The sequence below is a fragment of the Triticum urartu genome, chromosome 4A, assembly GCF_056163025.1.
Source record: "Triticum urartu cultivar PI428250 chromosome 4A, HENAU_Tu73, whole genome shotgun sequence".
NCBI classification, from domain to species: Eukaryota; Viridiplantae; Streptophyta; class Magnoliopsida; order Poales; family Poaceae; genus Triticum; species Triticum urartu.
Window position 1 is genome coordinate 20,731,102 of NC_141876.1, and position 70,568 is coordinate 20,801,669.

Below are 70,568 nucleotides of genomic sequence, written 5' to 3' on the forward strand. Positions count from 1 at the left end.
TAGCTAACCAGAGAGTTGGTCAGGCAAACTCGGTGGGACCGATTTGCTCTTTCGGTGGGACCGAGTGGAACTCGGTGAGACCGAAAAGTTACAAAGGGGAAACACTGAGTTTACATTGCAATCTCGGTGGGACCGATTGCATATCTCGGTGGGAGCGAGAATATTGCAATAGGTAACAGAGAGTTTGCAATCCCATCTCGGTGAGACCGAGATCCTTATCGGTAGAACCGAATTGCTAGGGTTTGGCAGAGGCTTATGACAAGTGAAACTTGGTGGCGCCGGATAGGAAAAATCGGTAGGACCGAGTTTGGCTTAGAGTTTAGGTCATATGTGGATATGGGAAAGTAGTTGAGGGTTTTGGAGCATATCATTAAGCACATGAAGCAAGAGGCTCATTAAGCAACACCTCATCCCTCCTTGATAGTATTGGCTTTTCCTATGGACTCAATGTGATCTTGGATCACTAAAATATAAAATGAGGAGTCTTGAGCTTTTGAGCTTGAGCCAATCCTTTGTCCTTAGAATTTTGAGGGTTCCACTTTCACATCCATGCCATGCCAATCATTGAGCTTTCCTGAAATAATCATCTTGGAATAGCATTAGCTCAATGAGCTATATGTTGTTATGAATTACCAAAACCACCTAGGGATAGTTGCACTTTCAGAAAGTCTCATCGCAGTCAACTCCTTGAACTTGTCGGGAAACATCTTAACGACAAGTCGAGCTTTCTTAATGGTGATACTTGCCATCATTGTCCGTCTTCCTTTTAAAATCCATATGTACCTAATAGCCTTACGACCATCAAGTAGTTCTTCCAAAGTCTACACTTTGTTTTCATATATGGATCCTCTCTCGGATTATATGGCCTCGAGCCATTTATCGGAATCCGGGCCCACCATCGCTTCTCCATAGCTCGTAGGTTCATTGTTGTCTAGCAACATGACTTCCAAGACAGGATTACGTACCACTCTGAAGTATTACGCATCCTTGTCATCCTACGAGGTTTGGTAGTGACTTGATCTGAAGTTTTATGATCACTATCATAAGCTTCCACTTCAATTGGTGTAGGTGCCACAGGAACAACTCCCTGTGCCCCGCCACACACTAGTTTGAAGAGACGGTTCAATAACCTCATCAAGTCTCCACCATCCTCCCACTCAATTCTTTGAGAGAAACTTTTCCTCGAGAAAGGACCCGATTCTAGAAACAATCCCTTATTGCTTTCGGATCTAAGACAGGAGGTATACCCAACTGTTTTGGGTGTCCTATGAAGATGCATTTATCCGCTTTGGGTTCGAGCTTATCAGCCTGAAACTTTTCACATAAGCGTCGCAGCCCCAAACTTTTAAGAAATGACAGCTTAGGTTTCTCTAAACCATAGTTCATACAGTGTCATCTCATCGGAATTACGTGGTGCCCTCTTTAAAGTGAATGTGGTTGTCTCTAATGCCTAACCCATAACCTATCATGGTAATTCGATAAGAGACATCATGGTATGCATCACATCCAATAGGGTGCAGTTATGATGTTCGGACACACCATCACACTATGGTGTTCCAGGCTGTATTAGTTGTGAAACAATTTCCACAATGTCTTAATTTTGTGCCAAACTCGTAATTCAGATATTCATCTCTATGATCATATCATAGATATTTTATCCTCTTGTCATGATGATCTTTCAACTTCACCCTGAAATTACTTGAACCTTTCAATAATTCAGACTCGTGATTCATCAAGTAAATATACTCAACATCTACTCAAATCATCTGTGAAGTAAGAACATAACGATATCCACTACACGCCTCAGCACTCATTGGACTGCACACATCAAAATGTATTACTTCCAGCAAGTTGCTTTCTGGTTCCATTTTACTGAAAACGAGGCTTTCAGTCATCTTGCCCATGTGGTATGATTTGCATGTCTCAAGTGATTCAAAATCAAGTGAGTCCAAATGGTCCATTTTCATGGAGTTTCTTCATGCATATACACCAATAGACATGGTTCGCATGTCTCAAACTTTTCAAAAACGAGTGAGCCCAAAGATCCATCAACATGGAACTTCTTCATGCGTTTTATACCGATATGACTTAAGTGGCAGTGCCACAAGTAGGTGGTACTATCATTACTATCTTATATCTTTTGGCATGAACATGTGTATCACTACAATCGAGATTCAATAAACCATTCATTTTAGGTGCAAGACCATTGAAGGTATTATTCAAATAAACAGAGTAACCATTATTCTCCTTAAATGAATAACCGTATCGCGATAGACATAATCCAATCATGTCTATGCTCAACGCAAACACCAAATAACAATTATTTAGGTTTAACACCAATCTCGATGGTAGAGGGAGCGTGCGATGCTTGATCATATCAACATTGGAAACACTTCCAACACATATCATCAGCTCACCTTTAGCTAGTCTCCGTTTATTCCGTAGCTTTTATTTCGAGTTACTAACACTTAGCAACTGAACCGGTATCTAATACCCTGGTGCTACTAGGAGTACTAGTAAAGTACACATCAACACAATGTATATCCAATATACTTCTATCGACCTTGCCAGCCTTCTAATCTACCAAGTATCTAGGGTAATTCTGCTCCAGTGGCTGTTCCCCTTATTACAGAAGCACTTAGTCTCGGGTTTGGGTTCAACCTTGGGTTTCTTCACTAGAGCAGCAGCTGAATTGCCGTTTCATGAAGTATCCCTTCTTGCCCTTGCCCTTCTTGAAACTAGTGGTTTCACCAACCATCAACAATTGATGCTCCTTCTTGATTTCTACTTTTGTGGTGTTGAAAGTGCAACTATCCCTAGGTGGTTTTGGTAATTCATAACAACATATAGCTCATTGAGCTAATGCTATTCCAAGATGATTATTTCAGGAAAGCTCAATGATTGGCATGGCATGGATGTGAAAGTGGAACCCTCAAAATGCTAAGGACAAAGGATTGGCTCAAGCTCAAAAGCTCAAGACTCCTCATTTTATATTTTAGTGATCCAAGATCACATTGAGTCTTTAGGAAAAGCCAATACTATTAAGGAGGGATGAGGTGTTGCTTAATGAGCCTCTTGCTTCATGTGCTTAGTGATATGCTCCAAAACCCTAAGCCAAACTCGGTCCTACCGATTCTTCCTATCCGGCGCCACCGAGTTTCACTTGTCATTAGCCATTGCCAAACCCTAGCAATTCGGTTCTACCGATAGGGATCTCGATCTCACCGAGATGGGGTTGCAAACTCTCTGTTTCCCTTTCGTAACTTTTCGGTCCCACCGAAAGAGCGAATCGGTCCCACCGAGATTGCAATGTAAACTCAGTGTTTCCCCTTTGTAACTTTTTGGTCTCACCGAGTTCCACTCGGTCTCACCGAAAGAGCAAATCGGTCCCACCGAGTTTGCCTGACCAACTCTCTGGTTAGCTAATTACCAAATTCGGTCTCACCGAGTTTGTGTAATCGGTCTCACCGAGATTACGTTATGCCCAAACCCTAACCATATTGGTCCTACCGAGTTGCATGTCAGTCCCACCGAAAATCACTAACGGTCACTAGGTTTACATTTTCGGTCCGACCGAGCCTATTGATTCGGTCCCACCGCGATTGGAAAACTGTGTAACGGTTGGATTTTGTGTGGAGGCTATATATACCCCTCCACCTTCTTCTCATTCAAAGAGAGAGCCATCAGAACACACACATCATTCCAACTCATATGTTCTGAGAGAGAACCACCTACTCATGTGTTGAGACCAAGACATTCCATTCCTACCATATGAATCTTGATCTCTAGCCTTCCCAAGTTGCTTTCCACTCAAATCTTCTTTCAACCAAATCCAAATCCTATGAGAGAGAGTTGAGTGTTGGGGAGACTATCATTTGAAGCACAAGAGCAAGGAGTTCATTACCTACACACCATTTTTTACTTCTTGGAGAGTGGTGTCTCCTAGATTGGCTAGGTGTCACTTGGGAGCCTCCGACAAGATTGTGGAGTTGAACCAAGGAGTTTGTAAGGGCAAGGAGATCGCCTACTTCGTGAAGATCTACCGCTAGTGAGGCAAGTCCTGTGTGGGCGTTGGCCATGGTGGGATAGACAAGGTTGCTTCTTCGTGGACCCTTTGTGGGTGGTTGCTTCTTCGTGGACCCTTCATGGGTGGAGCCCTGTGTGGACTCGCGCAACCGTTGCCCTTGGGTGGAGCCCTGTGTGGACTCGCGCAACCGTTACCCTTCGTGGGTTGAAGTCTCCATCAACGTGGATGTAGGATAGCACCACCTATCCGAACCACGGGAAAAACATCCGTGTCTCCAATTGCGTTTGAATTCTCCAAACCCTTCCCTTTACATTCTTGCAAGTTGCATGCTTTACTTTCCGCTGCCAATATACTCTTTGCATGCTTGCTTGAATTATGTGATGATTGCTTGACTTGTCCCAAAATAGCTAAAATCTGCCAAGAACTAAAATTGGGAAAAGGTTAATTTTTTATTTGGTCAAGTAGTCTAATCACCCCCCCTCTAGACGTACTTTCGATCCTACAAGTGGTATCAGAGCTTTGGTCTCCATTTGCTTGATCTCCATAGCTTTTGGTGGTCATAGCCTTGGTTTCACAACCTAGGGGAGTATGGCGTCTAGCGAGGGAAATTATCACCGTAGAGGTCCTTACTTTGATGGTACTAATTTTGCTAGTTGGAAGCATAAAATGAAAATGCATATTCTTGTACATAACCCCACTGTTTGGGCTATTGTGTGTGTTGGTTTGCAAGGTGACTTCTTTGATGGGAGAGAACCAAACCATGAAGCTACCGCGGATGAGTTGAAGATGTTGCAATACAATGCTCAAGCTTGTGATATTCTCTTCAACGGATTGTGCCCTGAAGAATTCAACAAAATCAGCCACCTTGAGAATGCAAAGGAAATTTGGGACACTTTGATTGATATGCATGAAGGTACCGACTCCGTCAAGGAATCCAAGTTGGATGTGCTTCAAAGCCAACTTGACAAGTTCAAGATGAAGGATGGTGAAGGTGTCGCTGAAATGTACTCTAGGCTTGCTCTCATCACAAATGAGATTGCCGGCTTAGGAAGTGAAGAGATGACCGATAGATTCATCATCAAGAAGATCCTAAGAGCCTTGGATGGAAAATATGATACCGTGTGCACATTGATCCAAATGATGCCCAATTACAAAGATCTCAAGCCAACGGAGGTGATTGGAAGAATTGTTGCTCATGAGATGTCACTTAAGGATAAAGAGGAACTTCACAACAAATCAAGTGGTGCCTATAAAGCCTCATGTGAAGCCCCTACATCATCAAGTGAGAAACAAGACTTCAATGAAGAATTGAGCTTAATGGTGAAGAACTTCAACAAGTTCTACAAGAATAGAAGCAAAGATAGAAGCTCCAAGTCAAGGTCCTACAATGACAAAAGATCTTCTAGTCGAGAGCGAAACTACTACAATTGTGGAAGACCCGGACACTATTCCAATGAGTGTACGGCCCCCTACAAGAGAAGAGAAGATTCTCCAAAGAGAAGAAGCAAAGGATCACCACCAAGAGAGAGAAGGAGTAGAGATGATCGTTATGAACGAAGATACTCACGGAGAAGCAAGGATTCGGAAAGGAAGGAAAAATCATCAAGGAGCTACACAAGACGAAGACATCAAGCTCATGTTGGTGAATGGGTATACGGCTCCGACTCCGACAGCCACTCCGAGAGAAGTTATCACTCCGACTCCGAAGAGACTCAAGATGAAGGTGTTGCCAGTCTAGCACTTGTGTCAACCAACTCCTACGACATATTTGATTCACCAAATGAAGGAATTGGAAGATGCTTCATGGCCAAAGGTCCTAAGGTAACACACCCCGAGTATGTTGATTTCAATAGTGAGGAAGATGACTTGTTAGGTGATGATTTGCTTGGTGACAACTCTAGTGATGAATACTATGATGAAAGACCAATTAATCATGCTAATCAAGATAAAACGAATGACAATGATAAGGAGAAGATTGAGGCTCTAACTAAAGAACTAAAAACTCTTAAGTTAGCCCATGACACTATCTTCGAAGATCATCGAGAACTTTTAAGAGCTCATGAGAAATTACACTTTGAAAAGCTCAATCTTGAGCAAGAGCATGAGTTCTTAAAGGCAATCAATGATGATCTCCGCAAGAAAAGTTCTTCTTACATTGCCAAGCGTTTACTCTTATCCACTTACATGCCTCAAGTCAAGTCTAGTAACAAGAAAGATTCTTCCTCTAGCAGTAACAATGATCATGTTAAATCCAATATTGTTGCTTCTAGTAGCTCTCTTGATTCCACTAATGATTCTCTTAGCCAAGTTACACTTGAGCAAGAAAATAGTTTATTGAAGGGAATTATAGAGAAAGGAGTGTACAAAAGCCTTGCAGGGAGTAAGCAATTCGAGGAAATTGTGCGCAAGCAAGGAATGCACCGGAAGAATCAAGGTGTTGGTTTTGAACGAAAGTTCAATGCCAATGGAGTTGAGTGGGAAGAAGATAAATACCCCAAGACAAAGTTTGTCCCTCAACAAGAGAAGTATACTTCTTTCAAGGGGACACAAGCTCAAGATGATCTTCCACCACAAGACTACGAGCAAAAAGGCAAGGACAAGCTTCAAGAGGAAATTGATGCATTTGAAGAAGCTCCTAAGACCTTAGTCAAGTGGATTCCCAAGACTACTTCAAGTTCCACTTCATCAAGTACGACTACAACTCCAAGGATTCCCATCAAGATGATGTGGATCCAAAAGAAGAAGAACTAGAGAGTTCTTGAGGGTGACTCCGCCAACATACTTCACTCTTATCATTTTGGCAAGAACAAGTGCAATCAACTTCCACATCTTGCACTAGTTCAAGGAGTCACAAACCCTCTTGTTGGTAAGACAAGGGACAAGGTAACCTAAAAGTTTTCATGGACATCATCTTTTGTGTGCATCACTCTATGTCTATGGATATCCTTGTTTGTTCCTTGTGGGACTAACCCATGCAGGTATTGAAAGTGCAATTCACTCAAATGGATAGCTCCAAGAGATCTACATCAACATTGAGCATCCACATCTTCAATATCTACATGAAGTCATCATCGACAAAACCCAAGGTTAGTTCATCCCTCTTAGGGGGGATATCACATCTAGGGGGAGCTTTACTCTAAGACTTGAGCTAAAGCAACTCTAAAGATGTGAACACAACAATGCTTTATGTAAAAGTGGTAACCCCACTTGAGCTTAAACGATGAGTATGACCTATGATCAAGTGATCTCACTTGAATCCTAAGTCAATATACTCATATATAGATGACCTAGTCATCGCAAATTGCCTGATAGATGCTAGAATTGGTTGTGCATGCCTTGTCACATATTTCATTTGCCATCTTATTGTGTGAGCATGCTGATTGCATATTTTACTCATTCGAGGACATCCACTTTTTGTTTTGATTGTTCAGCTTTATTTCTTTTTGCCAAGTGGATGGACAAGAATGCCTAAGAACCTCCTCTAGCTATCTATGCTTTTCTCGTCTCAAACTCTATTCATGCTGCATCACAAAATTTGATCAAGTCAGATTCGAACCACTCTGTGTGAGGAGCGCTCGGAGTCCCCGATTCGTCATAGACTTAAACTTCCAAAACCTCTTTATGATTCTCGGTCTGACCGATACTCCACTTTCGGTCCTACCGAGATCATTAAGTTGATCTAGGTTTTCGATCTCGGTGCAACCGATTTGAACCTTTCGGTCACACCGAGTTTCAGTAACTGCACGCAGTTATGAATCTCGGTGCCACCGAGTCGTTCCACTCGGTCACACCGACAGGGTCGGGCTATATATAGTCACGGGCAAAATTTGGAAATTTCTCCGAACCCCTTCGCCCGCGCGATAGCCTGCTCTGCCCTCGTGGTCTCCGGATCGTCTTCTCGCCGCCAGCAGCCTCCAGTCGCTGGTCTCTGTCGCCGTCAACGGGAATTCTGCCCCGCCATTGCCGCCGTAGCAAGTCCCCGCCGAACTAGGGATGGACTTGATCTTTGTGCTATTCCTCAATCTGATTCCTAGCACATTGTGATCATATTGTTTCTAGCCACGTTTGATAAACTTCTATCCAGTCAAAACGCTCATAGATTAGGTTTGATTCAAAAATTCTAGGTTTAGGTTTCCGCCGAAACTATCTCGGACCCACCGAGTTGAAAAACTCGGTCCCACCGATTTGTCTTATGCCATTGCACAAGTGGGACTCGGTCTGACCGAGAATTACTTATCGGTGTGACCGATTTTTGAACTCAGTGAAACCCTAGCAGTCTCGGTGCCACCGAACTGTGACTCGGTCCTACCGAGTTCACTAGTTTAGGTTCCAAAACTGCTTCGGTATCACCGAGTTTGAAAATCGGTAGATCTGAGATGATTTCAGTGGGAAACTAAAACTAAGTTTTTGGATCATTCTTTTTGCAAAAATCTCTGCATTTTGTGATGCTCATCCACTCTATCTCTTCTATAAACTATTCACAGGGTCAGCAGTCAGTTTGCAGCATGTCAGACCAGAGTGATAGCCAAAATCTGTCAGAACAACAAGTGGTGATGAGTGAGGGCACTAGTCCCTCCAGTTCATCTGATGAAGGCAGCAGGAGCACTCCTAGTAACTTGCCAAAGGCTGCCACGAGACAAAGGAAGAAGAGGACTTCAGATTCCGAAGATGAGGACTATGTGGCAGAGGAAGAGGCCACTTCCAAGAGAGTTGAGCCAGCTCAAGGCACTAAGCCAGGCCTGAAAATCAAAAGGCCAGCAGGCAGGCATCCCATGTCAAAGGCAAGAGCCTCAACTGAGAAGTCCACTCCCCAAGAGCCAGTTGCAGCTGAGGGAAAGAAAAGGGTGAAGAAGACTGTGGCTAGAGTGCTTGGCAAAGCTTCCATCATGGAAGAGGAAGAAGAAGAAGAGGCGGCTGCACTAGCGCCCAAGGCACCCAAGCTTATGGGAGATGCCATAAAATCAGGGGGAGCTGCTTCCAAGGCCAAGACAGCTCCAAAGCCAAAGCCTAAGAGAAATACAAGGAGCATTCCTGCAGCTGAGAAGAACAAGGCCCCAGTGCCTGAGACCGTTGCTGAAGAAGAGGAAGAAAATGTCCTGAGAAAGCTAAAGCCCAAGATCCCAGACCACAACGATGCTCATCCTGTGGCTGAGGACATGAAGCTCAGGAGAGATTCAGGGCTGAGGAAATGGAGAGAAGCAGACCCATATGCTTCAAGGAGAAGGACTGCCGTGGACTACAGGTTTCACACCAAGGAGCAGCAGGATTTCTATGAGGCTGTGCTGTTAGATAAGAAGCCCATTGTCTGTGATATGCGTTGGGTTGATTGGACATACATCAAGGACAATGAGGAGCACTATCCTGGAGTGCAAGACAGCTTCATAGCTTGTGGAGTAGCTGACTTTGTTGGGCAGAAGCTCACAAAGTGGAACGAGGAGCTTATCATGCAGTTCTACTCCACGGCTCACTTTTATCCAGATGGGAGGATCACATGGATGTCTGAGGGTACAAGGTACCAATCTACAGTGGCTGAGTGGGCACAGATCATTAATGCCCCAGAGGAGCAAGATGAAGACTTGGATATCTATGCCAAGAAGAAGATGGACCACAACTCCATGTCAAATATGTACAAGGAAATTCCCAATGAAGCTCTTGCCACCTTCAAGTTTGGCTCTGTGCATTACCTTCTGTCAGGACTGCCTACGATCAATTGGATACTAAGGCACACCTTACTGCGCAAGTCTGGAGATCACAAGATGATCAGAGGCCATGCTATCAACTTGCTACATGTGTTTGATGTGCCTCAGAAGTTCAAAGTGATGAGCCTCATAGTGGAAACAATCAAGAGGACTGCAGCAGATCAGAAGAGGAGTTGCGGATATGCCCCTCAGATTCAGGAGCTCATCAACTCCAAGATGGGCACGGGCATATATCTATTGGATAAGGAACATTTGCCCATCCGTCCAGATTTTGAGGATAACCAAGTGGTCATGACTGAGAACGAGCCATCATCTGCCCAAGCATTTGCAAAGAAGGAGAAGGCGAGGAAGGAGAAAGCTGCCAAGATGCCTACTCAAGAGGAGGCATCTGAATACTTCTTGAAGACCAAACAAGAGCAGCTTGGTTACTTGATTGCATCCACGCTGAGGATTGAGCAAAGTCTGGCCACCCTCACTCAGAATCAGCAGAGCCTAGAGAGAATCATGGAACAGAAGTTCTATGACTTGGATGTCAAGGTAACGGAAGTTCAATCTGCAGTGGAGCAGCTCCGGGAGGACATGCAGGAGAGGAGAGGCAGGACTACTACTCATGCCTTTTCCAGAGTGCCAAGAGGCCCGAGGTCATCTGCCGTGCCAGTTGCTGACACAAGAGCCACCACTTCAGCACCAGCTACAGCCTCAGTTCCATCAGCTCCAGCATCTACTTCAGCTCCAACTCTAGCGACTACTTCAGCATCTACCGAAGCCTTCGTCCTTGGAGTGATCCGGACTCCACCACCACCTGAAGATCAAGCCTGAGCGTCGATCTAGTGCTATGCATTTTCTAGGAACTTTTTGGTAACTTGTTGCCAAAGGGGGAGAAGATGTATAGATCATAGGCTTCGAGAGAGAGAGAGAGAGTGTTGCTTTTCTCTCTTGCTTTATTTGGTGGTTTTTCGAACACTTGTTTTCTTTTGTGTGCTTTTGAGACATTATTTGTGAGACATTGATGATCATGTGTTTGATCATAAGCTACACTTAATGCTTGCTTAATACTGTTATCCTATCTATCTTGTGTGATCATTCATTATTTTTGGTGATGAGTGCATGTATTTCATTCTTATCATTTTAAGCGCTCCACCAAGATGTATGTGACATGGAAGAGTAACCCATGACTCTAACTTTTGTGCATTTGCAGTCCAAAGCAAATTTTAAATATGCACAAATTTAGGGGGAGCTCTTACTTATCACATACTTCTCAAAGCGACGATATATTTCATGATTATTATCTTTTGTCGAAGCTTTGATCTATATGTTGTCATCAATTACCAAAAAGGGGGAGATTGAAAGTGCAACTATCCCTAGGTGGTTTTGGTAATTCATAACAACATATAGCTCATTGAGCTAATGCTATTCCAAGATGATTATTTCAGGAAAGCTCAATGATTGGCATGGCATGGATGTGAAAGTGGAACCCTCAAAATGCTAAGGACAAAGGATTGGCTCAAGCTCAAAAGCTCAAGACTCCTCATTTTATATTTTAGTGATCCAAGATCACATTGAGTCTTTAGGAAAAGCCAATACTATTAAGGAGGGATGAGGTGTTGCTTAATGAGCCTCTTGCTTCATGTGCTTAGTGATATGCTCCAAAACCCTAAGCCAAACTCGGTCCTACCGATTCTTCCTATCCGGCGCCACCGAGTTCCACTTGTCATTAGCCATTGCCAAACCCTAGCAATTCGGTTCTACCGATAGGGATCTCGATCTCACCGAGATGGGGTTGCAAACTCTCTGTTTCCCTTTCGTAACTTTTCGGTCCCACCGAAAGAGCGAATCGGTCCCACCGAGATTGCAATGTAAACTCAGTGTTTCCCCTTTGTAACTTTTTGGTCTCACCGAGTTCCACTCGGTCTCACCGAAAGAGCAAATCGGTCCCACCGAGTTTGCCTGACCAACTCTCTGGTTAGCTAATTACCAAATTCGGTCTCACCGAGTTTGTGTAATCGGTCTCACCGAGATTACGTTATGCACAAACCCTAACCATATTGGTCCTACCGAGTTGCATGTCAGTCCCACCGAAAATCACTAACGGTCACTAGGTTTACATTTTCGGTCCGACCGAGCCTATTGATTCGGTCCCACCGCGATTGGAAAACTGTGTAACGGTTGGATTTTGTGTGGAGGCTATATATACCCCTCCACCTTCTTCTCATTCAAAGAGAGAGCCATCAGAACACACACATCATTCCAACTCATATGTTCTGAGAGAGAACCACCTACTCATGTGTTGAGACCAAGACATTCCATTCCTACCATATGAATCTTGATCTCTAGCCTTCCCAAGTTGCTTTCCACTCAAATCTTCTTTCAACCAAATCCAAATCCTATGAGAGAGAGTTGAGTGTTGGGGAGACTATCATTTGAAGCACAAGAGCAAGGAGTTCATTACCTACACACCATTTTTTACTTCTTGGAGAGTGGTGTCTCCTAGATTGGCTAGGTGTCACTTGGGAGCCTCCGACAAGATTGTGGAGTTGAACCAAGGAGTTTGTAAGGGCAAGGAGATCGCCTACTTCGTGAAGATCTACCGCTAGTGAGGCAAGTCCTGTGTGGGCGTTGGCCATGGTGGGATAGACAAGGTTGCTTCTTCGTGGACCCTTTGTGGGTGGTTGCTTCTTCGTGGACCCTTCGTGGGTGGAGCCCTGTGTGGACTCGCGCAACCGTTGCCCTTGGGTGGAGCCCTGTGTGGACTCGCGCAACCGTTACCCTTCATGGGTTGAAGTCTCCATCAACGTGGATGTAGGATAGCACCACCTATCCGAACCACGGGAAAAACATCCGTGTCTCCAATTGCGTTTGAATTCTCCAAACCCTTCCCTTTACATTCTTACAAGTTGCATGCTTTACTTTCCGCTGCCAATATACTCTTTGCATGCTTGCTTGAATTATGTGATGATTGCTTGACTTGTCCCAAAATAGCTAAAATCTGCCAAGAACTAAAATTGGGAAAAGGTTAAGTTTTTATTTGGTCAAGTAGTCTAATCACCCCCCCCCCCTCTAGACATACTTTCGATCATACAGGTGTCAAACATCGCGAATATCTCAAGGATCATCATATATGTCCCTGATATATTATAGTTCATCACGAAGCTCTAGCAGCTTGGTGGTAATGACTTCAGAGAAACATCACTATCTCATCTGGAAGATCAACTCCCACTCGATTCAAGCGATTGTTGTACTCAGACAATCTGAGCACAAGCTCAACAATTGAGCTTTTCTCCCTTAGTTTGCAGGCTAAGAAAATCGTCGGAGGTCTTATACCTCTTGATGTGGGCACGAGCCTGAAATCCCAATTTCAGTCCTTGGAACATCTCATATGTTCTGCGATGTTTCAAAAACGTCTTTGGTGCCTCAATTTTAAACCATTTTGCATTACGCACTGAACTATCATGTAGTCATCAAAACGTGTATGTCAGATGTTCGCAACATCCACAGACGACGTTCGAGGTTCAGCACACTGAGCGGTGCATTAAGGACATAAGCCTTCTACGAAGCAATGAGGACAATCCTCAGTTTACGGACCTAGTCCGCATAACTGCTACTATCAACTTTCAACTAATTTTTCTCTAGGAACATATCTAAACAGTAGAACTGAAACGCGAGCTACGACATAATTTGTGAAGACCTTTTGACTATGTTCAGGATAATTAAGTTCATCTTATGAACTCCCACTCAGATAGACATCCCTCTAGTCATCTAAGTGATTACATGATCCGAGTCAACTAGGCCGTGTCCGATCATCACGTGAGACGGACTAGTCAACATCGGTGAACATCTTCATGTTGATCGTATCTTCTATACGACTCATGCTCGACCTATCGGTCTCTTGTTTTCCGAGGCCATGTCTGTACATGCTAGGCTCGTCAAGTCAACCTAAGTGTTTTGCATGTGTTCCGAGGCCATGTCTGTACATGCTAGGCTCGTCAGCACCCGTTGTATTCGAACGTAAGAATCTATCACACCCGATCATCACGTGGTGCTTCGAAACGACGAACTTTCGCAACGGTGCACATTTAGGGGGAACACTTTCTTGAAATTTTAATGAAGGATCATCTTATTTACTACCGTCTTTCTAAGCAAATAAGATGTATAAACATGATAAACATCACATGCAATCAAATAGTGACATGATATGGCCAATATCATATTGCTCCTTTTGATCTCCATCTTCGGGGCTCCATGATGATCATCGTCACCGGCATGACACCATGATTTCCATCATCATGATCTCCATCATCGTGTCTTCATGAAGTTGTCTCGCCAACTATTACTTCTACTACTACAGCTAACGGTTAGCAATAAAGTAAAGTAAGTACATGACGTTTATGTTGACACGCAGGTCATAAATAAATTGAGAAAACTCCTATGGCTCCTGCCGGTTGTCATACTCATCGACATGCAAGTCGTGATTCCTATTACAAGAACATGATCATCTCATACATCACATATATCATTCATCACATCCTTTGGCCATATCACATCACATAGCATACCCTGCAAAAACAAGTTAGACGTCCTCTAATTGTTGTTTGCATGTTTTACGTGGCTGCTATGGGTTTCTAGCAAGAACGTTTCTTACCTACCCAAAAACCACAACGTGATAGGCCAATTGCTATTTACCCTTCATAAGGACCCTTTTCATCGAATCCGATCCGACTAAAGTGGGAGAGACAGACACCCGCCAGCCACCTTATGCAACTAGTGCATGTCAGTCGGTGGAACCGGTCTCACATAAGCGTACGTGTAAGGTTGGTCCGGGCCGCTTCATCCCACAATACCGCCGAAACAAGATTGGACTAGTAACGGTAAGCATATTGAACAAAATCAACGCCCACAACTACTTTGTGTTCTACTCGTGCATAGAATCTACGCAATAGACCTAGCTCATGATGCCACTGTTGGGGAACGTAGCAGAAATTCAAAATTTTCCTACGTGTCATCAAGATCTATCTATGGAGAAACCAGCAACGAGGGGAAGGAGAGTGCATCTACATACCCTTGTAGATCGCTAAGCAGAAGCGTTCAAGTGAACGGGGTTGATGGAGTCGTACTCATCGTGATCCAAATCACCGGAGATCCTAGCGCCGAACGGACGGCACCTCCGCCTTCAACACACGTACAGCTCGGTGACGTCTCCCATGCCTTGATCCAGCAAGGAGAGAGGGAGAGGTTGAGGAAGACTCCATCCAGCAGCAGCACAACGGCGTGGTGGTGGTGGAGGAGCATGGTGATCCAGCAAGGCTTCGCCAAGCACCGCAAGAGATGAGGAGGGAGAGGGGTAGGGCTGCGCCAAGAGATAGATCGAATCGCGTGTTGGGCAGCCCCTAGGCCTCAAGTATATATAGGGGAAGGGGAGGGGGCTGCGCCCCCTCTAGGGTTCCCACCCCAAGGGGTGCGGCAGCCCCAGATCCCATCTGAGGGAGGCGGCCAAGGGGGGAGGAGTGGGAGGCGCAGGGAGCATGGGCCTTAGGGCCCATCTGCCCTTAGGGTTTGCCCCCTTCCTCCCCTTAGGCGCCTTGGGCCCTTGTGGGGGGCGCACCAGCCCACCTGGGGCTGGTCCCCTCCCACACTTGGCCCATGCAGCCCTCCGAGGCTTGTGGCCCCACTTGGTGGACCCCCGGGACCCTCCCGGTGGTCCCGGTACGTTACCGATAAAACCCGAAACCTTTCCGTGACCAAAACAGGACTTCCCATATATAAATCTTTACCTCCGGACCATTCCGGAACTCCTCGTGATGTTCGCGATCTCATCCGGGACTCCGAACAACATTCGGTAACCACATACAAACTTCCTTTATAACCCTAGCGTCATCGAACCTTAAGTGTGTAGACCCTACGGGTTCGGGAGACATGCAGACATGACCGAGATGACTCTCCGGTCAATAACCAACAGCGGGATCTGGATACCCATGTTGGCTCCCACATGTTCCACGATGATCTCATCGGATGAACCACGATGTCAAGGACTTAATCAATCCCGTATGCAATTCCCTTTGTCCATCGGTATGATACTTGCCCGAGATTCGATCGTCGGTATCCCGATACCTTGTTCAATCTCGTTACCGGCAAGTCTCTTTACTCGTTCCGTAACACATCATCCCGTGATCAACTCCTTGGTCACATTGTGCACATTATGATGGTGTCCTATCGAGTGGGCCCAGAGATACCTCTCCGTTTACACGGAGTGACAAATCCCAGTCTTGATTCGTGCCAACCCAACAGACACTTTCGGAGATACCTGTAGTGTGCCTTTATAGCCACCCAGTTACGTTGTGACGTTTGGCACACCCAAAGCACTCCTACGGTATCCGGGAGTTGCACAATCTCATGGTCTAAGGAAATGATACTTGACATTAGAAAAGCTTTAGCATACGAACTACATGATCTTGTGCTAGGCTTAGGATTGGGTCTTGTCCATCACATCATTCTCCTAATGATGTGATCCCGTTATCAACGACATCCAATGTCCATGGTCAGGAAACCGTGACCATCTATTGATTAACGAGCTAGTCAACTAGAGACTTACTAGGGACATGGTGTTGTCTATGTATCCACACATGTATCTGAGTTTCCTATCAATACAATTCTAGCATGGATAATAAACGATTATCATGAACAAGGAAATATAATAATAATCAATTTATTATTGCCTCTAGGGCATATTTCCAACAGCTGCACGTTCTTCAGCTGCACGATCCTTCCCGAAGTAAACTTCAGATCGACCGTGCCAACACCAAGAACAGAAGCACTCGCGCCATTCCCCATCAGTACGGACCCGTGACCTGTGGCCTGGTAAGAAGAAAACAATGAAATGTCAGCACACACATGAACACCTGCACCTGTGTCGACCCACCAATCGATGGACGGCCAAACTGAAAATACAGCAAATAAATTACCGTACCCAGATGCACCACTCTCATTGTTGCTCACAATCATATTGACAGACTTGGAGTCCTGCCCTTGCTTCTTATACTTGTTTGGGCACTTGTTGGCCCAATGTTCAAGCGAACCACAAGTAAAGCAGCCCTCATCCTTCTTATTCTTCTTGAAGGTCTTCTTACCCTTCTTCTTAAAGTCGGCACTCTGTTGGACACCGTTCTTTCCCTTGGACTTGTGGGAATTGGAGTTCTTCTGATGCACCATATTGGCCACAGAAGTTCCTTCTACCCCTTTTCCGTGCGAGTCCTTTGCCCTTGAATTCTGCTCAACACTCAGATGGCCTATGACATCCTCCACAGAGAATTCATGCCTCTGATGTTTCAGAGTGGTGGCAAAGTTCCTCCAGGAATTGGGAATCTTAGCGATTATGCAGCCCGCGACAAACTTGCCCGGTAACTCGCACTTAAGAAGCTCATGCTCCTTAACAATGCATATTATCTCATGAGCCTGCTCCAATACAGGACGGTTTTCAACCATCTTGTAATCGTGGAACTGCTCTATAATATACATCTCGCTCCCTGCATCGGCAGCCCCGAACTTAGATTCGAGCGCCTCCCACAAGTCCTTGGCAGACCGCACATGCAAATATGCGTCAACCAGCTTATCTCCAATCATGCTCAGAACTGCCCCGAGGAACACGACAGTGGCCTCCTTGAACGCCTTCTCCTGTTCAGGAGCGATCGTCTCTATGGATGATGTGAACAGGAGAAGGCGAACAGGAGAAGGCGTTCAAGGAGGCCACTGTCGTGTTCCTCGGACCCGTAGTCCCTTTGGGAACTACTCACACATCATCATATAGGCAGCAAGGTTGATGAAGATTGCCTCTCCAATGGTTTTCCCCTTCGGCAGAGTGCCGGAAAAGGCCTCCAGATGGGATCGCGAAAGAACAGAGGCTTGCGGCGCCGATAAAACTGTTTTGGGGTCTCGCTTTGGGGATTTTGGGATTTTAGGAAATTTATAGGCCAGAGATTAGGCCAAACGGAGCCACGAGGGCCCCACAAGTGCTGATGGCGCCCCCTGGGGCGTGCCCCTTGAGCTTATCGCTCCCGCGTGCATCTTCTGATCACTCCCCGAACCTTCTAGGGTCTCTTCTGGTCCAAAAAATTCATAGTAAAGTTTCATCGTGTTTGGACTTCGTTTGGTATGGTTTTTCTGCGAAACAAAGAAATAGGCAAAAAAAACAGGAACTGACACTAAGCACTAAGTTAATAGATTAGTCCACAAAAAGATATGAAATAACACATAAAACACACAAGATTGATAATATAATAGCATAAAATAATCAAAAAATATGGATAAGTTGGAGACGTATCACGGCGCCATCGGTCTAGCGGAGGAGACGAGCTTTGGACCGCGGGGTTTCGGAGTATGTTCCTGTGGGACCCCATCGTCGGTCCGACATGGCGGACGCGCCCGGTAGCATCCAGGCCTCCCCTTATCCGCCCTAGATTTGGGTTGGCATATGAGGGGTGCCGGTCAGCCCGGGCGTTTGAGGCGCATGTCTGGGTCGGCATTTTTTTAGTGGTCACTGACCGGGGCGGCCGCCCGGTCGTATGGAGGAGGAGGGGGGTTGAGGCGCCCGGCTGTAGATGCTCTTATATCTTCTGTAATCTTTTCTTTTATTATTTTTACTTTTTTTCTTTTCTTTGTTATTTATATATTTCTGTTGTTATGCTTTTGCTTTTAGTTAGCATTATAGTAATTTTTAGGTTATCTTTTTGACTCATAATATTATTTATCTACTTTTATGATACATGAACGCTAGATTTATTATACATGAATTTCAAATTTAGTTTTTATTCCTTTTTAGTAAACCATGAATATTTTCATGTGACATAAGTGTTTACTTCAAACATATGGATGATATCTCATGCGTTGTTGCGGATACCTTGTTGGAAGAAATGCATAAATAGGTGCTACAGAAAAACAATTGATACTAATGCAAAGCCAATGTAAGAGTGTTCTCCATTTGCATTTCTAAATACGACAAATAAAAAAAAAATTTGAAGCGGGTAACAAAATTATGTATAAATAGAGAAAAAAATATTGCAGTTGACGGAATTTCATTTTCTAACAAAATTGTAGAGCATGAACTATATATGTATGCTCCGAATGTCCAACACATGTAGTATGCATGAAAACATAAATTTATGTGAAAAAGTAACTTATGACTAGAGTGCATGACTTGCTAATGTAGTAGAGTTACATGGATAAAAATATAATTAGTGCAAAAAAGGCAACTTATGATTAACATGCATGGCTTTTTTTGTGTGCGAGAAACTTCCAATCTATTCATCTTCAATCCTGTCAGTACAAATAACAACAGAGGTACTCCCTCTGGTCCTTTTTACTCTGCATATTAGATTTATGTCAAGTCAAACTTTGCAATGTTTGATCAAATTTATATGAAAAAATACCAACATTTACAATACCAACTATATATATACTATGAAACTACATTTCATAATGAATCTAACAATGTTGATTTGACATTGTAAATGTTAATACCTTTTTCTATAGGTTTGGTCAAAGTTGAGATACTTTGACTTCGGACAAAACTTATATGCGGACTAAAAAGGACCGGAGGGAGTAATAAAAATTACAACCATGTTCGTGGACCACCTAGCGACGACTACAAGCACCGAAACGAGCCGAAGGCGTGCCGCCGTCATCTCCCCTCCATCACCGGAGCCGGACAAACTTTGTTGTAGTAGACAGTCGGAAAGTCGTCGTGCTAAGGCCTCATAGGACCAGTGCACCAGAGTAGCAACCATCGCCGATGAAGAAAGTCGTAAATCAGAAGGGTCAAACATGTAAACACCCAAAGATCCGACGGAGACAAAACTCCACACGCCCTCCGACGATGCTAGACGCACCATCGGGGCGGAGATAGAATGTAGGAGACATTATTCGTACTAAGGGATATCGCCGCTGCCACACAGGCTCAACCAAGAAGTTGAATCTAACAAAAATAAGAACGAGGTCCCTCCCACCGGCGGGGGGCCGAGATCCTCCGCATCTCCATGGCCTAGTGGCCATCAGAGGTGGGGCAGACCAGCAACGGTGCCGACTGGAGAAGAAGAACTTTTGTTGTACTCTACTATTGTGTTGCCACCATCTTCGTCTACAAGTACCGTATGAGCCGTTGGTTGCTTAACATGCATGGCTTGCTGATGTGCCGTGATTGCATGTATATTTGAAAATACGTAGTGGATTGCAACTATTTTTAAAAAAAACTTATGGTTGGCATGCATGAATTACTGATGTCGAGGAGTCACATGGATATGAAAGATAACTAGTGCGAAGAATATAACCAATCCTAATCTGCATGACTACTTGGTGATGTTTGGGCGTGGCATAGCAACAAAAGTGGAAGCAACTAACTGAGGAGCGCTCGTTCGCGAGCCTCCCCAAGGGTTACTTGAGGTGGGCTGAGAGCGCACCATTTGGCGTGTTCTCAGTCGTCGCCGCATGTCGCGTTCTAAGCGTTTTTTTTAATTTGTTTCCACACGTGTTTTTGGCATTTTAGATGTTTTTTAGCTTTTTTGGCTTTTAGGTTTTTCATTGATCTTTCCTAGCTTTTCAAGAAAAAATTGAAAAAAACTTTTTTATACGAAAAAAAATCATTTTCTTTCTTTCGCGAAAGGCATGGTCGTGCTTGTCGGAAACGAAAATTAGCGAGATGTAAGGTTTTGCTTTCGCGAGAGGCACGGTTTCGCTTCCGCGAGAAACACAATCGTGCCTCTCGAAAATGGAAAAGACGTGTTTTTTTTGCTTTCACGAGACGCACGGTTTTGCTTTCGTGAGAGGCATAGCCGTACCTCTCGAAAATGAAAAAAACACGTTTTTTGCTTTCGAGAGAGGCACGGTTTTGCTTCCGCATGCCTCGAATTTGCTTCCGCGATAGGTATAGCCGTGCCTCTCAGAAACAAAAAAAAAATCATATTTTTTTTCTTCCACGGGAAGAACAGACATGCCTCTCAGAAATGCCTTTCGAGAAGAAAAACATGCTCCCGGTGTGTTTTTTGTGATTTTTTTTAAACTTATCAAAATGAGGTCTAGTTTTGAAGATATCGACGCGAGAAATCCAATGAGAAAAATGGTTCGAAATTTGAACACATGGTTTAAGAAATAAAACTTTTTGAATAAATGGATTTACGAAAAAATAAAAATTCACAAGTTGCGACAAGGAGGACACATGCAACACGCTATTTGTCACAACCTGAGAAGGTAAAAATGATCTTTGAAAGAAATAATTCTCAATTAGTAATTTCGAACAAAGGTACGCACATGCTCATGGTCTGGTAATCATAAAGGTCTGGGATTTGTTAGCACGACCATATCAGGCTGATAATCTTTTTCTTTTCCTTGAATTACACCATGAAGGACATACATTGGGGCGCGGCTAGGGAATATCCTATTTGATGCTCTTTGCGTCAGACTGCCAGCGCTTCGCACAGGCGAGTAATCGAGCAGCGACGCAATGGGCCAGCCCAGTTTCTGCGTGTCCAACCGCAATTAGTCAACCGTTTTTTTTTCTATTACTGGTTTTTTTTGTTTTTCTTTTATTTTGTTTTTACGTTTTCTGTTTCTTTTTTATTTTTAAGGTTATTTTTTGAAACTAAGTTCATGTTAGAAAATTGTTCTTAAATTTATAAAAATGTTCTTGCATTTAAAAATGTTCAAATATTCAAAAAATGGTTGTTTTAAAAAATTGTTGATAAATTTAAAAAACGTTACTGATTTTCAAAAAATGTTCATGCTTGAAAATATCTACAGGAATTTTAAAAACAATTTTCATTTTCAAAATTTGTTCACAATTTCAAATATCTCATTTATTTAATTTGTTCACAATTTTAAAAAAACTTCGTGTTTCAAAAAAAGTTCTTGTTTTCAAAATTTTCACGGTTCTAGAAGTTTGTTCATGTTTCAAAAATGTTCAGGAGTTTCAAAAAATATTCTCATTTTCAACATGTCTTCACCATTTCAGAAAGATCTTCAATTTTCAAAAAATATTTGCGATTTCAACATTTTGTTTGCAATTTCAACAAATATTCCCATGTTTAAATTTTTGTTCGTGTTTCCAAAAAAAAGCGTACAATACAAATTTTGTTTGCATTTTAAAAAAAGATTGTATTTTAACTTTCTTGTTGCTGAATTTAAAAAATATTCCTGTTTTCTATTTTTTTAAACCAAAAACTATTCGCGATCTAAAAAATGTTCGTGTTTTTCGTAATTTGTTCGTTTTTCAGAAATATATTTGAAAATTGTTCGCGTTTTTGGAGTCTGTTTGGGGTTTGCAAAAAAATTAGTGTTTCAATTTTAAATCAGAATTACAAAACATCTTCACTTTTCCCAAAAATAATTTGGCATTTTAAAACTGCTCGCAATTTTCAAGAAATATTTTCAAAATATTTTCCATATCTCAGCGCTACTGTCTGTTCTGATAAATTTCTGCAGCATTAGGTTCAGTTGGTGTGTTGTGTAGTGGCTAATGGTCTGTGGTTGTAGTGCGCGGTCGTGGTATCGATGCCTTGGAGTAGCTGTTGATTTTCAGCTTTTTTTGTCGCGTGTGAAGGGAAACGAAACAACGAGCGGGTTGGTGGGCCGGCCCAGTCGTGTGTCAACCCTGTGCGTTGAGGTGCTGTATAATGCAAGATGCGTCACATAGGAGGTCCCCGCGGCTATGTCTCAGTAGCACTACTCACATACTGGGAGCCAGTAGTGGGTCGGCCCGGTTGACATGTGGGTTTGACATGTGGTTTTCATATTTTGTCTTTTGTTATATTTTGAAAAATATTAAATACATACATATTATAAATAATAATAACTTTTTAAAAGCGTGCAAAGCACATTCACGCATGTCAACCGAATTTTTGTCCAACTTTTAGAAAATGTTTGTACCATTCAAAAAATGCAAATGAAATTTAATAAATGTTCATGTGTTTCAAAAAATAATGGTGCAGATTCATAAAAAATATACCTCCATTTAGAAAATGTTATGCAACGTAATAAAAATGTCCGTGTAATTCAAAAAGTGTTTTGCAACATTTAAAAATAATTTTTTACTTAAAAAAGTTTGTGCGTTTAAAGAATACTACCTCCATTTCTAAATATAAGTCTTTTTAGGTATTTCAATATGGACTATATATGAGCAAAATGAGTGAATCTACACTATAAACTACATCCATATACATCCCTATGTAGTCCATATTGAAATCCCTAAAAAGATTTATATTTAGGAACAGAGGGACTATGTTTGTGACATTTAAAAAATATATACAATGTAAAAAATATTTGCATAGTTTTATCATTCATAAAAAAAATTTAACATGTATTTAATTACAAATTAACACATATTGGAAAAAATACAAAAAAGTATTCAAAAAATGTTAATCATTTATGTATACATATTTAACGTGCATAAAAAATGTTTTAGACGTATATGAAAATTATACAATGTGTATGAAAAAATTATAAAGAAAATATATTTAAAAAATATTAATCATGTGTTGAGAAAGTGTTAAACATGCATAAAAAAGCTCCTGGTGTATATGAAAAATGTACTACGTGTGTGAAAAATAGACATGTGTTAAAAAATAAAGAAAACGATGAAAACTGAAGAAAGAAACAAGGAAAACCAAACAAAAAATGAGAAAGGAAAAAAATCCAATAGAACAACAGAAAAAAAAAAGGATGCAAACTGTGAAAAACTGAAAAAGAAAATTCATAAAAACTCACACGTATGCTACATTACTGGGCCTACCCTGTAAGGCAGCTAGAGGCTTATCCAAGAAATATTTGATGGCATGCTATATGTCTCGCTTGTAGCTAGCCTTATCCTCCTTGCCTCGCCTACATGGAGATGCGTTGGGGCTGACATAAAAAGCATGCAAATTTCTTTCACGGGGATAATACACCACGACTCAAAACATGAAAAGGGCTAGTGCGCCATGGTTTTTCCCAGCATGCATGCCACAGTTTTCCATGATACATGCTATTTTTTCCTATTTTACTAATTTTAGCAAATGTTGATCAAGTGTAGAAAATCATTCGTGCAAATTGAAAAAAAAATGTGACATCTAAAAGTTCACCCGTTTAAAAATGTGTTCGACAATTAAAACAATACCATGAAAACATAAAATTTTGTTTGTGTAACCTGAAAAAATGTTTGTATCATTCAAAAGAGTGTTCATGACATTTAAAAAATGTTCGCATGTTAAAATATGCTCATGAAAGGTAAACTTTTGTTCGCATAATTTTTGAAAAATGCTCATAGCATATGAAAAATGCAGAAGAAAAAAACTATTTTTGAAAAAACAGGAAAAAAACAGAGGAAACACCAGAAAGAAAATCGGCTTAATGGGGAAATAGAAAAAAAATGATCGAAACCTTCTTAAAACCGGGCGAAAGGTTCACGGCGCCAATGCCCACTTCTTTCGAAACAAGACCCAAACACAGACGGCTCATTCTGTCTCGTAGGAGGCGGGATATAGCTTTTCCGAGATTTGACTAGCTCATTGAAATCCCGTTTGGAGTTTTGACGCCCATGATCAGCCTATCTAGCCGAGTGTAGTTATATTACCAGCTACTAGCCCAAGATTGTCTATAAAAAAAGCTACTAGCCCAGGCCTAATTGCCCCGCAAAAGAAAAAGGTATACTATAGCTAGAGCCCTGAATTATGCCGTTCTCAGAGACAAACGCATAGCGACGGCGGCATCCATTGGCGCAGCAGCCAGCATCTACCCAACTAATCCCATGCCGTCTCGATCGATCGATCAGTTTGTGTCATACGCCTACTGTCTTATCGTCCCACCACCCACTCGTAGCTTCCACATAACGCATCCTTCCTTGCTCTTGCTCCGGCCGGTCGCTGCAACCCCAGAACCACCATTCCAACTCCAACCACGCCACATAAAATACGCACTTCCGGTCCGAGGTGTGCATGCATGCATGCATGGCTGATGGGCAGGCGCACGGCCGGCCGGCGGAAGCAACCGTGATGCATGTGGAAGTAGAACGGGAGTTGGGACTGCACACCAGACCCAAGCTAGCTAGTTCGCCAACCCCATCTAACAACGTGGGAAAGCAAAGCAAAGCGGGGAGGGTACGTACGTAACGGGACGGGGACGATGATGCATGGCTGGACCTCAATATTTTTTTCCTACCTAAAAGCTACCCAGTCTTGTCCTCGTCTCTCCAAACGGCGCCTGGCCCCATCTCTGGCTAACGGCTTCGATCGGGCGAGCGAGGGTCAACCACTGATGAAACTCTCTCGATGCACGTATATCTTTTCCTTCTTTCTTTTTTGCAAAATGTTATATAGCGAACGTGCTCTGGGAGGGGTCGTCCGAACGAATGCTCTAGGCTGCATCGCGCGCGTATTGCTCGCTCGTTTGGGCCTCCTGGAGCGAACGATCCAAACGTCCAGAGCACAACAACTTCTCTGCATTGCATGACAATTACATTTTTTTTCTGCTGTAGCATGGCAGCTCCTGAACATGCGTGTCGACTTACTCTGTTGTATCAAGGTGAATCTTTTGGTTATAACATGGCGATCTTTTTCTACCACTGAACACACGGCAAGTTCCTTTGCTGCAGCATGACAAATTCTTTCTTTTTTTTTGCAAGAAAAATTGCAATCTATTCATCTTCTATCATGACAGTACAGCGAACACTAAAAATAATAAAAATTACATCCAGATCCGTAGACCACCTAGCGACGACTACGTTGTGCAACGTGGCAATTTATAACTCTTTATAGCATGGCAAGCCTCTAGCGGTGTGTGTGAGGAAAAGGGCGCAGGGCGTCTGGCTAGAGCCTCTTGGAGCGAACGACATCGTTCGTACTAAAAAAACCACTGCAATTCGTACAGTTCCAAAGTTACTGCGATTCGTACGATTAACTACTCCCTCTGTCCCAAGATGTAAGACATCTTTTTTTGACACTAAGAGAACAGAAGAGGCGGCTCATCCACCGACAGAGACGTGGTAAAGCGCACAGCGACATGACGAAACGCACGGACAGAGGAAGCGGGAGAGGCCACCGGCTACATAAATGGAGGCGCGCCTGCGTTTCTTCCACCACCATCAGCCGCTTCACTACACTGTAAACTGACCCCGCCCCCTTCGCCTTCCCCTCCTCGCCGCTCGCCGGCCGGCCGGCGCCATGTCGCCCGTCAAGGCCGAGGACCTGGTGCCGCACCCCTGCAGGGAGCAGTACGCCGAGCTCGACTACTGCATCACCAGCCCGCCGCCATGGAGTGCGTGCCCTCGCCGCTCACTCATCCGCAGCCGGTAGCTAGGCCGGTTCACCAGTGGTTCCTTCCGAGTTCTGACTGACGTCCCTGCTTCTTCTCCCTTGCCGCAGTCACCACGGTGGTCGTCGCGTTCCAGCACTACCTGGTCATGCTCGGCACCACCGTCATCATCGCCACCATCCTCGTCCCCATCATGGGCGGCGGCCATGTGAGCCTCATCTTCCATCCCTTCCGTCCTGTCATGGTGCCCCTGTGCTCCTCGTCCTGACGACCGAGCTCGTGCCACATGCATTGCAGGAGGAGAAGGCGATCGTGATCCAGACCATCCTCTTCCTGGCCGGGATCAACACGCTCCTGCAGGTGCACTTCGGCACGCGGCTCCCCGCCGTCATGGGCGGCTCCTTCACCTACATCTACGCCGCCGTCGCCATCATCATCAGCCCAAGATACATCCTCTTCATCGGCGCCCCTTTCGAGGTCCGGCCCCCGTTTCTGCACTTCTCCCTGCTGCTCTGTCCCGTCCCGTCCTGGTCCTGCACCGCAGCAGCTGGCGGCTGCACGACTGACTGACTGATCGACCGATGCCGTTTTCTTTCAGAGGTTTGTGTACACCATGCGGTCGCTCCAGGGCGCGCTCATCATCGCCGGCGTCTTCCAGGCCGTCATCGGCTTCTTCGGCATATGGAGGGTCTTCATAAGGTTGTCCGACAATTCCTCGCTCGCTGCCTCACGCCACCGTCTCCGATCCCCATCAATACCTTCTCTCTGTTACTTGTTGCACTGACGCTGCTTGTGCTTCTCGTGCCAGGTTCCTGAGCCCCCTCGCCGCTGTCCCCTTCGTCACGCTCTCCGCGCTCGGCCTCTTCTACTTCGCCTTCCCAGGGGTAAAGACAGGAGCTCTTGATGCCATGATTGTTGCCACTCGCTGTTGCTTTTTGCTTGGATTGTTCCCCTCTTGATTCAGTCTCTGAATTCTGTCAACACACTTTGGCTGTTCTGCAGGTCGCCAAATGCATCGAGATCGGTCTCCCGACGCTCGTTCTGCTCCTAATATTCTCAGAGGTATCAGGAGAAGTTGGTCTCTTTTTCTCTAGATTTGTAACTGGGAATTCTTTTCCTGACCTCCGTCTCTTCTTTTGCCCTTGCAGTATGCGACCCATTACTTTGCCAAAGGGAGCTTCGTGTTCGGCCGGTGCGCGGTGCTGGTGACGGTGATCATCGTGTGGATCTTCGCCGAGATACTGACGGCGGCCGGCGCATACGACGAGAGGAACCCCGTGACGCAGTTCAGCTGCCGCACCGACAGCTCCGGCCTCATCCATGCCGCGCCCTGGTATGGCCTCTGACTCTGAAGCCTTACTGCCTAGTCTTCATGCTCCTTGGAGTGGCTCACTGACATACGCATCCTGTTGCTTCTGCCATGAGCAGGGTCAGGTTCCCTTACCCGTTCCAGTGGGGATACCCCATCTTCTGCGCGCAAGACTGCTTCGCCATGATGGCCGCTTCCTTCGCTTCGCTTATTGAGGTACATACACATCTTCAGTTCTGCACTTCAGTGAGACTGGGACTGTATCGGATCGCCGCAATTCTGCAAAACAGAGTAGCATTAGGTACAAGGAATTTCTTGGGTTTAGTCTGATGAACAATTTTACTTTCAGTCTACTGGCACACTAATCGCAGTGTCAAGATACGCAGGCGCGACATTCGTCCCGCCTTCAGTTTTCGCTCGTGGAATTGGCTGGCAGGTACTTGAATAACACGACTAAATGCTTGAATTTTCTCGTGAATATTTTGCTTCCAGCACACTCACTGCTAAGCAACTTCACTATCAGGGTATATCTATCATACTAGATGGGATGTGCGGTACGTTGACAGGCACAGCAGCTTCAGTGTAATGAGCTCTACATCTACTCTAGTACTTTAGCCTGCTAAGAATCATTGCTCAGAAATCACCTAAATGAAATATCTAACTGATTGTCATTGTTATATTGTGTAGTGAGAACTGCGGTCTACTGGCCTTGACGCGAGTTGGAAGCAGACGAGTCATCAAGATTTCAGCTTTGTTCATGATCTTCTTCTCGCTGTTTGGTAGTGATCCTATTCTCTGAATCTTTCAGCACTATCAGTGATCAGTGATCACCATTTATAGTCAGCGACTTAATTTGGGTGACATGGCTTAACAATCAACAGGAAAATTTGGGGCAATTCTTGCATCTATCCCATTGCCAATTTTCTCTGCACTCTACTGTGTTCTCTTTGCTTATTCAGGTGAGCATTACATAACAATCCACCAGAATTTTATGGAATCAAATCCTCGAATGTTCATAACATTTTTATTTTGTTGATCTTGTTTTCTGCCTGAAACAGCTGCTGCAGGCCTCTGCTTCCTTCAATACTGCAACCTTAACACCCGGAGAAGCAAGTTTATACTCGGCATCTCCTTGTTCCTGGGGCTATCCATACCACAGTACTTCCGGGAGTTTGAGACATTCTACGGCTTTGGACCAGCTCACACACGTTCACTAGCGGTATGTAGACTCAACTACAGGGTGACACAACCTAGTTATTATAAATATAACTTTCACACTGATCACTACCTACACCATCTTATTCATTGAAATTTCAGTTCAATGTCATTGTCAACGTGATATTCTCCTCGCCCGCGACTGTTGCTGCCATACTTGCCTACCTTCTCGATTGCACACACCTCTACTGGGAACCCCATGTGAGGAGGGACAGGGGCTGGCTGTGGTTGGAGAAATTCAAGTCCTACAGGCATGACGGCAGAAGCGAGGAGTTCTACGCTCTACCATATGGTATGAGCAGGTACTTCCCCTCGCTTTAGGGGAGGTAACAGTGCGAGGATGAAGCGATGGGAAGTAGAAATTAGACGGTGATTCAGGGGATCATCAGTATATGCAGCAATATGTGATGTTTTGATTCTAGCATGCAAAACATTTTGGATGAGAAATGCAGCATACTCACTGTGATATTCGGATGAGGATACTCTCATATCAACCAAGGGGAGCTAGCAATGCTTCTACACCAGTTTAACCCTTTTGCTTTTGTCTTGTCTCTGATTTGAAATAGCAGAACACAAACACCTTGTAGCTTGATTTTATCGCTGACTGGCAACAGCAGATGTATACCTTCCATGAGGAATTGGATTGAGGAAACAGGTATCAGTCAGTAAAACCAGAAACAGCAGAATGTATAGGTTTCATGAGGAATTGAATTGAGGAAACATGCATCAGTCAGTAAATCAGTTAATTCTAGTTCACCATCCTCACCTGCAATTCCATGCCTTTTTGTTTATGCGATCTGTTTGGAACCCAAGAATCTTGTGCCAGTTTCACACAAAAATGACAATGATTTAATTGCAGAAGGAATCTACAGAGATTACAATATTACTCTAAAACCAATCTGGCAATAGCTAAGTCCAGCAAACCAATTTGACAATTTCAAAGCCCACAAACCCTACATGGACGCCTATATTCTACATGCACTTAATATTTATAAATAAGATCTAGCACCTTCATTACTTGAAAATCTACCACTGGCACATGTTACCACATATATTAGTACTAAATATACTTCCCGTCTATGGAAAGTTTCCGACTTCGTAACGGACCAGCACAGCAGTAACCATGGGCAGCCAGATGCCGCAGTGCTGCCTTGCGGCGCCACTCGCTAAGTAACATGAGGAATTGAAATGAGGAAACATGCTTCAGTTTTCAGAGTTGAACTCTGCATCAGTCAGTAAATTTCACAATGATCAGTGAATGTACTGCACATACAAGTCAATTCCAATTCACCATCCTCACCTGCAATGCCACGCCTTTTTGTTTACGCAATATGTTTGGAATGCAAGGATCTTGTGCAAATTCCACCAAAATATTGCAATGATTTAATTACAGCAGGAATCTACAGAGATTACAATATTTTTATTACCGCAGAACCAATCTAGCAAATATCAAAGTCTGGCAAACCAATTTGGCAATCTCAAAGCCCGCCGGCCCTACATGGGCACCTACATTCTACATGCACTTCCTATTTATAAATAGGATTTAGCACCTTCATTTGTCGAAAATCTACCACTGGCACATCTTGCCACATATTACTACTATATATACTTCCTGTCTATGGAATGTTTCCGACTTCGGTGCGGACTGGGACAGCAGCAGCCTTTGGAACCCAGATGCTGCCGGGCTGCCTTGTGGTGCCATTCACTCGGCTGCAACCGCCAGGCCGCTGCCCACGGTAGGTCTTTACAGCTCTCATCTCCACAGCCGACTGCTTCTCCTCGAAGCGCTCAGATTTTGCCTCCTGGTTCATCCCTTGATCACCGCTGCTCCTTCCCACCGGCTGCTTATCCCCGAAGTCCTCAGATCTTGCCTTCCCGGCCATTCCTTGATCACCGCTGCTGCTTTGATAGCTACTGCTGTCAGCAGCTGGATGCGGATGCGCCCTCATCTCAACCACCAGCTCCTTCTCCCCAGAGTCTTCAAATTTTCCCTTCCTGATCATTCCTTGACCACTGCCCCTCCTTCTGTTACTGCTGCTCTCAGTGGGCGGATGCGAGTGGGCCTTCCCCTCCACCTCCGGTTGCTTTCCCCCAAGGCCATCGGATTTTACTTCCCATACGGCTCCTTGACCATCGCCATTCCTCCGGCCGCGGCTACCCTCAGCGGACGGACGAGGCTGGTCCCTCCTCCTGTTCGGCCAATCGCCGCTCGGTGGTGCGCCCGCCTGCCTTCCTCCTGAGGGTTTGTTCTTCTTATTCCACTTGTTATCCGACTTGACTCCCTGCAGTGGTGAATCCTCAGCTGCCTCGCCCTGTGAGCTTGCCGAAGCTTTTCCAGTGCTCTGATTACTCGATCCAGCATTCCCCTTGTTCTCCGAATCAACGACTCGCGGTGGCGATGCCTTCACCGCCTCAACCAAAGAGCCGGTCATGGCTGTCTCTGTGCTCCGGCCATCGAAACCCTTCTTCCCCTTGTTCTTGTACCTCGGCTTGACGCCGCCTCGGTATGAAGCAGTGTCCACCTCGGCCAGCTCGCCTGGCACGCTGCTCGTCCCCAATGCGGTGCCCTGACATCCAGAGGCCTCCCCATTGCTCTTCTCGTTCGGCTTGCCGCTGGTAGCTGTCTCGGCTGGGTCGCCGGCAATCAAGCCCGCAGAGGCCTTGCCCTTCCCCTCATCCCGCGCCCTGCCTCCACCTCCGCCGCCTAGGGTTCCATCGGCCGCGTCGCCGCCCGGCCCCTTGCTGCCTCCCGCGGCGCCACCACTATTCAGGGCCGAACCCTCCCCGCGCGGCCCTGCGCGAGGCCTCTCATTATACCTGAAGGGGGCACGCGACGAGGAGGAGGAGCCCTTCATCTCCGCCGCCGCCGCCGCATCCCTAACCCTCCTCGCCGCGACGGCCTCCTCCTCCTTGGCCCTCCTCGCGGCGGCCTGCTCCTCCGCCTCCTTCCGCAGCCGCCGCTCCTCCTCCTCCTGCTCGGCCTCCCTCCTGGCGGCGGCCTCCTCCTCCTCCTGGCGCCGCCGCCGCTCGGCCTGCTCCTTGAGGCGGAGCTCCTGGAGGTCCCGGAGGCTGACGTAGTTGGGCGGGATGAGGGGCCTGTCCCGCCTCGGCCCCGCGCGCCGCGACGGCGCCGCCGCGTCCATCCCCTCCGCTCCTCTCCTCTCCGGCGATCGCCGCGGGGGGAGAAAGGACTGGCGTTACGGGTTGGAGCAAACACTAATTTTTTTTTCCTGGTTCTCCTCGGCGAGGAAGGGAAATAAAATAAAATAAAATATTCCCGTCGCGTCGCCCCACCGCCCGTGACCCGTGTGGTTTTATGGCGTTGAAACTGTGGGCCTGCCGCACCTTCTGCCCACCGGCTTCAGAAACTTCAGTCAACCCCACAATACAGATTCAGGTAGTATGGGACACATGGTACACTACACAGCTTTGGCCTGTGCCATGGACCATGGTATTTACTACTCTACTACTATTCCTAAATATAAATATTTTTTAAAGATTTTAATATGGATGTATATAGACGTAGTTTAGAGTGTAGATTCACTCATTTTGCTCCATATGTAATCCATATCGGAATCTCTAGAAAGACTTATGTTTACGGACGGAGGGAGTATTCAGGAAACCGGTGGTGGTGGTTTATTCATGGTTTCACACCTCATCCTCGCCGCTCTTCATAAACCCCAAGATAACAGATTCACGGGCTTTTATAAAACCCCGTGAGCCCGTGACGTGCAATAAAGACGTTGGTTTGATGGTATCAGGCAGGACCTACTGGACACAAACCTGAAAACTACAAGAGCAACCTCTCTTCTAGTCTTTTGGATGCTCTGGAAGCACAGGAACGACGTGGTGTTCAATGATATAACGCCATCAGTAGCTCTCCTCAAGCAGCGGATCATGGATGAATGGGAGGCCTGGACCAAGGCAGGCTTGTTTGGCAAGGTGGCCCAAAATGCAGAGGTAGTTAGGTGGGCAGCTCCGGGCTAGTAGCTTTTCTCGTTTTCTTGGTAGTGTCGGAATAGCCGACATGTAAATACACCGTGTACATTGGTTACTTCGGGGTTCTTCCCTTCTTCCCCCTCCTCTTTAATGAATGATACGCATGCTCGTGCGTATTTGAGAAAAGACGTTGGTTTGATTGATGCCTTTTCTAAATGGCAGTCGTATAGGAAAACCGCTCCTAGATCATGCGAACGGGCATCCCCTCTCCCTAGCTGGTCCGCGCATGTATCAGTTTGTAGTTGCCGTCGCAATATGGTTTTCCAACCAAGAGCAATCAATGATCGCGTTCCGTTTCCATGTAGTGGCCCTTGATCTGCCACGATCCTCGGTCTAGCCACGATGGCTCCACCCTCACGCCAGCCGTCATCGCCCTTGGTTGTTATATCCCTCTATCTAGTTCCCGCGTGCAGTTGCGTCCCTCTCCCCTTGCTTCTTGAATGTTGGTACCGCAAAAGGACGATGATGGAGCCCCTTTGGGGCTACGAGGCAGCCGTGTCAGTGCATAGTGGTCGGCTAGATGTTTCGTTGTAGACCCAGCTGTGCCGTCATGCCATCGTCCCGTTTTCACATTTCATGACTGGCCATGGAGACACGGGTCTGAGGAAACCATGTATTCATGTTAGGTCATCACACATCACTTACCCCATCATCTAAGAACTTCTTCTTCGGTCCCGCGGTTATCTCCACTTAAAGCGTCTCGTAGCTAGGAAATACCGCCCATCCTACATCCAAGTCGGCAAAAGGTATGTGCATGCCAACTTTGTGATGAGGATGAGTTGGTTATTATACCATGCATAACCTGTTGCATGCACATGAACAATATGTGTGGCCGCACTTGACGGCGGTGGTTTCTATCATCGTTTCATGGCTTGCAAAGCCAGTGTGACAAATGTGTGGCTAGTAGTGTCGAATATGTGAGCTTATTTGGCTTGTGATGTCAGCTTGACAAGTCATTGGGCAGTGGCACCGAACATGTGGTGTCTTATGTGACTACATTCAAGGGGAATTGCATTTGTTATATTTAAAACTTATTTTGAATGTAGGCGGGGTTTACAAACGTACTTGACAACTTCCACCAATTTCTGCCAAGTCTGACCATACCCATGAATCCCATGAACAAGGTTGTGGTGTAGGTCATTCTCCATAAGAGGTAAACTTTGTCTTCTTTCTCCGATGGGTAGTTTGTTCTCTAATCACAAAATGGGATTTTGCAGTTATTTGGGTTTGGCATGCTAAGTTCAATTTAAGTTTTAATACTGTTCATATTTGGCGATAGATAGAGCCCTCTTGAATGTATATGGCTTTGTCACAAGACTATGGTGGTATTGTTGTGGAGTCTTCATACTTTCTCGAACGTTTTATGACTATTTGCATGATGTATCAAATTGGTATTTGAAGTGCTTGTTTGCCATTTGAATTTTGTATTCTTAGCTCACAAGTCACAACAAACCATTTGTGGCATGTTTTACATTTTAATAGCCCGGTCAAATTCAATCAAAATTTATGATACGATGCAACAAGACATTTGTACATGCATTTGGAAACAAACTGGATTCAAAATCATACAACAAAATGACTGATGTACTATTGTTCACTACTTTTGTCCATTTTAGCATATAAGAAAAGAGATAACAATGATTTTTTCTTCTCATTCTTATCTAAGTGTTTTCCTAGCAAAAAGGATAATTTTTTTGTTCTCGTCCACAATGCCAAAAGGCTCATCGTGATGCGACAAAAGCATCATGAGTAGTTGATGCTTATCCAACAGAAGAGCTTTTCATGACACCGGAGGCAGATCCTATCGCCGGGCTTCCCTTCCACGGACGCGTGGCTTACAGTAAAGCCGCAAGGCCTTTGAGGTTTTTATCCGAATACTGATTTAAGGTGAGAGGATGAAGAACGCCTGTCTTCGCCGCACATATCTCATGAGGTGAAGAGCTTAGTGGACCACCATCCGTTGTAAACATAGTAATTAATGTGGTTATTTGGGCGAGTTATAGATGAAGAGGGAGCGAGTAAAGTGGAGGGGGTGATGAATGAGCGAAGCAATGGCAAACCAAAGGGGTGTGGAAGACACACCACGTCTTTTTCTAGAGTGAGGGTGGAGAAGGCCATTTGACGAGAAAAGCATGATGGTCAGTAGAGAGAACATAAGAGCAACTCCAATGAGAGGACCCATTTTGTCCGTTTGGGTCATCCGGACAGAAAACTTGGCCCAACGGGGCGATCCAAACGGACGTTCGTGTCCGCCTGTTGTCCGTCCCCGACCCAAACCTGACCCAAATCTGGGAACAAATGGGTACGAAGCGGACGGAAGCGGACGCTCTCGTCCACCGCCATCGCCCGCTCGTGTCCGCCCCTGGTCCCATATGTCAGCAACTGCAACGCCCGCAGCAAGGCCACCGGTGCTGGTCTCCACCGCACGCTCGACCGCTCCTCCGCACCGCAGCAGGTCGCCGACGCGCGCTCGACCGCTCCTCCGCGCCGCAGCGAGGCCGTCGACACAGGTCGCCGACGCGCGCTCGGCCGCTCCTCCGCGCCGCCGCGAGGCCACCGTAGCAGGTCGCCACGGCGCGCTCGGCCGCTCCTCCACGCCCCAGCGAGGCCACCGGCGCAGGGCTCCTCCGCGCGCTCCTGCTGGGGCTCGAGGCCCGGACGGCGGTGCGAGCAGAGGCGCGAGCAGAGAAAAATCTCACGGGGAAGGGGATCCGCGAGGAGGAGAGGAGGGGCGGCGCGAGGAAGAGAGAAGGGGGCGGGCGGCGCGAGGGAGAGAGGAGGGGGCGGGCGGCGCGGAGAGTTTTGGGTCGACGTGCGTTGGATACAAGGCTTGTCCGCCCCATGTCCACTAGGCGGACAGGTAACCCAAACGGACACGAAACGGACAAAATCGGTGTTCGTTTGGGTCCTTGCGTTGGAGTTGCTCTAAGCGGGTGAAAAGAGTCGTGGTTCGCATAATACTAGGATGTTTCGCTTGGTCAAACCATATATTCGTTTTTTAAACGTCCCAATTACCTAGCGGGCCACCCTATGTCGCCCGAAGCTACCATGATCCGTTGGAGTTGAAAAGAGCATAATATGAAGAAGCTTGATGGCTCAACAACAACATATTAGCCATAATATGTGTACAAAGGGTGGATAGAGGATTGTAAAACAACGGCTTGAGTTCTTGAGGAGTAATATTGGAAAAGGCTAGCAAAGGGTGGAAACATACTGTTTGCATATGGTCATCATTCCATCAGCAACACAAGGCCTGAATTATTTTCCTCAAAAAAAAGGCCTGAATTATTGCACACAGAGCACATGCACCCATAGCAGATTCAGAGACACCAAGAACAGTACATTACTAAGGTGTACCATAAAAATTCCTCAACAAACAATTTATCATAACCTTGCCTATGATCCAAGACGTAAAAAGATTCTTGGCATGCAGGTAAGTTATTATCAACCTGCTGTAAACAGATCTGTAGTTCAAAAAAATATCATCAGCTCAGTTACTACATCCCATCATGGAGATTGATTACAATGTTCAACATTGAGCACCCATGACAAATAGCGTTGTAACCCTCCTGTAGTACCGCTGAATGTTGCTGAAATGCTGCCCGCTGAGAGATGCCCTTACTGACCCCTGCACAAAGCAAACACTCTTCGGTAAACAGATAGAAAAAATGTGATTCATACAACAAAGTTTACAAGTAACGCCGATTTCTGCCTGAAGGCTTTCATGGAGCATAGTGCTACAACGTTTACTCAACAAATTTAAGTATATAATACTGAATTAGGCTCCAAGACTATGTACTTTAGACTAGAGGCCCCATTAAAAGCTCTTGCAGACAATAGTTTCGCAAAGTGCAAACAGCATCACAAAAACAGTATACAGTAAGTACCTCCTACTAAAATGAAATGAGTTCTCACTCTGATGTGATGTGCTAATCACATAAATGGTATGCCTTGTAAGAAATTAGTCTGCTCAACATACTCGACTTTCTATATCAGTAAATGCTAGCGGTTTGCCTATTTTACTCCTCATGCCCAATGCAGTATTACGTATCTGACAGAAATACTAAGTTACATAGATATGGAGCCACAGCACGGTGCCCCCAATCTGAGGCAGTACAGACCTAACAACATATATACAACATCGCAGTACAATGATTGCACCTGTGTGGTCATATTGTCATCAATGGGTTTGAAAATGAATTATTTGCCTCCGTTCTCTAATTATCTCAAGCATGTGATCAGTGCAGTAACATGTGTCATAAACTTTTCCATGATGATGCATCAGATATGAATAACCAATAACCACAATAATGTGAATACAGATGTGAAAGCTCTAGAAACCATGCAATAACCTAACCGTAAGCAGTCAGATAATGTTATTGTATCATACTTGTCCTGTGTATTACTGTCAGTGCGTGGCCTATATTTGAATCTTTACCGTTTCCATTTGGGATTCTCCTCCGATTTAGTTCATCCAGTAACTCGACATATATATGCTGCACTAGCTATATCATCTAACTGATCACAGTTACAACCTCAAGGCAATCCTAGGGGTAGCAATTTAAATTGTACCATCCATCATCCATGACCCAACTGCTTGATCAGGAAGCAATGTAGTTGCACCAGGCAAGGTGCTAAGAAGAAAGTTGGCATGGACTAATTCAGCTGGTCTTTTCAGTTAGTGCAGTTGATTGCGGGAATTGGTTTTGAAAAGTACTCCCTCCGTCCCATAATATAAGGGGTAATTGCATCCAATATACTTAAATTAACCTCTTCGTGCCAAAATAGGACAGTGCAATGTCAGATTTGTTTTTCCAATTTTACCAGGATATTAGTTTTACTTTGTTTAGCATGTATTCTCTGAAACGATAGTAAATGAGAAATGGCAGCCCAGCAGAATTAAGATTATACATGTCTCATACAACTCATAAGTAGATGTTGTGCACTATGAGATTCAGTATGCTGATGTTGTCATAAGGAAACGGGAGAGTTCATACTGGTTCATATGTGCGTCCTTGACAGTTGATATGGTTCATCACTCATTACTTCATTACCATATACTATCACATTCTACATTTGCATTGCACATGACCGGATGAATTCTATAGAGTTGATCTAACACTTCCAGTTAAATATCAGAGGTTTATGCCGTATGCTCAACGCTGATGCAAACAAACAAAGGGGACTTACACATTAAGCCAACATTCAAGGGTTAAATGTCAGAGGTTAACTATGTCAACTAACTGACTAACACAACATCAATAAAGTTACTTTCATATCAAGTAATGTTGAACTTATAAACGAAGCCAACATTCAAGGGTTAAAACGATCTTTTGTTGATTAAAGTGATCAAACCTGTATTCCTTTTACTAGATTATTATAAGTTTGTGGATCATGGACTTCCAATTTTCTCGGTTTCTGATATGCATCACATCGGTGACGGGATTACCCAATACAGCATGACTGTCTCTGGATATCTAATCTGAGGCCAACCTAGTTCACTCTATCACAAAATCTTCTCCATGTTCAACAGCCCGTAGCTCTAAAGTAGTAAGCACCCATACCAAGCCCCAGGATAGTATAACCGATCTGCATCTCACGTTCTCACAATTTTGTAATCAATCACTCTGGCATTTCATCAAACACCTACCATGCGGAACCTAACCCACACGCCCTTATATACACAAGCAAAACCGCAACCGGCATTTCGTCGAGCACCTGGAGCGCACCACAGCCCACCGCAGCAACTCGCAACCATCACGACGAATGTTGTACTGTGCCAGAGAAGGGGGGGAGGGAGCGGCAGTGGCGGTGGCGCTGACCTGATCTTCTTGATGAGGATGTCGCGGAGGCTCTTGCCGAGCTCCTGGGAGCGGACGCGCGCCATGAGCGCCTTGCGCGCGAGCACGCGCTTCTCCGAGTTCTTGACGTGGTGCTCCGTCCGGCGCTTGATGAGCCGCTCGATGCCGCTGGACCGCATCTTGCGCTCCATCACCTGCAGCGCGCGCTCCAGGTTGCCGTCCCTCACCTGCACCACGATCCCCCGCGCCGCCTGCAGCTGCGCCTGCCCCCTCCCCGCCGCAGCCGCCGCCGGCCACAGCCCCCGCGCCGCTCGCGCCAGTGCCTGCATCGCGCCGCCGCTGCCCCGAACTATCGCTGCCTGAATGAAGCGTTGGGATTCGGGACGCCTCGCTCTCGCTCTCGGTCGGCCGTCTGTTTCTTCCGATGTTTTTGTTTCACTCGGGCCCCTGCGCTCTTCTGAATTTGCATTTCTGGCTTGTAGGGCGAAACGTCAGTACCTGTGCCCCTCTCCCCGCCGCCGCCGCCGCCGCCGCCCGCCCCGACGGGAGCAGAGCGCCGCCGCCGTTTACCCCGCCCACGGTAAGACTCTCTCTCGATCTCGACTGGCAGCTGATGCTATTGCGGACGCAGCTCCGACTCCATGATCCTTGGATGATTCATACGCCAGTGGCATGCAGGGCCGACCCCTTTCCATGCCTGAAAATTTTAACCTTTGACGAAGCAAGTTGCACACGCCCAACTGATTTCACCCTTTGAAAACGCAAGTTGCATCCTGTCCTGTGCACACGCCAAAATGTTTACTGTATGGAAGAAAAAGAAAGGTAGCATCCAAAAGATAAGATGCCTGCCCGATACAGTCTTCCTAGAGTAAAGTTGTCATTTCCTGCTTGTGGTATTGTAAGCAAGTTCCACAAGTCTCAAATGATAAGACAGCTTCATCAGTTCTTGTGACCACATACGTGGATTTAGTTCAACTTCCAGTTATGGTTTCTTGAGGAGAACATTCTTTGTTTATTTCCGTGTGTAGAACAGCTCTTGCTTACTCATTGTGATCTCAACTCTCAAGGGGTTTCCCAGTTCAGTCTGGAAATTCAGTCCTGGATATGTCAGTGCAATATGTCTTGGCTTTAATTGAGGGCCTTTTGATATTTGAATATACTGGTGGGAATTTTTGTGTCTTTATTGATTTCTTGTAGAAGCAAAACTTCTTGATCAAAGCAATTTCCAACACTTTGGCCACACCCAAGTTTATATGCTACGGACGAAAAGAATGGTAACATTCAAAGGACGACATGCCTACCTGATACAATCTTCCTAAAGTGAAATTATCATTTCCTGCTTGTGGTTTCGTTAGGAAGTTCTGCAAGTCTCAAATGAGAAAATGTACATGCTGGATTTGTTTTGACGTTCCTTCCAAAGATGTTTGTCCGGTGTAATAATTCCTTTGTGTCCATATTTTCTTGTGGAGAAACATTTGTACAGTAGCATTTTTCTATGATATCGTCAGGACTTGGTTTCGAGTTCAAGTTCTGGAATCACTCCCATCCTAGAACATTTTCGTTCACAAATACAGTGCAGTAGGTCTTAATCCAATCTATGGTTTCTGATATAGGATATATTTGTGGAAATTGTGTATCCCCCGAAGGCTGAAGTGAAATGCCGATATGTTGGTTTGAAGCTGAACTGAATTAAGTTTATCAAACATTGCGTAGAAGTGAAATGCCGATATATGCTTTCACTGCTTATTTGTGGATCTGAAAGTTTTCTTTGATTAATTGGCGTTGGTTGTAACTGAATAGAATGCATTGACTAGCAAATGTGAGATTATTCAGCTTTATAAGTATATAAAGGAATACATTTACCTGATAGTGTTCGTAATGTGCCTGAAAAGTTTATCCTCTGAAGAAGCAAGTTGCATCCTGTCCTGTGCACAGGCCCAACTGTTTATTGTATGGAAGAAAAAGAAAGGTAGCATCCAAAAGATAAGATGCCTACCCGATACAGTCTTCCTAGAGTAAAATTGTCATTTCCTGCTTGTGGTATTGTAAGCAAGTTCTGTAAGTCTCAAGTGACAAGACAGCTTCATCAGTGTTTGTGACTACATAAGTAGAATTAATTGAACTTCCAGTTATGGTTTCTTTAGGAGAACATTTCTTGTTTGTTTTCTTGCGTAGAACAGTTCTTGCCTACTCATTGTGATCTCAAGGGGTTTCCCAGTTCAGTTTGGAATTCAGCCCTGTCTTAGCTTTAATTGAGGCCCTTTTGATATTGAATATACCGGTGAGAATTTTTTGTGTCTTTATTGATTTCTTGTAGAAGTAAAACTTCTTGATTAAAGCAATTTCCAACACTTTGGCCACACCCATGTTTATATGCTATGGAAGAAAAGAATGGTGGCATTCAAAGGACAACATGCCTACCTGATACAATCTTCCTATAGTAAAATTGTCATTTCCTGCTTGTGGTGTTGTAAGCAAGTTCTGCAAGTCTCAAATGATAAGACAGCTTCATCAGTGTTTGTGACCACACCGGTGGACTTAGCTCAACTTCCAGTTATGGTTTCTTGAGAACATTCCTTGCTTGTTATCTTGCGTAGAAGAATTCTTGCTTACTCATTGTGATCTCCTGGGGTTTCCAAGTTCAGTCTGTAATTCAACCCTGGATATGGCACCACAATATGTCTTAGCTTTGAATGAGGGCCTTTTGGTATTCAATATATTGGTGGAATTTTTTGTATCTTTACTGATTTCTGTAGAAGCAAAATACTTATTGATTAAAGCGATTTCCAACACTTTGACTACTCCCAACTTTATATGCCATGGAACGGAAGAAAAGAATGGTGGCATTCAAAGCACAACATGCCTACCTGATACAATCTTCCTAAAGTAAAATTTTCATTTCCTGCTTGTGGTATTGTTAGGGAGTTCTGCAAGTCTCAAATGAGAAAACATCCATGCTGGATTTGTTTTGATGTTCCTTCAAAAATGTTTGCCCGGATTAGTAACTCCTTTATGTCCATATTTAGTAGTATCATTTTCAGATTTTCTCCTCAGTATGGTCCTTGGAGTATGTCAACTTGCTTAAATGGTTTGCGGTTAGTCTTGATTAAACGCTTTAGGAAGAAAAGGCTGAAAGTGGGACACTGGGACCAACCAACTTTCTGTTATGGACTCTTACCGAATGTTATACACTTATACTGTGTGCTGACATATCAGTAACCTTCAGGCTGCGTACTAAAAATTCTTCAGTTTCAGCCATAACGTTTTGAATTGATTACTATTTACTGGATCACTTTGTCACTTTCTCAACTGCTGAAATTGTTACTTCAAGAATAATGAACTATGATGATGTGAACTGTAACATGCTTTCCCTGGATTCAACTGATCATAACCATCGAACTTGGATGCCCTTTTTATGATACATTATACATGTGTACGCATTCTTGGATTTAGAATCTGAAACATATGGAGTACCTTTTTTGCTGTGTACTCGCTATAACCATTCACAATTTTCTGAAACATTGCATGTGTTCTTGCCTAACTCCCTTTTCCTATTTTCTGGCTTATGCAGATCAGCTTAACTAGCCGACATGGTTATCCCTGCACCAGCTAGGGCGCCTGCAATCACCAAGTTCCTGAAGCCCTATGTTCTGAAGATGCACTTCACAAACAACTTTGTGACGGCCCAGGTCATCCACACCCCATCGGCGACCATCGCATGCGCAGCGAGCTCACAGGAGAAGATCCTGAGGCCAAGCATGGAGTCGACGCGGGATGTGGCTGCGGCGGCCAAGATCGGGAAGCTGCTCGGCGAGCGCCTGCTGTTCAGGGGCATCCCCGCGGTGTCCGTCTCCATGTCGAGAGACCAGACGTACCACGGCAAGGTCAAGGCCGTCATCGATTCTCTCACGGCCACCGGCGTGAAGCTGCTGTGAACGGTGGTAGCCGATCATCAATAGCTGATTTCCACCGGCTGTTTAGTCCTGACATATGGCAGTTGTTCTTGAAGTGAAGTGCAGATAAATAGTGCCTTCAGGCTTATGATGTTTTCAGTTTAGCTTCCCCGTGTCGATTTCGACTTCTCGAACCTGTAACTGTCCCAGGCAACACAATACAGATCGACATGTTTCTGTTCAGAACACGGGGTTTTCCGACACGTGTCGCGGGAATGAAATTGCATCTTTTGAAACACCTGCGCTGGGAATAATACTGTTACTTGGGAATCACGTTGTTGGATTCCAAGTCTTGAGACTTTTCAGGTCAAGTCTCCCATGCCAAATATAGTATGAGACCCTGAAACTTGGCTACCACGGAATAACATAAGAAGTACAGTCAGCTCGCACTCACAAGGAAAGTTAAAGAAAAGAAAAGGCAGGGGCCAGTCCAAGAAACGTCAAACTTCCTTTTGTCTAATGGTGCATCAGCTCACACCTGCCGTGCCCCCTATATAAATGGGGTCACAGCCGCCGCGGAGGAAGTCAAAGAGGAAGGATCAACAGCGGTTTGGCCAAGTTCATCTTCATCGTACAGGTGAATCCAACAACTTCGAGTGAGTGGTGCTCCTGTTCTTCTCTTGGATGGTGTTCTTGCTCTGCTTTTGGGCATGCCTGTTTCTCATTTGGTTTTGATGATGCAGCTGGAGACAGAGAGAGAGAGGGGGGAGGCAGATGGAGCAGTTGATGGAACAGGAAGGGGATAACATGGTATTTCAAGCAGAATCTGCACTTCTCCCTTTTCTTGTTTGTTTAGGTGTTTCTAGTCTCGATTCATCGGTTCGGATGGCAGTAACCCTCGAAACTCGTCTCTCAGTCTTTACTAGGAAATTCCAGTTTGGTTGTCTTGTGATCTTTTTTACTCCTCTGAATTTTCTCTTTTGCCTGTTGGTTTTGTTGTACTGCATGCGCTTAGCCCCTAATCTTTCAGCTTGGTTAGTCATGACTGGTGTTTATCTTCTTAGGGTCTAGCTGGGGTGGGCATGATGCCACAACATGGTCCTGCTGGGGATGGTGAAGAAACAGACCCCACAGTCAGTTCTCCAAACTATCAGCAGTAAGAAAATTATCAGCAGTAAGAAGCTTTGCTGATTCTGCTTCTTGCTGCAGCAATACTATGAAAATAGGCTGAAGATGCTCGATTCGCTTAGAAGCGCGGGCGTCGACCCCTATCCGCACAAGTTCGAGGTCGCGATCTCCATCGCGGACTATGTGGCCAAGTACAGCAGCTTGGGTGCTGGTGAACATCTGCTGACTGTCACTGAAAGCCTGGCTGGTATTGATTATTTCCATGTGAAAGTAACTGTAGTTAGCACTGCCAAAGTTTACTGCTTCCTGAAATTATTTGTTTGTGCCTGCAAGGGAGGGTCATGAGCAAGAGAGTTTCCTCATCCAAGCTCTTCTTTTATGATCTCTATGGCGATGGGGTGAAGGTTCAGGTCATGGCTGGGGCCAGGTATCAGTTGCATTGTTTGGATCAAGATGACGAAATTAGCATATCAGATGCATTTTGTTTGTCATTTATAATACCTTTTCTTTATATATTTTTTCCATTACCAAAATATATGAAGTGATTTCTAGTCTCTTATCTCTCTGTTAGCTGCTCAGAGGTGGCCGAAACTGAATTCTACAAGTGCCACAGTGTTGTGAAGCGGGGTGATATTGTCGGTATAATTGGATACCCAGGTTAGTAAACTTGTGTGCTTGTCCAATTTAGCAGTTCCTCGTTGAGGATTATATCTTTTCTGTGTCTGAAAGTCCGAACAATGTTAGAGAAGTCCGTGAAATTGACACTTGATGCCTTTTCTTTCAGCTATTTTTTCCTGGCATGGTAACACTTTATTTTGACATCCATATCAGGTAGGAGTAGCAGGGGTGAACTTAGCATATTTGCCAGAAATTTAATATTGCTCTCCCCATGCCTCCATATGCTACCGAACCAGAGAACCGGGCGTTGCACTGCTGTTGCTGGCAAGGTGAGATGGGATACTTAAACAGATATTTCTGATCTTGCCATATTTGTATCAGAAGTGACACCTAGAAAGCACAACAAATTACAACACCACCATCGATGACAAGCAACGAAAATCATAAACGATCAAATAAACAAATCTACTCTAGGAGTTATCCTTAGATATTTCACTGAGCACTCATGCTGCTTTAATGATAGAACATGTGGCAGACCATGTAAAAAAACATATTAGCGAAATTGCTCCCATACTTCTCCAGAAGTAGAATGGCGTGAATATAAAGTCGGCCAAGGGGCTGATTTGCACAAATTAGTTGTGCACACTTCGGAATTTTTGTAAATTCCTCTTGGGGGGAGTACCGTCCTGTCATGCCACATCATTTTCAGAATTTAAATTATTTATGAGATAATTTAGATAATATTTTTGATCTGTACATGTTTTCTGATCACACTGCATTGTCAGTCATACAGGTATGTTGCTCACTAAGGCACATAAAAGAGGACAGATAAGAAAACGCAGTCCACTTTTACCTGAAAAATATCAATGTTGGATCCATCTATCTCAAGTTTAAATTCCTTGGAAATTAGAGCATGTTATCCATGTGACCATGATATTCTACCTAGACATCTGTAAAATAGATAGATACACCCTTTCAATACAAGATGTTAAAGTGTTTTATTATTTTACAGACAACAAGAGCAAAAGCTGGTGCTGATTGTTGGGTTCCAGGAATAGGAAGGAACACTGAAGCTTATGTTTTAAAGGACCAGGTTAGTGTCACCATGACCCCTTGACCGCCAAAACTCAGTTGATATGAGAATTTAATGATGTGTTCGAGCCACACTCTATACAGTCAGTCATCAATGTTGAAAACTTGATATTAGTGCCCAGTAATGCTTTAATAGGTGGATATTATATAAATACTTTCATATCATCAATTGCTGGGGTGCATACAGATACAGTGCTTCAATTTTCTTGTTCTTTGTGATACCTTTAAAAAAAATTAGAACAGTTTGTGTTTTGTCACTCAAGAGGTTATTTCTGTGTTAAAAAACGTCGACCAGTTTTGAATGTTAGATCATAATTTCCTAGCTAGTTCCAATGATTTATCATCTATTTACAGGAAACTCGCTACCGCCAGAGATATCTCGACCTCATGGTAAACCATCAAGTGAGACATATCTTTAGAACACGATCCAGGGTCATTTCCTTCATCAGAAGGTTCCTTGATGAACGCAACTTTTTGGAGGTGGGTCCTGAACCATTATGCATTCTCTTTGAAGCGCTTATTTAAGAGAAGAGAAGTCATTATCTTATTTGGTTAAATGGTTTCCCATCTTTGTCATTTTCCAGGTTGAGACACCAATGATGAACTTGATTCCCGGGGGGGCATCTGCAAAACCTTTTGTTACACATCACAACGAACTAAACATGGATCTGTACATGAGAATTGCTCCTGAACTCCATCTGAAGCAGTTGGTTGTGGGTGGCTTGGACCGTGTTTATGAGATTGGAAAGCAATTCAGGAATGAAGGGTTTGATTTAACTCACAGTCCTGAATTTACAGGATGTGAATTCTATATGGCTTATGCAGACTACAATGACCTGATGGAGCTTACTGAAACCATTTTGTCGGGTACGTACTTATTTTAGCAACACATAGTTCTGGCTCATGTTTACAGGCCAGGCAGACCATGCCAAATGTTAGGTGTTGCACTTAGGCTAGCAAGTACTCCCTCCGTTTTTATTTAGTTCGCATATTAGTTTTGGTCAAAGTCAAGCTTTGTAAACTTTGACTTAGTTTATAAAAAAATATTAACATATATAATAACAAATCAATACCATTAGATTCATTATTGAATGTACTTTCACATCATATAGATTTGTTATGGTAAATGTTTATATATTTTTCTATAAACTTGGTCAAACTTTGCAAAGTTTGACTTCAGTCAAACCTAATATGCAGACTAAATAAAAACGGAGGGAGTACTACCCAAGTGATGCATTCATGGACCACTGGAATCAGTTTTTTTTCAATTGATTGCATGGATGGGCTAGAAAAGCCGTCGTATGAAATGTCTGCCAAATTGTGTCGAAAATGTTTGTGTATCTAAGTTTTGGTAACTATGACAGGTATGGTGAGGGAGCTGACTGGTGGTACTAGGATAAAATACCATGCGAATGGAGCTGATAACCCTCCCATAGAGATCGATTTCACACCTCCTTACAGGTAGTAGATATGGTCTCTGAACATCATGACTGCACCTGTGAAATATGATTTGATATTATCTAAGTTGTTTGCTCACTTGGGTTGTTTGGTGCTTCAATGTCATCGTAGGAGGATAGATATGATGCAGGAACTGAAATCTATCGCTGGGCTTGACATTCCATCAGATTTGTCAAGCGACGAGGCTAACAAATACCTCGCGGCAACGTGTGAGAAGTATGGAATCAAATGCTCGCCGCCTCAAACAACAGCACGGTTGCTTGACAAGGTTTCATTCCTGTCTCTTGGATGCCAGCCTTTGTTAGAACTACTTGTTAGTTTTATATTAGTCTTGAGTTGTGACCATATATGGTACCCACTCCGAATACTGATCATATTTCTCATAAGTATATCATGAGGAGGCAAGGCGATCAATATATGTTCTTTACTTTCAAGAATGTAACAAGTTGGTCTAATATTCCTCAAAAAAACTTGGCTTGTTTAACTTATCTTGCAACTTATGATTTCTCTGTTCACCGTAGTTTATCATAATCTATTAAGGCAAACATTCCATAACGTCTATTGAGCATACTAGTTTCTTCTATACCAGATTACTGGGCATTTCCTGGAGGCCACATGTGTGAACCCAACTTTTATCATCAACCATCCAGAGATAATGAGCCCACTGGCCAAATGGCACAGGACTCAGCCAGGACTGACAGAAAGATTTGAGTTATTCATCAACAAGCATGAGGTAAATTCTGCTATTCTGCAACACTATGCGTCAGTGCTGCACATTCCCCCCTAATTTGTAAAGCATAATTCGGTACTTTTGTATCCTCTTGATAGGTATGCAATGCCTACACCGAGTTGAATGATCCATTGGTGCAAAGACATCGATTTGAAGAGCAGCTGAGGGTATGTAACCAGAAACCGAAACTTTCTGCTGAAACTTTAGATTAAATTTCTAGAGCCACGTTTTTCTGAAAACCTGCGTGCCATTCTGTGAAACCTTGCTCTCCCCAGAGCCGGCAATCGGGAGACGACGAAGCGATGGCGCTCGATGAAGCGTTCTGCACTGCTCTCGAGTATGGTTTGCCACCAACGGGCGGTTGGGGGATGGGAATTGATCGGATCGCAATGCTTCTGACGGACTCGCAGAACATCAAGGTTTGTGCAACACCCCTACCCCCTCTTTGTAGTTCTTTTCTTTTGCACGACACAGCATTTCTCTGCCCAGCGACTTACTGTTTTTTGTGAATTTTCAGGAGGTTCTTCTATTCCCAACAATGAAGCCCCAACTACCTGGTTAGTAGGAAACCGCTGTTTAGATTGAAGAGGGACAACAAACAACAGTATTACATGTATTACATAATTAAGAAACATCAAACATGCATGGTTTCACACGAGTGTTATATCATTGTTGAAGACTGCTACTTGGAGTGTTTGATATTTGTGGATTCGTGTTTGACCATATTGGATTCGTGTTTGATTTGGAGTTGGAGTGGATCCATTGGCTATTGAGTTACTCAGAGAGACACGGAGTTGTCCATGTTTAAGCGCAGATCAAGAGTATGAGCTTGCATAAGCTGGATGCACCTTCAAAGGACACCGGACTTGTAACACCCATCTCCAGTATGGGAAAAAACTTTTCTTTGTGTATGTGGGATCACATCCTCGGCCTACTTTCTTTCTCACAGCCTGTCACACATTTCATTAGAGGTAAATCATTAAAAAAATTAAAGTTTCCAATTTCCCAGCTTACCCAGATCAGCTTAACTAGGAGTAAATTGCCAAAAAAATACCACAATTGCCGAAAACATCGATTTGGAGTAATTTTGTTTGCTGAAAACACTAAAAACAACGTTTGACCATATTTTGACACAAAACTGACAGTGGGCCCATCCATCACATCAGGGCCACGTGGTCTAGGAGGCTGCTAGTACCAATCAACGTGGGAAATCAGTCGGGTTGACGGCCGTCCAATCGTGCTGATCTGGATGAATCCTGTGCATTGATTTTGGTCAATGCACACTGATAGAACCCCTGCTTCGTTCTCTTCCCCACACACATCGCCTCAACGCACATACAGCCAGCGCCCTCCTCTCGCCGCGGTCGACGCTTCAGTGCAGCGTCGCCGCGCCCTCCCTGCAGCACCGCCGGCAACGCCGCGCTTCAGTGCAGTGTTGGTGCCCAGACTCGTCGCGCCTCCCTGCAGCACTGTCGTCGCCGCTCGGACTCGCTGCGCCCTCCCTGCAGCACTGTCGACGCCGTACGCTTTAGTATAGCGCGGCCGCGCGCTTCAATCCAGCAGTGTCGCCCCGACTCGCCGCGCCGCCCCTGTAGCACTGCCGGCGCCACGTGCTTCAATGCGGAGTCGCTGCGCCCTCCCTTGTAACACCGTCGGCGAATGTACGTAGCGCCGCCGCCCTGACTCGCCGCGCCGTCCCAGCAGCACCGCCGGCGCCACGCGCTTCAATTCAGAGTCACCGCGCCTCGTTCTGCTGCACCGTCGCTCCATGCGCTTCAACGCAGCGTCGTAGCACAAGGACGGATGATGCCTCGCTGCTTCCGGCGGCGGCTCGCAGCATTGGCGAGCCCTCGCTGCTTCCGACGAGGGCTGCAGCCGGATCGCAACATAGGCGTTGCCGAGCAGCCGGGATTGCAGCAACGGGTTGCGGCGATGGTGTGGACAGTCGGAGCTTGCTGCGTCGTCTCTCTCGCAGTTCTCCGTTGCTGCGCCGGTGGAGTTAGATGGGGACGGCAGAGAGAGATTTGCGGTGGGTAGAGAAAGAATCAGAACTTCACAAGAGAACAGTCCAGAACGAAGGGATAAGGTTCAAAGGTTGTGAGGTGTGGGCACACTAGCCACGCGTGATGAGGGTACGTGGCCGCCGAACAAAGCGGTTAATCTTTCAGGGCATGTACAATGATTGATAAGACAGTCTTATTTTAAATTTTACATGTAATTTAGAGATGACAAAAATGTATGTCTACAATGGGTTATATCTTAGTCTTATTTTCAATAACTAGCAATTCCTTAAAACATGGTGTGACAAATTGTGCTAAGAGATCCATCTCTTGTCTTATCTTAAATAAGAGAAGACAAACCTTTTCTTACGAGTTCTTTCTCCTCCACCTCATCATTTATCCTACGTGGCACTCTTAAGATAGCACCATTGTACATGCCCTCAACAAAATCAATCGGTTGATTTTACTCATTTCCCTCTAGGATAACAGTTAGGGGAGACACGGCTCGCTCCGGCGGATGCGTCGAGGCAATACACGGCTCGCTCTGTGTATAACAGGCTATGCCAAGATTGAAGAGGGTGCCTTATGCTTCTTGTATATGGAGGAGTTGGGCGTCTTTGAAATGCAAGATTCGTGCTTGGCTGACTGTCCAACACCGGATATGGACATCGGATCGCCGAGCAAGACATGGGCTGCAAGATCATCCGTCGGCTTGTTACACGTGCCTTCAAGAGGAAGACAATGCGGAGCACATTCACATCCAATGCTCATACGCTAGACAAGTGTGGCACAAATGCATCATTGGCCTCAACTTGGAGGTGGCTCACCCACAAAGACAAGATAATCTGATGGACTGGTGGCTACTCGCAAGATGAAATTTTACTCGAGCTGACAAGAGAGCCTTCGACACGGTTGTGACTGCAGTGGCTTGGTTGCTTTGGAAGCAAAGAAATACTAGGGTGTTCAACCGGGTAAACCAACAGAAAACGGTGGACGAGCTCCATAACCATATCATGTCTGAGATCAAAGAATGGAAAGATGCCGGGTTAGGTGCTGGTGCGTTAAATAGATTTGTGAGAGAGTAGGCTTTGTAATTGGAGTGGGTGTGGATGGTTTTTCCCTTTCTTTGTGTGATGTTCGCATCACATTCAACTTCTTATACATATTTCTGCTTTCTATAAAAATATGTTACGTTATTGGCGTACTCTTCAATAAAGAAACAGTTGGGGGAGACCGTCATGTTGCTGTCATATGGGGCCCATCCATCACACAGAAAAGGATAAAAAGAAGCTGAATAAGAAAAAAAATCTTTTATCTCCCCCACGAGGCCACGGGCCAACAGTTAACCTTATTACGTAAAAAGGAAAAAAAATGCGATTGGATCGGGAGGCAGCGCCTGGATCCGCTATCACGCACAGGAGGGCCGGCAGCCGCACCCGCCGGAGCCCCGCCGGCCGGCGAGCGCCGTCGCTCCGACGAGCTGCTTCCCCGTGCCCTCTTCCTTATCCTCCTATCATCTTCCCCCAATACCTAGCCTCTATGGCGCTCCGCCGCATGTCAACTCCGGCGTCTCCTCGGCCGCAGGAGCCTCCTAGCCAGACGCCTCTGCTTCACCTCTACAAAGCAACACCAGCAGGCAGCAGCGCCGCCGGCGCCTGCGGCCCGCAGCGGCGACTAGCAAGGAGGTCGCGGCCGGAGGCCATGGCATCCATGGCGGGGCTCGCCGGAGCGGGCTGTGGCGCGGAACCTTTGCAGGAGGTGATGGCCGCTCATGGCGCCCGCATCCACAAGGCTGGCAAAGAGCTCCGCCGGCTGGAGGCGTGCGCCCACCTGCCGGTGAGGCTCCTCGTGGTGCTGCTGTCGTCGATGGAGCGCACGCGCGAGGAGACCGCCGTCGACGTGGTGCGTTCGCAGGACGGAGGAGCGCGCCGTGGGCAGCCTGGAGCATGAACGGAAGCTCGCGGCGGCGGCGGTCTTCGGCACCGTCCACGATAGGAGCTGGAGCGGCGGCCGGATCGAGCACAGCTGCACAGGAGGGCGCGGGGCGAGACGAGCAAGGTGGGGTGGGAGGGTCAGCGGTGGTACGGCGCTCCGGTGGCGAGCTCGCCGGCGGGAGCAGCTCCGGTGGTCCGCGGTCGAGAGCGCTGCGAGCGACCGAGCGTGGGTGGCGGACGCGCTGCACACAAAATTAATGCTCAATAAAAAATGCACGGGTGAAATTTGAGTCCTGACAAGTGGGCCCTTTGTGAGCTAAACATCCAGCAAACGGCGTTAATTTTTTGTGCCACGTCAGCCTTGGCGGCAGACCCAGCCTGCCATATTTCGCTTTTTTTTTTGAACAAAGCAAGGCACCGACAGGTGCCCAATTCCATTGACAGCTTATAGTATCATTACAAGAGAGGATACAATATCGAGAAGATTAGTAAGAGAGAGAACAGCCATATGAGAGAAGCTGGATGGAAGAAGCAAAGAAAGGCTGAGCACAACTCAACCAGATGAACAACATGCACTAAGAGAGGACTAATACAGCTATGCCATAAGCCAGCAGAGAGTAGAAGATGAAGTAGACAGCGGCCTCACACCAATTTGCAAGAGAAGATGCAGCAGAAAAAGGAGTCCAACGAAGTCTCTTGCTACACCATATGAAGTTGGAAACATGCAAATTGGGAATTTGCACGAGTGGATGCACAAAGTTGTTAGCTGCAAGAAAACCGTCAGGCTGCTAAAAGCAGTACACCTTATGTAACTGAAAACCTGTGAGATTAAAATCTGACAAAGAGGTTGCCACTGGACAGGAATCAAATGCATGAGAGTGAAAAGAACAAGCCAGAACAGGAGCATTAATAGACTGGTAAACTTGTTGAGCAAGATTATGAGCCACTCCATTCAAATTCCTAGAAATATGAAACACTTGCAAATTTATATTAGAAGTGGATTTAACAAAAGACGCCAATTCTTTTCTAATGTTCCAAGGAGCAGCAGAATGAGCAATATTCCTGGAAGCAACCACTGAGGCAAGAGGGAGACAATCAGTTAAAAAGATTGGGCACTGAATATTAAGACAGATTGCCAAATGAGCTGCACATGCGAGAGCAACAGCTTCTGCTTGAAGAGGAGTTGAAGTTGGAGGCGCTGAAGCTTGAACCTGAATATTAAGTTCTCCCTAAGAGGAAGGAGGACAAAAATAGACTCCTACACCTGTCCTCACTTGTCCTTGGGGAAGACCTGGAATTTTTGAAGATCTAAAAGTTGCATCTAAAAAGATTTTAGCTCCATTGATCGGCAAATCAGATTTAATAGTTTGCCCTTGCTCGGGAATCTCATGTAAATCATGTTGAGTATTAGCGCAAATTTTATTGTTAGAAGGGAGCAAAGATTTTTCGCACGAAGCATAATCCATATTAGCAGCAACAATGTGAACTTGATAAGGAAGGTGCCTTTTACGTTCAAATAGGGAAATCATTTATAGCTTTCCAAATGCACCATAAAAAATTCAAAACATTTTGCAAGGAAGCACAGGGATGACCCATCGAAACAAGATGAACGAGAATAGAATGCATTGAGTCATGGCCCTGAATCAGAGTGTCAGATCTAAGAAACCAAGGAGAAGAAAACCAAGCTACTCTAGCAAAGTCACAAAGGAAAAAGAGGTGAATATCATCCTCCTGCTGAGCGGCGGTCAGTCAAGCATTTAGTGTCCTCAGCAAACAATTACTTAAAATCAGTATTTTCGACAAACTTTTATGAAAACAATGATTTTTTGCATTGCGCGACACAATTGTGGTGGTTTTGGCAATTTACTCCTTAACTACATACTCCCTCTGTAAAGAAATATAAGAGCGTTTAGATCACTAAAGTAGTGAACTAAACACTCTTATATTTGTTTACGGAGGGAGTAGCTGATATGGTTATCCCTGCGCCAACTAGGGCGCCTGCAATCACCAAGTTCCTGATGCCTTATGTTCTGAAGATGCACTTCACAAACAACTTTGTGAGCGCCCAGATCATCCACACGCCATCGGGTGACTATCGCGTGTGCAACGAGCTCACATGAGAAGATCTTGAGGCCGGGCATGGAGTAGAAGCAGGATGTGGCCAAGATCGGGTAGGTGCTCGGTGAGCGCCTGCTGTTCCGGGGCGTCCCCACGGTGTCTGTCTCCATGTGGAGAGACCAGACGTACCATGTCAAGGTCAAGGTTGTCATCGATTCTCTCACGGGCGCCGGCGTGAAGCTACTGTGAACAATGGCAGCTGATCATCAGTAGTCGGTTTTCATCGGTTGTTTAGTTCTAACATATGGCAGTTGTTCTTGAAGTGGAGTGCAGATAAATAGTTTCTTCATGCTTATGATGTCCCCATGGTGCAGACGGAGCAGTTGATGGAACAGGAAGGGGACAACATGGTATCACAATCAACATCTGCACTGCTCCTTTTTCTTGTTTGTTTAGGTGTTTCTATAATCTCGAAACTCGTCTTTCAGTCCTTGCTAGGAGATTCCAGTTTGGTTGTCTTGTGATATTTTATTCCTCTGCTTGTCGGTTTAGTTGATTTTAGCTTGGCTTGGTCACAACCGGTGTTTATCTTCTTAAGATCTAGTTGGGGGTAGTATGCTGCCACAACAACATGGTCCTGCTAGGGATGGTGAAGAAATGGATCCCATGGTCATCTCTCCTAACTACCAACGGTAAGAAAATTATCAGTGGTTCCTCTGGCTTGCCCTTGGAGGCGCAAAAAAAGTTCATGGTGGTTAGCTAAAGAAATGTCCTCCCATGCCATCTCTTGTAATTATTAGCCTCAAACGGAGGAGGTTTGGGAGTTGCAGCAAAAGCAATTGAAGAAAATTGCCTACACATACCAGGTTTTCGGATGGTTGAATATTTGAGCAATTTTTCATTAAGTTCAATCCAAAAAAGGTAGTTAAAACGTGATAATCATAATAGAGATGATAATTGAATCAAGTAGCAAAGTGATGTAAGTAGTCATCCAATTGGGTACATGACAGACGAACACCATCCCCATATCAATAGATAAAAGTAGTAGACAGATGCAATCCCTAACAAGAGAGAGAGAGAGAGAAATATATATGTGTCGTTCGTCATGTTGCCGATGGGGTGGCCGACGTCAGGGAAGAAGTCTTTGTCTGGGAAGTCGTCTTGCTCAACCATGAAGGTGGAAAATCTAGCAGTCACGCTAGAGTGCTCCCCAAAAACCTGATTGCCTCTCTACCATACATGGGCGCAAGAGACAGGGCTTTCGGTGGTCTACTGTCTCACTTTGTGTTGGGAATTAAGTGTCTTTCTACAGAAGAGGAGCGACCTTTCTTATAGACTATGGGAAGGGAAAGTGAAACTGAAACACTAATGGAGGGACGTAAGGGGAACAGCCACAACTAAAGAAAAAAGTTACATCTTCTTTCTTTTTTGAGTAATCGATAAGAGCGCTGCATTTTCATTGAAAAGAGGGAATAATGTACAGAGTGACATGTTTACGGAGGGTACATGCCAGAAACCCCAAAACAAAATAAAATAGACCGCCTGCCAACTTCTCATAGTTTCGGATCACGCGAGGGCTAAATGCTAAAGTCCATTATAGAATGTCCTCATAAGCCATGTGAGCGACCTCGATGTAAGTCATCCTCTTGCCATAAAAAATGCGGCGGTTCCTCTCCTTCCATGCATTCCACATGACGTATATGAGAAAGCTGCTAAGATTGGCCTGGGAGTCGCTGAGCCCGCCATCCCACCAATCCTCAATTGAAGTATCTGATGTGCCAGGGAATGGCGTGGTGCCCACCAAGGAGAACACAAGCTGACGGGCGGCCAAGACGAGGGGGCAGTCCTTGCATAGGTGGGAGGCATTCTCAAGAGCCCGAAGACAGAACTGGCATATTGGGTCATGTGGCCACCCTCTTAGAGCCAGACGATCCGTAGTCAGGATCCTATTATGGAGTAGGAGCCAAGAGAACAGTTTGCACTTCGACTCGACATGGGCCTCCCAAATCTTCGCAGGCGAGATTTTGCAGTGTGACCCCAAGAATTGCGTCATGGACTATTTCTCTCTGTGTGCACTAAAAGAGAAATCATTCCCTTACTGTTTCTGACAAACATCTCCAAAACCCAAGGGGGCAAGTCATTGCACCAACAATGTTCACTACAACAAAGGCTCTGACAAGTTATTGCTAACGAATTAAATTCTAGTTTTTCAACCGGACCTTTAACAACCTTTTTGGGTGTTGATACGTTTCCGTCGTATCTACAATTTTTGATTGTTCCATGCCAATATTATTGGGCGACGCTACGCGTCCGCCGGTGGATGTTAAGATTTTATCCGTCACCGCGATGGCCGTTGGATATCCGAGCTGATAGCCGTCTGATCTAGTGCCCGTTTTCCGCATGCCCACTCGTTATTCCCGCAACAAATGCTCTGTTGCAGAAACAACACTCCTGCCGCTGGCTTCGACAAAGCTTCTCCCCACGCGGCGCCGCGGCCAACCCACCGCAAAATCTGCCCGCCGCCGGCGTGCGGGAACTACTCCAGCGCATCATATCGTGTGTCAGATGGCTGGACCTGACACAAATTGAGCTCACCGAGGGTCCCTGCTTTGAGCACAGGCGCGGCCTCTACTCTGGCATGGCGGCGACGAGCTCCCACGCCGGAAACTCCTTTGCGATTTCTGCAACTGGAGCTATGTTTCTGAAACACGCGTCGTGTTGCAATTCTTGGCCGTGTACGCTCCAAGTGCTTCTTCTACGCTTTCTGTAACCGGGCCTATGTTTCTGAAGCAAGACCCTTATTGCAGAAAAAAAATCTTGGTTTTTTTTTGAAACAAGACCTGTGTTGCAAAAACTTTCTAAAAATAGACCCTGTTGTTGAAAAAACACTTCACCACCGGATAATTTTTTTTATTTCTGAAACAAGGTCTTTGTTGCAAAAATGATACACACCTGCTGCTTGTGCAGCCGTCAGCGACCTCAGATCCCGTCATCATCGCCATCACGGCTGGTCTGCCGCAGTTGCCTAGCCGTCGACCACCCAGCCGCCGCCTCCGTCCCAACCGCACGGTCCTCCGCCTCCCCGCTGCTGGATCTAACCACCACAGCCGCCCGCCACCGCCGCCCAACGCCCTGCGCCGCTACCCCCGCCGCCCAATGCCCCGCGCCGCCCGCAGCCGCCCGTCGCCGCCGCCCAACGCCCTGCACCGCCCCACGCCACCGCCCTCCCCTCCCGAATCCAGCCGCGTACCCTAGCCCTCTCAGTCGATAGAGCTGGTCAGTTGATAGAATCGATAGAAGAGATGGTCAGTTACAAGAATAACTATACTGAAACAATGACTTCGTTTCAAAAATGCACGCGCGTCACGCGGAAGTGGGGAGGCTGTCGTCCGTCCGATCAACAGACGATCCGACGGACGCGGAGCTGGCGGATGCCGCGCGAGTGATCGGTCGGGTGAAGGAGAGCTTTTCCCAATATTATTCAACTTCCATATACTTTTGGCAACTTTATATACTATTTTTGGGACTAACATATTGATCCAGTGCCCAGTGCCAGTTCCTGTCTGTTGCATGTTTTTGGTTTCATAGAATATCCATATCAAACGGAATCCAAACGGGATAAAAACAGACGGAGAATTATTTTGAAATATTTGTGATTTTTGGGAAGAAAATCAACGCGAGACGGTGCCCGAGGTGGCCACGAGGGTGGGGCCCACGGCCACTACAGGCAGGCGCGCCCCCACCCGCGTGGGCCCCTCGTAAGGCGGTTGATGCTCTACTTTGGCCGCAAGAAAGCTAATTTTTGGAAAAAGATCTGGGCGAAGGTTTCAACCCAATCGGAGTTACGGATCTCCGGATATAAAAGAAATGGTGAAAGGGCAGCACAACAGAACGCAGAAACTGAATGAAATATGCCCTAGAGGCAATAATAAAGTTATTATTTATTTCCTTATATCATGATAAATGTTTATTATTCATGCTAGAATTGTATTAACCGGAAACATAATACATGTGTGAATACATAGACAAACAGAGTGTCACTAGTATGCCTCTACTTGACTAGCTCGTTAATCAAAGATGGTTATGTTTCCTAACCATGGACAAATAGTTGTTATTTGATTAACGGGATCACATCATTAGGAGAATGATGTGATTGACATGACCCATTCCGTTAGCTTAGCACACGATCGGTTAGTATGTTGCTATTGCTTTCTTCATGACTTATACATGTTCCTATGACTATGAGATTATGCAACTCCCATTTACCGGAGGAACACTTTGTGTGCTACCAAACGTCACAACGTAACTGGGTGATTATAAAGGTGCTCTACAGGTGTCTACGAAGGTACATGTTGGGTTGGCGTATTTCGAGATTAGGATTTGTCACTCCGATTGTCGGAGAGGTATCTTTGGGCCCTCTCGGTAATACACATCACTTAAGCCTTGCAAGCAATGCAACTAATGAGTTAGTTGCAAGATGATGTATTACGGAACGAGTAAAGAGACTTGCCGGTAACGAGATTGAACTAGGTATTGAGATACCGACGATCGAATCTCGGGCAAGTAACATACCGATGACAAAGGGAACAACGTATGTTGTTATGCGGTCTGACCGATAAAGATCTTCGTAGAATATGTGGGAGCCAATATGAGCATCCAGGTTCTGCTATTGGTTATTGACCGGAGACGTGTCTCGGTCATGTCTACATTGTTCTCGAACCCGTAGGGTCCGCACGCTTAAGGTTTCGATGACAATTATATTATGAGTTTATGAGTTTTGATGTACCGAATGAGTTCGGAGTCCCGGATGAGATCGGGGACATGACGAGGAGTCTCGAAATGGTCGAGACATAAAGATCGATATATTGGACGACTATATTCGGACATCGGAAAGGTTCCGAGTGATTCGGGTATTTTTTGGAGTACCGGAGAGTTACGGGAATTCGCCGGGGAGTATATGGGCCTTATTGGGCCATACGGGAATAGAGGAGAGAGGCCAAAAGGAAGGAGGCGCGCGCCCCCCCTCTGGTCCGAATTGGACAAGGGGTGCAGCCCCCTTTTCCTTGTTCCTCTCCCCCTCTTTCCTTCTCTCCTACTCCAACAAGGGAAGGAGGAGTCCTACTCCCGGTGGGAGTAGGACTCCCCCCTTGGCGCACCATCCTCCTAGGCCGGCCGCCTCCCCCCTTGCTCCTTTATATACGGGGGCAGGGGGCACCCCATAGACACAACAATTGATCCTTGAGATCTCTTAGCCGTGTGCGGTGCCCCCCTCCACCATAATCCTCGGTAATATTGTAGCGGTGCTTAGGCGAAGCCCTGCGATGGTAGAACATATCGTCACCACGCCGTCGTGCTGACGGAACTCTTCCTCGACACTTTGCTGGATCGAAGTCCGGGGATCGTCATCGAGCTGAACGTGTGCTAGAACTCGGAGGTGCCGTAGTTTCGGTGCTTGATCGGTCGGGCCGTGAAGACGTACGACTACATCAACCACGTTGTTATAACGCTTCCGCTTTCGGTCTATGAGGGTACGTGGACAACACTCTCCCCTCTCGTTGCTATGCATCACCATGATCTTGCGTGTGCGTAGGAATTTCTTTGAAATTACTACGTTCCCCAACAGTGGCATCCGAGCCTAGGTTTTATGTGTTGATGTTATTTGCACGAGTAGAACACAAGTGAGTTGTGGGCGATATAAGTCATATTGCTTACCAGCATGTCATACTTTGGTTCGGCGGTATTGTTGGATGAAGCGGCCTGGACCGACATTACGCGTACGCTTACGCAAGACTGGTTCTACCGACGTGCTTTGCACACAGGTGGCTGGCGGGTGTCAGTTTCTCCAACTTTAGTTGAACCGAGTGTGGCTACGCCCGGTCCTTGCGAAGGTTAAAACAACACCAACTTGACAAACTATTGTTGTGGTTTTGATGCGTAGGTAAGAACGGTTCTTGCTCAGCCCGTAGCAGCCACGTAAAACTTGCAACAACAAAGTAGAGGACGTCTAACTTGTTTTTGCAGGGCATGTTGTGATGTGATATGGTCAAGACGTGATGAGATATAAGTTGTTGTATGAGATGATCATGTTTTGTTGAAGTTATCGGCAACTGGCAGAAGCCTTATGGTTGTCTCTTTGTTGCATAAGATGCAAGCGCCAAATAATTGCTTTACTTTATCGCTATGCGATAGCAATAGTTGCAAGAGCAATAGTTGGCGAGACGACCATGTGACGACACATTGATATAGATCAAGATGATGGAGATCATGGTGTCATGTCGGTGACGATGGAGATCATGACGATGCTGTGGAGATGGAGATCAAAGGCACAAGATGATGATGGCCATATCATGTCACATATTTTGATTGCATATGATGTTTATCTTTTATACATCTTATTTTGCTTAGTTCGACGGTAGCTTTGTAAGATGATCTCTCACTTAATTATCAAGGTATAAGTGTTCTCCCTGAGTATGCACCGTTGCGAAAGTTCTTCGTGCTGCGACACCACGTGATGATCGGGTGTGATAGGCTCTACGTTCAAATACAACGGGTGCAAAACAGTTGCACACGCGGAATACTCAGGTTAAACTTGACGAGCCTAGCATATAACAGATATGGCCTCGGAACACGGAGACCAAAAGGTCGAGCGTGAATCATATAGTAGATATGATCAACATAGTGATCTTCACCATTGAAACTACTCCATCTCACGTGATGATCGGACATGGTTTAGTTGATTTGGATCACGTGATCACTTAGAGGATTAGAGGGATGTCTATCTAAGTGGGAATTCTTAAGTAATATGATTAATTGAACTTTAATTTATCATGAACTTAGTCCTGGTAGTATTAGCATATCTATGTTGTAGATCAATAGCTCGCGTTGTTGCTTCCCTATGTTTATTTTGATATGTTCCTAGAGAAAAACTATGTTGAAAGATGTTAGTAGCAATGATGCGGATTGGATCCGTGATCTGAGGTTTATCCTCATTGCTGCACAGAAGAATTATGTCCTTGATGCACCGCTAGGTGACAGACCTATTGCAGGAGCAGATGCAGACGTTATGAACATTTGGCTAGCTCAATATGATGACTACTTGATAGTTTAGTGCACCATGCTTAACAGCTTAGAATCGGGACTTCAAAGACGTTTTGAACGTCATGGACCATATGAGATGTTCCAGGAGTTGAAGTTAATATTTCAAGCAAATACCCGAGTTGAGAGATATGAAGTCTCCAACAAGTTCTATAGCTAAAAGATGGAGGAGAATAGCTCAAGCAGTGAGCATGTGCTCAGATTGTCTGGGTACTACAATCGCTTGAATCAAGTGGGAGTTAATCTTCCAGATAAAATAGTGATTGACAGAATTCTCTAGTCACCATCACCAAGTTAGTAGAACTTCGTGATGAACTATAATATGCAAGGGATAACGGAAATGATTCCCAAGCTCTTCGTGATGCTGAAATCGTCGAAGGTAGAAATCAAGAAAAAATATCAAGTGTTGATGGTTAACAAGACCACTAGTTTCAAGAAAAGGGCAAAGGGAAGAAGGGGAACTTCAAGAAGAACGGCAAGCAAGTTGCTGCTCAAGTGAAGAAGCCCAAGTCTGGTCCTAAGCCTGAGACTAAGTGCTTCTACTGCAAAGATACTGGTCACTGGAAGCGGAACTACCCCAAGTATTTGCCAGATAAGAAGGATGTCAAAATGAACAAAGGTATATTTGATATGCATGTTATTGATGTGTACTTTACTAGTGTTTATAGCAACTCCTAAGTATTTGATACTAGTTCAGTTGCTATGATTAGTAACTCGAAACAGGAGTTGCAGAATAAACAGAGACTAGTTAAGGGTGAAGTGACGATGTGTGTTGGAAGTGGTTCCAAGATTGATATGATCATCATCACAGACTCCCTATACTTTCGAGATTAGTGTTGAACCTAAATAAGTGTTATTTGGTGTTTGCGTTGAGCATGAATATGATTTGATCATATTTATTGCAAGACGATTATTCATTTAAGTTAAAGAACAATTGTTGTTCTGTTTACATGAATAAAACCTTATATGGTCATACACACCAACGAAAATGGTTTGTTGGATCTCGATCGTAGTGGTACACATATTCATAATATTGAACCCAAAAGATGCAAAGTTAATAATGATAGTGCAACTTATTTGTGGCACTGCCGTTTAGGTCATATTGGTGTAAAGCGCATGAAGAAACTCCATGCTGATGGGTTTTTGGAATCACTTGATTATGAATCACTCGATGCTTGCGAACCATGCCTCATGGGCAAGATGACTAAAATGCCGTTCTCCGGAACAATGGAGCGAGCAACTGACTTATTGGAAATAATACATACTGATGTATGCGGTCCGATGAGTGTTAAGGCTCACGGCAAGTATCGTTATTTTCTGACCTTCATAGACGATTTGAGCAGATATGGGTATATCTACTTAATGAAATAGAAGTCTGAAACATTTGAAAAGTTCATAAAATTTCAGAGTGAAGTGGAAAATCATCGTTAAAAGAAAATAAAGTTTCTACGATCTGATCGTGGAGAAGAGTATTTGAGTTACGAGTTTGGTCTTCAGTTAAAACAATGTGAAATAGTTTCACTACTCACGCCACCTGGAACACCACAGCATAATGGTGTATCCGAACGTCATAACCGTACTTTATTGGATATAGTGCAATCTATGATGTTTCTTACCGATTTACCACTATAGTTTTGGGGTTATGCATTAGAGACAACTGCATTCACGTTAAAAGGGAACCATCTAAATCTGTTGAGACGACACCGTATGAACTGTGGTTTGGCAAGAAACCAAATTTGTCGTTTCTTAAAGTTTGGGGTTGCGATGCTTATGTGAAAAAGTTTCATCCTGATAAGCTCAAACCCAAATCGAAAAAGTGTGTCTTCATAGGATACCCAAAAAGTTACTGTTGGGTACACCTTCTATCACAGATCCAAAGGCAAGAAATTCGTTGCTAAGAATGGATCCTTTCTAGAGAAGGAGTTTCTCTCGAAAGAAGTGAGTGGGAGGAAAGTAGAACTTGATGAGGTAACAGTACCTGCTCCCTTATTGGAAAGTAGTTCATCACAGAAACCGGTTCCTGTGATGTCTACACCAATTAGTGAGGAAGTTAATGATGATGATCATGAAACTTCAGATCAAGTTGTTACTGAACCTCGTAGGTCAACCAGAGTAAGATCCGCACCAGAATGGTACGGTAATCCTGTTCTGGAGGTTATGTTACTAGACCATGACTAACCTACGAACTATGAAGAAGCGATGGTGAGCCCAGATTCCGCAAAATGGCTTGAGGCCATGAAATCTGAGATGGGATCCATGTATGAGAACAAAGTATGAACTTTGATTGACTTGCCCAATGATCGGCAAGCCATTGAGATTAAATGGATCTTCAAGAGGAAGACGGACGCTGATAGTAGTGTTACTATCTACAAAGCTAGAATTGTCGCAAAAGGTTTTCGACAAGTTCAAGGTGTTGACTACGATGAGAGTTTCTCACTCGTATCTATGCTTAAGTCTGTCCGAATCATGTTAGCAATTGTCGCATTTTATGAAATCTGGCAAATGGATAAACAAAACTGCATTCCTTAATGGATTTATTAAAGAAGATTTGTATATGATGCAACCAGAAGGTTTTGTCAATCCTAAAGGTGCTAACAAAATATGCAAGCTCCAGCGATCCATCTATGGACTGGTGCAAGCATCTCAGAGTTGGAATATACGCTTTGATAAGTTGATCTAAGCATATAGTTTTATACAGACTTGCGGTGAAGCCTGTATTTACAAGAAAGTGAGTGGGAGCACTACAACATTTATGATAAGTATATGTGAATGACATATTGTTGATCAGAAATAATGTAGAATTATTCTGCAAAGCACAAAGGAGTGTTTCAAAGGAGTTTTTCAAAGAAAGACCTCGGTGAAGCTCCTTACATATTGAGCATCAAGATCTATAGAGATAGATCAAGACGCTTGATAAGTTTTTTCAATGAGTACATACCTTGACAAGATTTTGAAGTAGTTCAAAATGGAACGGTCAAAGAAAGAGTTCTTGCCTGTGTTACAAGGTGTGAAATTGAGTAAGACTCAAAGCCCGACCACGACAGAAGATAGAAAGAGAATGAAAGTCATTCCCTATGCCTCAGCCATAGGTACTATAAAGTATGCCATGCTGTGTACCAGATCTATTGTATACCCTACACTGATTTTGGCAAGGGAGTACAATAGTGATCTAGGAGTAGATCATTGGACAGCGGTCAAAATTATCCTTAGTGGAATAAGGATATGTTTCTCGATTATGGAGGTGACAAAAAGGTTCGTCGTAAAGGGTTACGTCGACGCAAGTTTTGACACTAATCCAGATGACTCTAAGTCTCAATCTGGATACATATTGAAAGTGGGAGCAATTAGCTAGAGTAGCTCCGTGCAAAGCATTGTAGACATAGAATTTTGCAAAATACATACGGATCTGAATTTGGCAGACCCGTTGACTAAATTTCTCTCACAAGCAAAACATGATCACTCTTTGGGTGCTAATCACATAGCGATGTGAACTAGATTATTGACTCTAGTAACCATTTGGGTGTTAGTCACATGGAGATGTGAACTAATCACATAAAGATGTGAACTATTGGTGTTAAATCACATGGTGATGTGAACTAGATTATTGACTCTACTGCAAGTGGGAGACTGAAGGAAATATGCCCTAGAGGCAATAATAAAGTTATTATTTATTCCCTTATATCATGATAAATTTTTATTATTCATGCTAGAATTGTATTAACCGGAAACATAATACATGTGTGAATACATAGACAAACAGAGTGTCACTAGTATGCCTCTACTTGACTAGCTCGTTAATCAAAGATGGTTATGTTTCCTAACCATGGACAAATAGTTGTTATTTGATTAACGGGATCACATCATTAGGAGAATGATGTGATTGACATGACCCATTCCGTTAGCTTAGCACACGATCGGTTAGTATGTTGCTATTGCTTTCTTCATGACTTATACATGTTCCTATGACTATGAGATTATGCAACTCCCATTTACCGGAGAAACACTTTGTGTGCTACCAAACGTCACAACGTAACTGGGTGATTATAAAGGTGCTCTACAGGTGTCTACGAAGGTACATGTTGGGTTGGCGTATTTCGAGATTAGGATTTGTCACTCCGATTGTCGGAGAGGTATCTCTGGGCCCTCTCGGTAATACACATCACTTAAGCCTTGCAAGCAACGCAACTAATGAGTTAGTTGCAAGATGATGTATTACAGAACGAGTAAAGAGACTTGCCGGTAACGAGATTGAACTAGGTATTGAGATACCGACGATCAAATCTCGGGCAAGTAACATACCGATGACAAAGGGAACAACGTATGTTGTTATGCGGTCTGACCGATGAAGATCTTCGTAGAATATGTGGGATCCAATATGAGCATCTAGGTTCCGCTATTGGTTATTGACCGAAGACGTGTCTCGGTCATGTCTACATTGTTCTCGAACCCGTAGGGTCCGCACGCTTAAGGTTTCGATGACAATTATATTATGAGTTTATGAGTTTTGATGTACCGAATGAGTTTGGAGTCCCGGATGAGATCGGGGACATGACGAGGAGTCTTGAAATGGTTGAGACGTAAAGATCGATATATTGGACGACTATATTCGGACATCGGAAAGGTTCCGAGTGATTCGGGTATTTTTTAGAGTACCGGAGAGTTACGGGAATTCGCCGGGGAGTATATGGGCCTTATTGGGCCATACGGGAATAGAGGAGAGAGGCCAAAAGGAAGGAGGCGTGCGCCCCCCCTCTGGTCCGAATTGGACAAGGGGTGCAGCCCCCTTTTCCTTGTTCCTCTCCCCCTCTTTCCTTCTCTCCTACTCCAACAAGGGAAGGAGGAGTCCTACTCCCGGTGGAAGTAGGACTCCCCCCTTGGCGCACCATCCTCCTAGGCCGGCCGCCTCCCCCCTTGCTCCTTTATATACGGGGGCAGGGGGCACCCCATAGACACAACAATTGATCCTTGAGATCTCTTAGCCGTGTGCGGTGCCCCCCTCCACCATAATCCTCGATAATATTGTAGCGATGCTTAGGCGAAGCCCTGCGATGGTAGAACATATCGTCACCACGCCGTCGTGCTGACGGAACTCTTCCCCGACACTTTGCTGGATCGGAGTCCGGGGATCGTCATCGAGCTGAACGTGTGCTAGAACTCGGAGGTGCCGTAGTTTCGGTGCTTGATCGGTCGGGCAGTGAAGACGTACGACTACATCAACCACGTTGTTATAACACTTCCGCTTTCGGTCTACGAGGGTATGTGGACAACAGTCTCCCCTCTCGTTGCTATGCATCACCATGATCTTGCGTGTGCGTAGGAATTTTTTTGAAATTACTATGTTCCCCAACAGAAACAGAGAGAAACAGAGAGACAGATCCAATCTCGGAGGGGCTCTCGACCCTCCCATGCCATGGTGGCCAAAGACCAGAGGGGAAACCCTTCTCCCATATAGGGAGGAGGTCAAGGAAGAAGAAGACGAAGGGACCCCCTCTCCCCTTCTCTCCCGGTGGCGCCGGAACGCTGCTGTGGCCATCATCATCACCGCAATCTTCACCAACAACTTCACCGTCATCATCACCAAGTCTTCCCCCCTCTATGCAGCGGTGTAAACTCTCTCTTACCCGCTGTAATATCTACTTAAACATGGTGCTCAACGCTATATATTATTTCCCAATGACGTATGGCTATCCTATGATGTTTGAGTAGATCCATTTTGTCCTATGGGCTATTTGATGATCAAGATTGGTTTGAGTTGCATGTTTTAATATTGGTGTTGTCCTATGGTGCTCTCCGTGTCACGCAAGCGTGAGGGATCCCCGCTGTAGGGTTTGCAATATGTTCATGATTTGCTTATGGTGGGTGGCATGAGTGACAGAAGCACAGACCCGAGTAAGTAGGTTATTTGCGTATGGGATAAAGAGGACTTGATAATTTAATGCTATGGTTTGGTTTTACGTTAATGATCTTTAGTAGTTGCGGATGCTTGCTAGAGTTCCAATCATAAGTGCATATGATCCAAGTAGAGAAAGTATGTTAGCTTATGCCTCTCCCTCAAATAAAATTGCAATAATGATTACCGGTCTAGTTATCGATTGCCTAGGGACAAAGAACTTTATCGTGATAAAAAGTTCTTTACTAAAACTAATTTAGTTGTGTCTTTATCTAAACAGCACCTACTTTTTATTTACGTGCTCTTTACTTTCTCGCAAACCTATCCAAAAACACCTACAAAGTACTTCTAGTTTCATACTTGTTTCCGGTAAAGCGAACATCAAGTGTGCGTAGAGTTGTATCGGTGGTCGATATAACTTGAGGGAATATTTGTTCTACCTTTAGCTCCTTGTTGGGTTCGACACTCTTACTTATCGAAAGAGGCTACAATTGATCCCCTATACTTGTGGGTTATCAAGACCTTTTTTTGGCGCCGTTGCGGGGGAGCAATAGCGTGGGGTGAATATTCTCGTGTGTGCTTGTTTGCTTTATCACTAAGTAATTTTTATTTGCTGTTCTTAGTTGTTTTCTATCTTTAGTTATGGGTAGGAAACGCAAAATACCAAAAAAATTAGTTGCACCTACTGAACCAATGGTTGAAGAACCACTCAAAATCTATCGTACCGCTTAAGCTTATTACTTGGATCATCTTCGATCCCTATATGCTCGTGCCGAAACCCCAACTAGCTTAGTTGAGGGCAAATCTTTAGATGAGCATGCTTGTTATGTGCGACACCGAATATCTGAAAAAGGGAAAATTTTACTGGGTCAAATTCATCGTTCGCAATGCTATGCTTGGAATTTATGTGAAATATATGATATTACTTGTTGTTCTGAAAACCCTAAGAAACACCTTCCCTATCAATGTGAAGTGATAATGGAATCGTATCTTCGTATGCTAAGGGTGTTTATAGTTACTATGATGTTCAACAAATTGAAGAATTTGTTGCTTTTAAGGGTGCTTATGAAATTGCTTCTTTGATTGAAATGTATGATGCTACTCTTTACAAATCTGAAAATTTTTCCATACTTAAATATTGCTATGATAATTATGCTTCTAATGCCTATGTTGAACCATATATTGAGGACTACCCCGCTGTCCAAGAAAAGACTAATATTTTGCAAGAATCTATGGAAGAAGAAATTGGTGAAACTGTGAGCTCATTGGATGAAAAAGATGAGGAGGAGAGCGAAGAACAAAAGGAGGAAGAGCAGATTGATCACATGTGCCCACCTTCTAATGAGAGTAACTCTTTAACTCATACATTGTTTAATTCCCCTTCGTGCTTACCGAAGGATGATTGCTATTATGACTGTTATGATCCCTTGAATTCCTTTGAAATATCCCTTTTTGATGATGCCTGCTATGCTTGTGGCCAAGATGCCAATATGAATTATGCTTATGGAGATGAACTTGCTATTGTTCCTTATGTTAAACATGAAATGGTTGCTATTGCACCCACGCATGATAGTCCTATTATCTTTTTGAATTCTCCCAACTACACTATATTGGAGAAGCTTACCCTTATTAAGGATTATATTGATGGGTTGCCTTGTACTACTACACTTGATGATTTTGATAGATATAATATGCATGTGCTTGCTGCTCCTACTTGTAATTATTATGAGAGAGGAACTATATCTCCACCTCTCTATGTTTCCAACATAATAAAATTGCAAGAAACTGCTTATGCTATGTATTGGCCTTTACTAGGTGTGCATGAATTGTTCTTTTATGACATGCCGATGCATAGGAAAAGAGTTAGACTTCGTCATTACATGATATATGTTGCTTTGTGCTCACTACTAAATTACAAATCATTGTTAATTAAAATTGGCTTTGATATACCTTGGGATCCGGGTGGATCCATTACTTGAGCACTATATGCCTAGCTTAATGGCTTTAAAGAAAGCGCTGCCAGGGAGACAACCCGGAAGTTTTAGAGAGTCATTTATTTCTTTTGAGTGCTTTTATTTAGTTTAAAAACAACAAAAATAAAGAGGGGAATCCAAAAACTTTTCAAAAAGAAAAGCGAAAGTGAGAAAGACGAGCATTGTTGAAGTGGGAGCTAGCCTTGAACTTTGTTCATGCTCACGGAAACTTTGTGAATCTTGATTACAAAAACTTTTCAAAAAAATAATTATCCCCTTGTACAATTCCATTGTATTATAAAAATAATGTGCCAAGGTTTGCCTTTAGGATGTTTACAATGCTTGTTGGTTTGTACGGTGCAGGACAGAAACTTTGGCTGTAGTGCGCGATTTTTCATTTTTTACTGGAACGTCAAACGGTTCTGATTCTTTTTGAACTGTCTTGCTATACAAATTTTTTATTTTTCTAATTTTGGCAGAATTTTTCAAGTATCATAAGTATGGTGAATGTTCAGATTATTACAGACTGTTCTGTTTTAGACAGATTCTGTTTTTGATGCATAGTTTGCTTGTTTTGATGAAACTATCGATTTATATCAGTGGATTAAGCCATGAAAAAGTTATACTACAGTAGACACAATGCAAAAACAAAATATGAATTGGTTTGCAACAGTACTTAGAGTAGTGATTTGCTTTATTATACTAACGGATCTTACCGAGTTTTCTGTTGAAGTTTTGTGTGGATGAAGTGTTCGATGATCGAGAAGGTCTCGATGTGAGAAGAAGGAAGAGAGGAAAGAGCTCAAGCTTGGGGATGCCCGAGGCACCCCAAGTAAATATTCAAGGAGACTCAAGCGTCTAAGCTTGGGGATGCCCCGGAAGGCATCCCCTCTTTCTGCGACAAGTATCGATATGTTTTCGGATTCGTTTCGTTCATGCGATATGTGCAAATCTTGGAGCGTCTTTTGCATTTAGTTTTCATTTTTATTTTATGCACCATGCTGGTATGAGATGGTCCTTGGTTGATTTATAGAATGCTCTATGCACTTCACTTATATCTTTTGAGTATGGCTTTATAGAATGCTTCATGTGCTTCACTTATATCATTTAAAGCTTGGATTGCCTGTTTCTCTTTAAATAGACAACCGCCATTTGTAGAATGCTCTTTTGCTTCACTTATACTTGTTAGAGCGTGGGCATATCTTTTGTAGAAAGAATTAAACTCTCTTGCTTCACTTATATCTATTTAGAGAGATGACAGGAACTGGTCATTCACATGGTTAGTCATAAAATCCTACATAAAACTTGTAGATCACTGAATATGATATGTTTGATTCCTTGCAATAGTTTTGCGATATAAAGATGGTGATATTAGAGTCATGATAGTGGGTAGTTGTGGATTAGTAGAAATACTTGTGTTGAGGTTTGTGATTTCCGCAGCATGCACGTATGGCGAACCGTTATGTAATGAAGTCGGAGCATGATTTATTTATTGATTGTCATCCTTATGAGTGGCGGTCGGGGACGAGCGATGGTCTTTTCCTACCAATCTATCCCCCTAGGAGCATGCACGTAGTACTTTGTTTCGATGACTAATAGATTTTTGCAATAAGTATGTGAGTTCTTTATGATTAATGTTGAGTCCATGGATTATACGCACTCTCACCCTTCCATCATTGCTAGCCTCTTCGGTACCGTGCATTGCCCTTTCTCACCTCGAGAGTTTGTGCAATCTTCGCCGGTGCATCCAAACCCCGTGATACGATACGCTCTGTCACACATAAGCCTCATTATATCTTCCTCAAAACAGCCACCATACCTACCTATCATGGCATTTCCATAGCCATTCCGAGATATATTGCCATGCAACTTCCATCATCATCATATACATGACTTGATCATTTATTGTCATATTGCTTTGCATGATCATAAGATAGCTAGCATGATGTTTTCATGGCTTGTCCGTTTTTTTATGTCATTGCTACGCTAGATCATTGCACATCTCGGTACACCGCCGGAGGCATTCATATAGAGTCATATCTTTGTTCTAGTATCGAGTTGTAATATTGAGTTGTAAGTAAATAAAAGTGTGATGATCATCATTATTAGAACATTGTCCCATGTGAGGTTATCAAAATAAAAGAGGCTGAAGAAGCCCAAATAAAAAAAGAGGCCAAAGAAGCCCACCAAAAATAAAAATAAAAAAATAAAATAAAACAAATGAGAGAAAAAGAGAGAAGGGGCAATGTTACTATCCTTTTACCACACTTGTGCTTCAGAGTAGCACCATGTTCTTCATAGAGAGAGTATCCTATGCTTTCACTTTCATATACTAGTGGGAATTTTCATTATAGACTTGGCTTGTATATTCCGATGATGGGCTTCCTCA

General features: G+C 44.5%; 5 protein-coding genes, 5 non-coding genes and 1 pseudogene across 12 annotated transcripts; 9 read left to right on the plus strand and 2 right to left on the minus strand.

Annotated features, from left to right (window-relative positions):
• Positions 1-25,487: 25,487 nt before the first annotated feature.
• LOC125550322 (nucleobase-ascorbate transporter LPE1) lies at positions 25,488-29,209 on the plus strand. The gene is made up of 14 exons (XM_048713293.2): positions 25,488-25,989; positions 26,097-26,194; positions 26,284-26,463; positions 26,585-26,685; positions 26,795-26,870; positions 26,989-27,048; positions 27,135-27,319; positions 27,415-27,511; positions 27,645-27,731; positions 27,819-27,877; positions 27,983-28,074; positions 28,177-28,254; positions 28,354-28,514; positions 28,613-29,209. The coding sequence occupies exons 1-14, from the start codon at positions 25,896-25,898 to the stop codon at positions 28,829-28,831; spliced, it is 1,587 nt and encodes a 528-aa protein (XP_048569250.2). The 5' UTR covers positions 25,488-25,895; the 3' UTR covers positions 28,832-29,209.
• A 652-nt stretch (positions 29,210-29,861) lies between these two features.
• On the minus strand, positions 29,862-31,791 carry LOC125550323 (uncharacterized). The gene has a single exon (XM_048713294.2). It carries the CDS (start codon positions 31,651-31,653, stop codon positions 30,127-30,129), a length of 1,527 nt encoding a protein of 508 aa, XP_048569251.1. The 5' UTR covers positions 31,654-31,791; the 3' UTR covers positions 29,862-30,126.
• A 4,037-nt stretch (positions 31,792-35,828) lies between these two features.
• LOC125550321 (uncharacterized) lies at positions 35,829-38,713 on the minus strand. Its single transcript, XM_048713291.2, has 2 exons — positions 38,332-38,713; positions 35,829-36,137 (listed from the first exon to the last, which is right to left on the minus strand). The coding sequence occupies exons 1-2, from the start codon at positions 38,637-38,639 to the stop codon at positions 36,128-36,130; spliced, it is 318 nt and encodes a 105-aa protein (XP_048569248.1). The 5' UTR covers positions 38,640-38,713; the 3' UTR covers positions 35,829-36,127.
• On the plus strand, positions 38,695-42,501 carry LOC125550320 (uncharacterized). Of its 2 annotated transcripts, XM_048713290.2 has the most exons (3): positions 38,695-38,713; positions 38,793-38,890; positions 41,882-42,501. In XM_048713290.2, the coding sequence occupies exon 3, from the start codon at positions 41,901-41,903 to the stop codon at positions 42,243-42,245; it is 345 nt and encodes a 114-aa protein (XP_048569247.1). In that variant the 5' UTR covers positions 38,695-38,713; positions 38,793-38,890; positions 41,882-41,900; the 3' UTR covers positions 42,246-42,501. The 2 variants fall into 2 exon arrangements, with proteins under 2 accessions (XP_048569247.1, XP_087373680.1); XM_087517554.1 differs by lacking the exon at positions 38,695-38,713 and having other exon boundaries at positions 38,737-38,890.
• On the plus strand, positions 39,131-39,248 carry LOC125555164 (small nucleolar RNA snoR104). The gene has a single exon (XR_007304594.2). It is a non-coding gene; the product is annotated as a small nucleolar RNA snoR104 (small nucleolar RNA).
• LOC125555168 (small nucleolar RNA snoR104) lies at positions 39,583-39,700 on the plus strand. The gene has a single exon (XR_007304599.2). It is a non-coding gene; the product is annotated as a small nucleolar RNA snoR104 (small nucleolar RNA).
• On the plus strand, positions 40,278-40,395 carry LOC125528547 (small nucleolar RNA snoR104). The gene has a single exon (XR_007304595.1). It is a non-coding gene; the product is annotated as a small nucleolar RNA snoR104 (small nucleolar RNA).
• LOC125528548 (small nucleolar RNA snoR104) lies at positions 40,703-40,820 on the plus strand. Its single transcript, XR_007292409.1, has one exon. It is a non-coding gene; the product is annotated as a small nucleolar RNA snoR104 (small nucleolar RNA).
• On the plus strand, positions 41,149-41,266 carry LOC125528549 (small nucleolar RNA snoR104). The gene has a single exon (XR_007292410.2). It is a non-coding gene; the product is annotated as a small nucleolar RNA snoR104 (small nucleolar RNA).
• Positions 42,502-42,666: 165 nt separating the features above from the next.
• LOC125528544 (lysine--tRNA ligase) lies at positions 42,667-48,006 on the plus strand. 2 transcript variants are annotated; one of them, XM_048692999.2, is made up of 16 exons: positions 42,667-42,859; positions 42,947-43,013; positions 43,268-43,336; positions 43,413-43,578; positions 43,665-43,758; positions 43,903-43,988; positions 44,163-44,278; positions 44,962-45,042; positions 45,396-45,521; positions 45,626-45,908; positions 46,406-46,502; positions 46,611-46,767; positions 47,089-47,232; positions 47,328-47,396; positions 47,505-47,648; positions 47,747-48,006. In XM_048692999.2, exons 1-16 carry the CDS (start codon positions 42,762-42,764, stop codon positions 47,789-47,791), a joined length of 1,842 nt encoding a protein of 613 aa, XP_048548956.2. In that variant the 5' UTR covers positions 42,667-42,761; the 3' UTR covers positions 47,792-48,006. The 2 variants fall into 2 exon arrangements, with proteins under 2 accessions (XP_048548956.2, XP_048548955.2); XM_048692998.2 differs by having other exon boundaries at positions 42,720-42,840.
• A 5,127-nt stretch (positions 48,007-53,133) lies between these two features.
• Positions 53,134-53,470, plus strand: LOC125526439 (uncharacterized; annotated as a pseudogene).
• The last annotated feature ends 17,098 nt before the right edge of the window (positions 53,471-70,568 follow it).

Coding starts and splice junctions, on each gene's coding strand:
- LOC125550321 (XM_048713291.2), bottom strand. CDS start 38,639: ATGCAGGCACTGGCGCGAGCGGCGCGGGGGCTGTGGCCGGCGGCGGCT.
- LOC125550323 (XM_048713294.2), bottom strand. CDS start 31,653: ATGGACGCGGCGGCGCCGTCGCGGCGCGCGGGGCCGAGGCGGGACAGG.
- LOC125550322 (XM_048713293.2), top strand. CDS start 25,896: ATGTCGCCCGTCAAGGCCGAGGACCTGGTGCCGCACCCCTGCAGGGAG. Junction 25,990..26,096: donor CACCAGCCCGCCGCCATGGA/GTGCGTGCCCTC, acceptor CCCTTGCCGCAG/TCACCACGGTGGTCGTCGCG. Junction 26,464..26,584: donor TCATCGGCGCCCCTTTCGAG/GTCCGGCCCCCG, acceptor GTTTTCTTTCAG/AGGTTTGTGTACACCATGCG.
- LOC125550320 (XM_048713290.2), top strand. CDS start 41,901: ATGGTTATCCCTGCACCAGCTAGGGCGCCTGCAATCACCAAGTTCCTG.
- LOC125528544 (XM_048692999.2), top strand. CDS start 42,762: ATGGGGTCACAGCCGCCGCGGAGGAAGTCAAAGAGGAAGGATCAACAG. Junction 42,860..42,946: donor GGTGAATCCAACAACTTCGA/GTGAGTGGTGCT, acceptor TTGATGATGCAG/CTGGAGACAGAGAGAGAGAG. Junction 43,579..43,664: donor TGTCACTGAAAGCCTGGCTG/GTATTGATTATT, acceptor TGTGCCTGCAAG/GGAGGGTCATGAGCAAGAGA.